General features: G+C 41.7%; 2 protein-coding genes across 3 annotated transcripts; both read right to left on the reverse strand.

Annotated features, from left to right (window-relative positions):
• Nucleotides 1–31,481: 31,481 nt before the first annotated feature.
• On the reverse strand, nt 31,482–54,110 carry eps8l3b (EPS8 signaling adaptor L3b). Of its 2 annotated transcripts, XM_031794780.1 has the most exons (21): nt 53,851–54,110; nt 51,212–51,273; nt 49,861–49,936; nt 49,453–49,523; nt 49,246–49,310; nt 48,955–49,113; nt 47,925–48,074; nt 47,126–47,217; nt 46,767–46,918; nt 46,389–46,534; nt 44,810–44,924; nt 42,545–42,615; nt 42,139–42,213; nt 38,837–38,982; nt 36,969–37,131; nt 36,682–36,732; nt 36,547–36,575; nt 36,119–36,215; nt 35,126–35,328; nt 33,003–33,135; nt 31,482–32,807 (listed from the first exon to the last, which is right to left on the reverse strand). In XM_031794780.1, exons 3-21 carry the CDS (start codon nt 49,899–49,901, stop codon nt 32,763–32,765), a joined length of 2,004 nt encoding a protein of 667 aa, XP_031650640.1. In that variant the 5' UTR covers nt 49,902–49,936; nt 51,212–51,273; nt 53,851–54,110; the 3' UTR covers nt 31,482–32,762. The 2 variants fall into 2 exon arrangements, with proteins under 2 accessions (XP_031650640.1, XP_031650639.1); XM_031794779.1 differs by lacking the exon at nt 51,212–51,273.
• Nucleotides 54,111–54,629: 519 nt separating this feature from the next.
• On the reverse strand, nt 54,630–60,037 carry LOC109908381 (ATP synthase F(0) complex subunit B1, mitochondrial-like). Its single transcript, XM_020507031.2, has 7 exons — nt 59,903–60,037; nt 58,756–58,792; nt 58,337–58,479; nt 57,737–57,900; nt 57,283–57,408; nt 56,360–56,539; nt 54,630–54,883 (listed from the first exon to the last, which is right to left on the reverse strand). The coding sequence occupies exons 1-7, from the start codon at nt 59,928–59,930 to the stop codon at nt 54,806–54,808; spliced, it is 756 nt and encodes a 251-aa protein (XP_020362620.2). The 5' UTR covers nt 59,931–60,037; the 3' UTR covers nt 54,630–54,805.
• Nucleotides 60,038–60,948: the final 911 nt, after the last annotated feature.

Below are 60,948 nucleotides of genomic sequence, written 5' to 3' on the forward strand. Positions count from 1 at the left end.
CTGGGTCTTTCTGTCACACATAGGTCATTGTTGGGTCATCATTTTCACACAGAATGGCGCTCAGATACTATGTAAGCCTAGTCTAGCTGTCACAGAGTTCAACAGGTATTTATGAGAGGTAAGGTGTGTGCCCAGACAAGGGCAAGGCACAGGGAAGAGAGAAAATTTTCATCCCAAAGTCTGCAGACAGTTCAATGGGTTTAGTCATTTTAGATAGGGAGAAGAGAGAGAAATAGATGGAGAGAAAGAAAGAGTTATGTTAATGACATCTACTAATTAAACAAGAAACCACAACAACAAGGTTTTGTTTGAACTTTCCATCACCATGTAAAATGTTCAGGACAGTTTTAGAGAAATCCATCCAAACTTTTTCATGTGAATTTAGTTAAAAAGGGAAGCCTTCTAATCTCTTAATCAGAAAGTGGATGAAAAATGACTGGCATGTGTTGAGCAGACACAGAGCTTATTGTCTAGACCATTCCAGTCTTGTGGGCCGACTAAGGAGTATTGGTGTCTCTGAGGGGGTCTTTGACCTGGTTGACCTGCCAGTCACATTCTGTTAAAGGTCCCTAAAGCACACACATCCCCAGCTTGTCTTTTTAGTTCGCTGCAGCTAGCAACTGGAACGAGCTGCAACAAACACTCAAACTGGACAGTTTTATCTCAATCTCTTATTAATTTAAAGACTCAATCATGGACACTCTTACTGACAGATGTGGCTGTTATGCACAATGTATTGTTGTCTCTACCTTCTTGCCCTTTGTGATTTTGTCTGTGCCCAACAATGTTTGTAGCCTGTTTAGTGCTGCTACCATGTTGTTGTCATGTTGTGTTGCTGCCATGCAGGTCTCTCTATGTAGTGTTGTGTTGCTACCATGCTGTGTTGTCATGTTGTGTTGCTGCCATGCAGGTCTCTCTATGTAGTGTTGTGATGCTACCGTGCTGTGTTGTCATGTTGTGTTGCTGCCATGCAGGTCTCTCTATGTAGTGTTGTGTTGCTACCATGCAGGTCTCTCTATGTAGTGTTGTGTTGCTGCCATGCAGGTCTCTCTATGTAGTGTTGTGATGCTACCATGTTGTTGTCATGTTGTGTTGCTGCCATGCAGGTCTCTCTATGTAGTGTTGTGATGCTACCATGCAGGTCTCTCTATGTAGTGTTGTGATGCTGCCATGCAGGTCTCTCTATGTAGTGTTGTGTTGCTGCCATGCAGGTCTCTCTATGTAGTGTTGTGATGCTACCATGTTGTTGTCATGTTGTGTTGCTGCCATGCAGGTCTCTCTATGTAGTGTTGTGTTGCTGCCATGCAGGTCTCTCTATGTAGTGTTGTGTTGCTGCCATGCAGGTCTCTCTATGTAGTGTTGTGATGCTACCATGCTGTGTTGTCATGTGTTGCTGCCATGCAGGTCTCTCTATGTAGTGTTGTGATGTCTCTCTATGTAGTGTTGTGATGTCTCTCTATGTAGTGTTGTGATGTCTCTCTATGTAGTGTTGTGATGTCTCTCTATGTAGTGTTGTGATGTCTCTCTATGTAGTGTTGTGATGTCTCTCTATGTAGTGTTGTGATGTCTCTCTATGTAGTGTTGTGTTGCTGCCATGCAGGTCTCTCTATGTAGTGTTGTGATGTCTCTCTATGTAGTGTTGTGATGTCTCTCTATGTAGTGTTGTGATGTCTCTCTATGTAGTGTTGTGTTGCTGCCATGCAGGTCTCTCTATGTAGTGTTGTGGTGTCTCTCTATGTAGTGTTGTGATGTCTCTCTATGTAGTGTTGTGATGTCTCTCTATGTAGTGTTGTGTTGCTGCCATGCAGGTCTCTCTATGTAGTGTTGTGATGTCTCTCTATGTAGTGTTGTGATGTCTCTCTATGTAGTGTTGTGATGTCTCTCTATGTAGTGTTGTGATGTCTCTCTATGTAGTGTTGTGATGTCTCTCTATGTAGTGTTGTGTTGCTGCCATGCAGGTCTCTCTATGTAGTGTTGTGATGCTACCATGCAATCATGCTACCATGATTAATAGAGACAGTAGATCTAGCTGGTCTGTCATAATATAATAGAGACAGTAGATCTAGCTGGTCTCTCATATTATAATAGAGACAGTAGATCTAGCTGGTCTGTCATAATGTCATAGAGAACGTAGATCTAGCTGGTCTGTCATAATATAATAGAGACAGGAGATCTAGCTGGTCTGTCATAATATAATAGAGACAGTAGATCTAGCTGGTCTGTCATAATATAATAGAGACAGTAGATCTAGTTGGTCTCTCATATTATAATAGAGACAGTAGATCTCGCTGGTCTGTCACAATATAATAGAGACAGTAGATCTAGCTGGTCTGTCATAATATAAGAGAGACAGTAGATCTAGCTGGTCTGTCATAATATAATAGAGACAGTAGATCTAACTGGTCAATTATATTACAATGGAGAGGGTAGATCTCGCTGGTCTGTCATAATATAATAGAGACAGTAGATCTAGCTGGTCTGTCATAATATAATAAAGACAGTCGATCTAGCTGGTCTGTCACAATATAATAGAGAAAGTAGATCTAGCTGGTCTGTCATAATATAATAAAGACAGTAGATCTCGCTGGTCTGTCACAATATAATAGAGACAGTAGATCTAGCTGGTCTGTCATAATATAAGAGAGACAGTAGATCTAGCTGGTCTGTCATAATATAATAGAGACAGTAGATCTAGCTGGTCTCTCATATTATAATAGAGACAGTAGATCTAGCTGGTCTGTCAAATATAATAGAGACAGTAGATCTAGCTGGTCTGTCACAATATAATAGAGACAGTAGATCTAGCTGGTCTGTCATAATATAAGAGAGACAGTAGATCTAGCTGGTCTGTCATAATATCATAGAGCCAGTAGATCTAACTGGTCTGTCATAATATAAGAGAGACAGTAGGTCTGGCTGGTCTGTCATAATATAATAGAGACTGTACATCTAACTGGTCTAACATATTACAATAGAGAGGGTAGATATCGCTGGTCTGTCATAATATAATAGAGACAGTAGATCTAGCTGGTCTGTCATAATATAATAGAGACAGTAGATCTAGCTGGTCTGTCATAATAGAATAGAGACAGTAGATCTAACTGGTCTATTATATTACAATTGAGAGGGTAGATCTCGCTGGTCTGTCATATTATAATTGTGACAGTAGGTCTAGCTGGTCTCTCATATTATAATAGAGACAGTAGATCTAGCTGGTCTGTCATAATATAATAGAGACAGTAGATCTAGCTGGTCTGTCATAATATAATAGAGACAGTAGATCTAGCTGGTCTGTCATAATATAATAGAGACAGTAGATATCACTGGTCTATTATATTACAATAGAGAGGGTAGATCTCGCTGGTCTGTCATAATATAAAAGAGACAGTAGATCTAGCTGGTCTGTCATAATATAATAAAGACAGTAGATCTAGCTGGTCTGTCATAAATAATAGAGGCAGGTAGATCTAGCTGTTCTCTCCTATTATAATAGAGACAGTAGATCTAGGCAGGTCTGTCAAAATATAATAGAGACGTAGATTAGCTGGTCTGTCACAATATAATAGAGACAGTAGATCTAGCTGGTCTGTCATAATATAAAGGAGGACAGTAGATCTAGCTGTCTGTCATAATATCATAGAGCCAGTAGATCTAAACTGGTCTGTCATAATATAGAAGAGACAGTAGGTTCTGGCTGGTCTGTCATAATATAATAGAGGGACCGTACATCTAACTGGTCTACATATTTACAATAGAGAGGGTAGATAGCGCTGGTCTGTCATGCTAATAATAGAGACAGTAGATCTAGCTGGTCTGTCATAATATAATAGAGACAGTAGATCTAGCTGGTCTGTCATATATAATAGAGACAGTAGATCTCGCTGGTCTGTCATAATATAATAGAGACAGTAGATCTAGCTGGTCTGTCATAATATAATAGAGACAGTAGATCTAGCTGGTCTGTCATAATATAATAGAGACAGTAGATCTAGCTGGTCTGTCATATTATAATAGAGACAGTAGATCTAGCTGGTCTGTCATAATATAATAGAGACAGTAGATCTAGCTGGTCTGTCATAATATAATAGAGACAGTAGATCTAAGGTCTGTCATATTATAATAGAGACAGTAGATCTAGCTGGTCTGTCATATATAATAGAGACAGTAGATCTAGCTGGTCTGTCATAATATAATAGAGACAGTAGATCTAGCTGGTCTGTCATAATATAATAGAGACAGTAGATCTAGCTGGTCTGTCATATTATAATAGAGACAGTAGATCTAGCTGGTCTGTCATAATATAATAGAGACAGTAGATCTAGCTGGTCTGTCATAATATAATAGAGACAGTAGATCTAGCTGGTCTGTCATATTATAATAGAGACAGTAGATCTAGCTGGTCTGTCATAATATAATAGAGACAGTAGATCTAGCTGGTCTGTCATATATAATAGAGACAGTAGATCTAGCTGGTCTGTCATAATATAATAGAGACAGTAGATCTAGCTGGTCTGTCATAATATAATAGAGACAGTAGATCTAGCTGGTCTGTCATAATATAATAGAGACAGTAGATCTAGCTGGTCTGTCATAATATAATAGAGACAGTAGATCTAGCTGGTCTGTCATAATATAATAGAGACAGTAGATCTAGCTGGTCTGTATTACAATAGAGAGGGTAGATCTAGCTGGTCTGTCATAATATAATAGAGACAGTAGATCTAGCTGGTCTGTCATAATATAATAGAGACAGTAGATCTAGCTGGTCTGTCATATATATAGAGACAGTAGATCTAGCTGGTCTGTCATAATATAATAGAGACAGTAGATCTAGCTGGTCTGTCATAATATAATAGAGACAGTAGATCTAGCTGGTCTGTCATATTATAATAGAGACAGTAGATCTAGCTGGTCTGTCATAATATAATAGAGACAGTAGATCTAGCTGGTCTGTCATAATATAATAGAGACAGTAGATCTAGCTGGTCTGTCATAATATAATAGAGACAGTAGATCTAGCTGGTCTGTCATAATATAATAGAGACAGTAGATCTAGCTGGTCTGTCATAATATAATAGAGACAGTAGATCTAGCTGGTCTGTCATAATATAATAGAGACAGTAGATCTAGCTGGTCTGTCATAATATAATAGAGACAGTAGATCTAGCTGGTCTGTCATAATATAATAGAGACAGTAGATCTAGCTGGTCTGTCATAATATAATAGAGACAGTAGATCTAGCTGGTCTTATATTATAATAGAGACAGTAGATCTAGCTGGTCTGTCATAATATAATAGAGACAGTAGATCTAGCTGGTCTGTCATATTATAATAGAGACAGTAGATCTAGCTGGTCTGTCATAATATAATAGAGACAGTAGATCTAGCTGGTCTGTCATAATATAATAGAGACAGTAGATCTAGCTGGTCTGTCATATTATAATAGAGACAGTAGATCTAGCTGGTCTGTCATAATATAATAGAGACAGTAGATCTAGCTGGTCTGTCATAATATAATAGAGACAGTAGATCTAGCTGGTCTGTCATAATATAATAGAGACAGTAGATCTAGCTGGTCTGTCATAATATAATAGAGACAGTAGATCTAGCTGGTCTGTCATAATATAATAGAGACAGTAGATCTAGCTGGTCTGTCATAATATAATAGAGACAGTAGATCTAGCTGGTCTGTCATAATATAATATAACAGAGACAGTAGATCTAGCTGGTCTGTCATAATATAATAGAGACAGTAGATCTAGCTGGTCTGTCATAATAATAGAGACAGTAGATCTAGCTGGTCTGTCATAATATAATAGAGACAGTAGATCTAGCTGGTCTGTCATAATATAATAGAGACAGTAGATCTAGCTGGTCTGTCATAATATAATAGAGACAGTAGATCTAGCTGGTCTGTCATAATATAATAGAGACAGTAGATCTAGCTGGTCTGTCATATTATAATAGAGACAGTAGATCTAGCTGGTCTGTCATAATATAATAGAGACAGTAGATCTAGCTGGTCTGTCATAATATAATAGAGACAGTAGATCTAGCTGGTCTGTCATAATATAATAGAGACAGTAGATCTAGCTGGTCTGTCATAATATAATAGAGACAGTAGATCTAGCTGGTCTGTCATAATATAATAGAGACAGTAGATCTAGCTGGTCTGTCATAATATAATAGAGACAGTAGATCTAGCTGGTCTGTCATAATATAATAGAGACAGTAGATCTAGCTGGTCTGTCATATATAATAGAGACAGTAGATCTAGCTGGTCTGTCATAATATAATAGAGACAGTAGATCTAGCTGGTCTGTCATAATATAATAGAGACAGTAGATCTAGCTGGTCTGTCATAATATAATAGAGACAGTAGATCTAGCTGGTCTGTCATAATATAATAGAGACAGTAGATCTAGCTGGTCTGTCATATTATAATAGAGACAGTAGATCTAGCTGGTCTGTCATAATATAATAGAGACAGTAGATCTAGCTGGTCTGTCATAATATAATAGAGACAGTAGATCTAGCTGGTCTGTCATAATATAATAGAGACAGTAGATCTAGCTGGTCTGTCATAATATAATAGAGACAGTAGATCTAGCTGGTCTGTCATAATATAATAGAGACAGTAGATCTAGCTGGTCTGTCATAATATAATAGAGACAGTAGATCTAGCTGGTCTGTCATAATATAATAGAGACAGTAGATCTAGCTGGTCTGTCATATTATAATAGAGAGGTAGATCTAGCTGGTCTGTCATAATATAATAGAGACAGTAGATCTAGCTGGTCTGTCATAATATAATAGAGACAGTAGATCTAGCTGGTCTGTCATAATATAATAGAGACAGTAGATCTAGCTGGTCTGTCATATTATAATAGAGACAGTAGATCTAGCTGGTCTGTCATATATAATAGAGACAGTAGATCTAGCTGGTCTGTCATAATATAATAGAGACAGTAGATCTAGCTGGTCTGTCATAATATAATAGAGACAGTAGATCTAGCTGGTCTGTCATATTATAATAGAGACAGTAGATCTAGCTGGTCTGTCATAATAATAGAGACAGTAGATCTAGCTGGTCTGTCATATTATAATAGAGACAGTAGATCTAGCTGGTCTGTCATAATATAATAGAGACAGTAGATCTAGCTGGTCTGTCATAATATAATAGAGACAGTAGATCTAGCTGGTCTGTCATAATATAATAGAGACAGTAGATCTAGCTGGTCTGTCATATATAATAGAGACAGTAGATCTAGCTGGTCTGTCATAATATAATAGAGACAGTAGATCTAGCTGGTCTGTCATAATATAATAGAGACAGTAGATCTAGCTGGTCTGTCATAATATAATAGAGACAGTAGATCTAGCTGGTCTGTCATAATATAATAGAGACAGTAGATCTAGCTGGTCTGTCATAATATAATAGAGACAGTAGATCTAGCTGGTCTGTCATAATATAATAGAGACAGTAGATCTAGCTGGTCTGTCATAATATATATAGAGACAGTAGATCTAGCTGGTCTGTCATAATATAATAGAGACAGTAGATCTAGCTGGTCTGTCATAATATAATAGAGACAGTAGATCTAGCTGGTCTGTCATAATATACAGAGACAGTAGATCTAGCTGGTCTGTCATAATATAATAGAGACAGTAGATCTAGCTGGTCTGTCATAATATAATAGAGACAGTAGATCTAGCTGGTCTGTCATATTATAATAGAGACAGTAGATCTAGCTGGTCTGTCATAATATAATAGAGACAGTAGATCTAGCTGGTCTGTCATAATATAATAGAGACAGTAGATCTAGCTGGTCTGTCATAATATAATAGAGACAGTAGATCTAGCTGGTCTGTCATAATATAATAGAGACAGTAGATCTAGCTGGTCTGTCATAATATAATAGAGACAGTAGATCTAGCTGGTCTGTCATAATATAATAGAGACAGTAGATCTAGCTGGTCTGTCATAATATAATAGAGACAGTAGATCTAGCTGGTCTGTCATAATAAATAGAGACAGTAGATCTAGCTGGTCTGTCATAATATAATAGAGACAGTAGATCTAGCTGGTCTGTCATAATATAATAGAGACAGTAGATCTAGCTGGTCTGTCATAATATAATAGAGACAGTAGATCTAGCTGGTCTGTCATAATATAATAGAGACAGTAGATCTAGCTGGTCTGTCATATTATAATAGAGACAGTAGATCTAGCTGGTCTGTCATAATATAATAGAGACAGTAGATCTAGCTGGTCTGTCATAATATAATAGAGACAGTAGATCTAGCTGGTCTGTCATAATATAATAGAGACAGTAGATCTAGCTGGTCTGTCATAATATAATAGAGACAGTAGATCTAGCTGGTCTGTCATAATATAATAGAGACAGTAGATCTAGCTGGTCTGTCATAATATAATAGAGACAGTAGATCTAGCTGGTCTGTCATAATATAATAGAGACAGTAGATCTAGCTGGTCTGTCATATTACAATAGAGACAGTAGATCTAGCTGGTCTGTCATAATATAATAGAGACAGTAGATCTAGCTGGTCTGTCATAATATAATAGAGACAGTAGATCTAGCTGGTCTGTCATAATATAATAGAGACAGTAGATCTAGCTGGTCTGTCATTATAATAGAGACAGTAGATCTAGCTGGTCTGTCATATTATAATAGAGACAGTAGATCTAGCTGGTCTGTCATAATATAATAGAGACAGTAGATCTAGCTGGTCTGTCATAATATAATAGAGACAGTAGATCTAGCTGGTCTGTCATATTATAATAGAGACAGTAGATCTAGCTGGTCTGTCATAATATAATAGAGACAGTAGATCTAGCTGGTCTGTCATAATATAATAGAGACAGTAGATCTAGCTGGTCTGTCATAATATAATAGAGACAGTAGATCTAGCTGGTCTGTCATAATATAATAGAGACAGTAGATCTAGCTGGTCTGTCATAATATAATAGTGACAGTAGATCTAGCTGGTCTGTCATATTATAATAGAGACAGTAGATCTAGCTGGTCTGTCATAATATAATAGAGACAGTAGATCTAGCTGGTCTGTCATAATGTCATAATATAACAGACACAGTTGATATAGCTGGTCTGTCATAATATAATAGAGACAGTAGATCTAGCTGGTCTGTCAAAATATAATAGAGACAGTAGATCTAGCTGGTCTGTCATAATATAACAGAGACAGTGATATAGCTGGTCTGTCATAATATAATAGAGACAGTAGATCTAGCTGGTCTGTCATAATATAATAGAGACAGTAGATCTAGCTGGTCTGTATATTACAATAGAGACAGTAGATCTAGCTGGTCTGTCATAATATAATAGAGACAGTAGATCTAGCTGGTCTGTCAAATATAATAGAGACAGTAGATCTAGCTGGTCTGTCATAATATAATAGAGACAGTAGATCTAGCTGGTCTGTCATAATATAATAGAGACAGTAGATCTAGCTGGTCTGTCAATAATATATAGAGACAGTAGATCTAGCTGGTCTGTCATAATATAATAGAGACAGTAGATCTAGCTGGTCTGTCATAATATAATAGAGACAGTAGATCTAACTGGTCTGTCATATTATAAGAGAGGGTAGATCTAGCTGGTCTGTCATAATATAATAGAGACAGTAGATCTAGCTGTCTGTCATAATATAATAGAGACAGTAGATCTAGCTGGTCTGTCATATATAATAGAGACAGTAGATCTAGCTGGTCTGTCATAATATAATAGAGACAGTAGATCTAGCTGGTCTGTCATATTATAATAGAGAAGATAGATCTAGCTGGTCTGTCATAATATAATAGAGACAGTAGATCTAGCTGGTCTGTCATAAATAATAGAGACAGTAGATCTAGCTGGTCTGTCATAATATAATAGAGACAGTAGATCTAGCTGGTCTGTCATAATATAAGAGACAGTAGATCTAGCTGGTCTGTCATAATAAATAGAACAGTAGATCTAACTGGTCTGTCATATTATAATAGAGAGGGTAGATATCGCTGGTCTGTCATAATATAATAGAGACAGTAGATCTAGCTGGTCTGTCATAATATAATAGAGACAGTAGATCTAGCTGGTCTGTCAANTTAGATCTAGCTGGTCTGTCATCATTTACATTAGAGACAGTAGATCTAGCTGGTCTGTCATATTATAGAGACAGTAGATCTAGCTGGTCTGTCATAATATAATAGAGACAGTAGATCTAGCTGGTCTGTCATAATATAATAGAGACAGTAGATCTAGCTGGTCTGTCATATATAATAGAGACAGTAGATCTAGCTGGTCTGTCATAATATAATAGAGACAGTAGATCTAGCTGGTCTGTCATAATATAATAGAGACAGTAGATATAGCTGGTCTGGCATAATATAATAGACAGTAGATCTAGCTGGTCTGTCATAATATAATAGAGACAGTAGATCTAGCTGGTCTGTCATAATATAATAGAGACAGTAGATCTAGCTGGTCTGTCATATATAATAGAGACAGTAGATCTAGCTGGTCTGTCATAATATAATAGAGACAGTAGATCTAGCTGGTCTGTCATAATATAATAGAGACAGTAGATCTAGCTGGTCTGTCATAATATAATAGAGACAGTAGATCTAGCTGGTCTGTATAATATAATAGAGACAGTAGATCTAGCTGGTCTGTCATAATATAATAGAGACAGTAGATCTAGCTGGTCTGTCATAATATAATAGAGACAGTAGATCTAGCTGGTCTGTCATAATATAATAGAGACAGTAGATCTAGCTGGTCTGTCATAATATAATAGAGACAGTAGATCTAGCTGGTCTGTCATAATATAATAGAGACAGTAGATCTAGCTGGTCTGTCATAATATAATAGAGACAGTAGATCTAGCTGGTCTGTCATAATATAATAGAGACAGTAGATCTAGCTGGTCTGTGATTTATAATAGAGACAGTAGATCTAGCTGGTCTGTCATAATATAATAGAGACAGTAGATCTAGCTGGTCTGTCATAATATAATAGAGACAGTAGATCTAGCTGGTCTGTCATAATATAATAGAGACAGTAGATCTAGCTGGTCTGTCATAATATAATAGAGACAGTAGATCTAGCTGGTCTGTCATATATAATAGAGACAGTAGATCTAGCTGGTCTGTCATAATAAATAGAGACAGTAGATCTAGCTGGTCTGTCATAATATAATAGAGACAGTAGATCTAGCTGGTCTGTCATAATATAATAGAGACAGTAGATCTAGCTGGTCTGTCATAATTAATAGAGACAGTAGATCTAGCTGGTCTGTCATAATATAATAGAGACAGTAGATCTAGCTGGTCTGTCATAATATAATAGAGACAGTAGATCTAGCTGGTCTGTCATAATATAATAGAGACAGTAGATCTAGCTGGTCTGTCATAATATAATAGAGACAGTAGATCTAGCTGGTCTGTCATATTATAATAGAGACAGTAGATCTAGCTGGTCTGTCATATATAATAGAGACAGTAGATCTAGCTGGTCTGTCATATATAATAGAGACAGTAGATCTAGCTGGTCTGTCATAATATAATAGAGACAGTAGATCTAGCTGGTCTGTCATAATATAATAGAGACAGTAGATCTAGCTGGTCTGTCATAATATAATAGAGACAGTAGATCTAGCTGGTCTGTCATAATATAATAGAGACAGTAGATCTAGCTGGTCTGTCATAATATAATAGAGACAGTAGATCTAGCTGGTCTGTCATAATAAATAGAGACAGTAGATCTAGCTGGTCTGTCATAATATAATAGAGACAGTAGATCTAGCTGGTCTGTCATAATATAATAGAGACAGTAGATCTAGCTGGTCTGTCATTATATAATAGAGACAGTAGATCTAGCTGGTCTGTCATAATATAATAGAGACAGTAGATCTAGCTGGTCTGTCATAATATAATAGAGACAGTAGATCTAGCTGGTCTGTCATAATATAATAGAGACAGTAGATCTAGCTGGTCTGTCATAATATAATAGAGACAGTAGATCTAGCTGGTCTGTCATAATATAATAGAGACAGTAGATCTAGCTGGTCTGTCATAATATAATAGAGACAGTAGATCTAGCTGGTCTGTCATAATATAATAGAGACAGTAGATCTAGCTGGTCTGTCATAATATAATAGAGACAGTAGATCTAGCTGGTCTGTCATAATATAATAGAGACAGTAGATCTAGCTGGTCTGTCATAATATAATAGAGACAGTAGATCTAGCTGGTCTGTCATAATATAATAGAGACAGTAGATCTAGCTGGTCTGTCATAATATAATAGAGACAGTAGATCTAGCTGGTCTGTCATAATATAATAGAGACAGTAGATCTAGCTGGTCTGTCATAATATAATAGAGACAGTAGATCTAGCTGGTCTGTCATAATATAATAGAGACAGTAGATCTAGCTGGTCTGTCATAATATAATAGAGACAGTAGATCTAGCTGGTCTGTCATAATATAATAGAGACAGTAGATCTAGCTGGTCTGTCATAATATATAGAGACAGTAGATCTAGCTGGTCTGTCATAATATAATAGAGACAGTAGATCTAGCTGGTCTGTCATATATAATAGAGACAGTAGATCTAGCTGGTCTGTCATAATATAATAGAGACAGTAGATCTAGCTGGTCTGTCATAATATAATAGAGACAGTAGATCTAGCTGGTCTGTCATAATATAATAGAGACAGTAGATCTAGCTGGTCTGTCATAATATAATAGAGACAGTAGATCTAGCTGGTCTGTCATAATATAATAGAGACAGTAGATCTAGCTGGTCTGTCATAATATAATAGAGAGTAGATCTAGCTGGTCTGTCATAATATAATAGAGACAGTAGATCTAGCTGGTCTGTCATAATATAATAGAGACAGTAGATCTAGCTGGTCTGTCATATTATAATAGAGACAGTAGATCTAGCTGGTCTGTCATAATATAATAGAGACAGTAGATCTAGCTGGTCTGTCATAATATAATAGAGACAGTAGATCTAGCTGGTCTGTCATAATATAATAGAGACAGTAGATCTAGCTGGTCTGTCATAATATAATAGAGACAGTAGATCTAGCTGGTCTGTCAAATATAATAGAGACAGTAGATCTAGCTGGTCTGTCATAATATAATAGAGACAGTAGATCTAGCTGGTCTGTCATAATATAATAGAGACAGTAGATCTAGCTGGTCTGTCATAATATAATAGAGACAGTAGATCTAGCTGGTCTGTCATAATATAATAGAGACAGTAGATCTAGCTGGTCTGTCATAATATAATAGAGACAGTAGATCTAGCTGGTCTGTCATAATATAATAGAGACAGTAGATCTAGCTGGTCTGTCATAATATAATAGAGACAGTAGATCTAGCTGGTCTGTCATATATAATAGAGACAGTAGATCTAGCTGGTCTGTCATAATATAATAGAGACAGTAGATCTAGCTGGTCTGTCATATATAATAGAGACAGTAGATCTAGCTGGTCTGTCATAATATAATAGAGACAGTAGATCTAGCTGGTCTGTCATAATATAATAGAGACAGTAGATCTAGCTGGTCTGTCATAATATAATAGAGACAGTAGATCTAGCTGGTCTGTCATAATATAATAGAGACAGTAGATCTAGCTGGTCTGTCATAATATAATAGAGACAGTAGATCTAGCTGGTCTGTCATAATATAATAGAGACAGTAGATCTAGCTGGTCTGTCATAATATAATAGAGACAGTAGATCTAGCTGGTCTGTCATAATATAATAGAGACAGTAGATCTAGCTGGTCTGTCATAATATAATAGAGACAGTAGATCTAGCTGGTCTGTCATAATATAATAGAGACAGTAGATCTAGCTGGTCTGTCATAATATAATAGAGACAGTAGATCTAGCTGGTCTGTCATAATATAATAGAGACAGTAGATCTAGCTGGTCTGTCATAATATAATAGAGACAGTAGATCTAGCTGGTCTGTCATAATATAATAGAGACAGTAGATCTAGCTGGTCTGTCATAATATAATAGAGACAGTAGATCTAGCTGGTCTGTCATAATATAATAGAGACAGTAGATCTAGCTGGTCTGTCATAATATAATAGAGACAGTAGATCTAGCTGGTCTGTCATAATATAATAGAGACAGTAGATCTAGCTGGTCTGTCATAATATAATAGAGACAGTAGATCTAGCTGGTCTGTCATAATATAATAGAGACAGTAGATCTAGCTGGTCTGTCATAATATAATAGAGACAGTAGATCTAGCTGGTCTGTCATAATATAATAGAGACAGTAGATCTAGCTGGTCTGTCATAATATAATAGAGACAGTAGATCTAGCTGGTCTGTCATAATATAATAGAGACAGTAGATCTAGCTGGTCTGTCATAATATAATAGAGACAGTAGATCTAGCTGGTCTGTCATAATATAATAGAGACAGTAGATCTAGCTGGTCTGTCATAATATAATAGAGACAGTAGATCTAGCTGGTCTGTCATAATATAATAGAGACAGTAGATCTAGCTGGTCTGTCATAATATAATAGAGACAGTAGATCTAGCTGGTCTGTCATAATATAATAGAGACAGTAGATCTAGCTGGTCTGTCATAATATAATAGAGACAGTAGATCTAGCTGGTCTGTCATAATATAATAGAGACAGTAGATCTAGCTGGTCTGTCATAATATAATAGAGACAGTAGATCTAGCTGGTCTGTCATATTATAATAGAGACAGTAGATCTAGCTGGTCTGTCATAATATAATAGAGACAGTAGATCTAGCTGGTCTGTCATAATATAATAGAGACAGTAGATCTAGCTGGTCTGTCATAATATAATAGAGACAGTAGATCTAGCTGGTCTGTCATAATATAATAGAGACAGTAGATCTAGCTGGTCTGTCATAATATAATAGAGACAGTAGATCTAGCTGGTCTGTCATAATATAATAGAGACAGTAGATCTAGCTGGTCTGTCATAATATATAGAGACAGTAGATCTAGCTGGTCTGTCATAATATAATAGAGACAGTAGATCTAGCTGGTCTGTCATAATATATAGAGACAGTAGATCTAGCTGGTCTGTCATAATATAATAGAGACAGTAGATCTAGCTGGTCTGTCATAATATAATAGAGACAGTAGATCTAGCTGGTCTGTCATAATATAATAGAGACAGTAGATCTAGCTGGTCTGTCATAATATAATAGAGACAGTAGATCTAGCTGGTCTGTCATAATATAATAGAGACAGTAGATCTAGCTGGTCTGTCATAATATAATAGAGACAGTAGATCTAGCTGGTCTGTCATAATATAATAGAGACAGTAGATCTAGCTGGTCTGTCATAATATAATAGAGACAGTAGATCTAGCTGGTCTGTCATAATATAATAGAGACAGTAGATCTAGCTGGTCTGTCATAATATAATAGAGACAGTAGATCTAGCTGGTCTGTCATAATATAATAGAGACAGTAGATCTAGCTGGTCTGTCATAATATAATAGAGACAGTAGATCTAGCTGGTCTGTCATAATATAATAGAGACAGTAGATCTAGCTGGTCTGTCATAATATAATAGAGACAGTAGATCTAGCTGGTCTGTCATAATATAATAGAGACAGTAGATCTAGCTGGTCTGTCATAATATAATAGAGACAGTAGATCTAGCTGGTCTGTCATAATATAATAGAGACAGTAGATCTAGCTGGTCTGTCATAATATAATAGAGACAGTAGATCTAGCTGGTCTGTCATAATATAATAGAGACAGTAGATCTAGCTGGTCTGTCATATATAATAGAGACAGTAGATCTAGCTGGTCTGTCATAATATAATAGAGACAGTAGATCTAGCTGGTCTGTCATAATATAATAGAGACAGTAGATCTAGCTGGTCTGTCATAATATAATAGAGACAGTAGATCTAGCTGGTCTGTCATAATATAATAGAGACAGTAGATCTAGCTGGTCTGTCATAATATAATAGAGACAGTAGATCTAGCTGGTCTGTCATAATATAATAGAGACAGTAGATCTAGCTGGTCTGTCATAATATAATAGAGACAGTAGATCTAGCTGGTCTGTCATAATATAATAGAGACAGTAGATCTAGCTGGTCTGTCATAATATAATAGAGACAGTAGATCTAGCTGGTCTGTCATAATATAATAGAGACAGTAGATCTAGCTGGTCTGTCATAATATAATAGAGACAGTAGATCTAGCTGGTCTGTCATAATATAATAGAGACAGTAGATCTAGCTGGTCTGTCATAATATAATAGAGACAGTAGATCTAGCTGGTCTGTCATAATATAATAGAGACAGTAGATCTAGCTGGTCTGTCATAATATAATAGAGACAGTAGATCTAGCTGGTCTGTCATAATATAATAGAGACAGTAGATCTAGCTGGTCTGTCATAATATAATAGAGACAGTAGATCTAGCTGGTCTGTCATAATATAATAGAGACAGTAGATCTAGCTGGTCTGTCATAATATAATAGAGACAGTAGATCTAGCTGGTCTGTCATAATATAATAGAGACAGTAGATCTAGCTGGTCTGTCATAATATAATAGAGACAGTAGATCTAGCTGGTCTGTCATAATATAATAGAGACAGTAGATCTAGCTGGTCTGTCATAATATAATAGAGACAGTAGATCTAGCTGGTCTGTCATAATATAATAGAGACAGTAGATCTAGCTGGTCTGTCATAATATAATAGAGACAGTAGATCTAGCTGGTCTGTCATAATATAATAGAGACAGTAGATCTAGCTGGTCTGTCATAATATAATAGAGACAGTAGATCTAGCTGGTCTGTCATAATATAATAGAGACAGTAGATCTAGCTGGTCTGTCATAATATAATAGAGACAGTAGATCTAGCTGGTCTGTCATAATATAATAGAGACAGTAGATCTAGCTGGTCTGTCATAATATAATAGAGACAGTAGATCTAGCTGGTCTGTCATAATATAATAGAGACAGTAGATCTAGCTGGTCTGTCATAATATAATAGAGACAGTAGATCTAGCTGGTCTGTCATAATATAATAGAGACAGTAGATCTAGCTGGTCTGTCATAATATAATAGAGACAGTAGATCTAGCTGGTCTGTCATAATATAATAGAGACAGTAGATCTAGCTGGTCTGTCATAATATAATAGAGACAGTAGATCTAGCTGGTCTGTCATAATATAATAGAGACAGTAGATCTAGCTGGTCTGTCATAATATAATAGAGACAGTAGATCTAGCTGGTCTGTCATAATATAATAGAGACAGTAGATCTAGCTGGTCTGTCATAATATAATAGAGACAGTAGATCTAGCTGGTCTGTCATAATATAATAGAGACAGTAGATCTAGCTGGTCTGTCATAATATAATAGAGACAGTAGATCTAGCTGGTCTGTCATAATATAATAGAGACAGTAGATCTAGCTGGTCTGTCATAATATAATAGAGACAGTAGATCTAGCTGGTCTGTCATAATATAATAGAGACAGTAGATCTAGCTGGTCTGTCATAATATAATAGAGACAGTAGATCTAGCTGGTCTGTCATAATATAATAGAGACAGTAGATCTAGCTGGTCTGTCATAATATAATAGAGACAGTAGATCTAGCTGGTCTGTCATAATATAATAGAGACAGTAGATCTAGCTGGTCTGTCATAATATAATAGAGACAGTAGATCTAGCTGGTCTGTCATAATATAATAGAGACAGTAGATCTAGCTGGTCTGTCATAATATAATAGAGACAGTAGATCTAGCTGGTCTGTCATAATATAATAGAGACAGTAGATCTAGCTGGTCTGTCATAATATAATAGAGACAGTAGATCTAGCTGGTCTGTCATAATATAATAGAGACAGTAGATCTAGCTGGTCTGTCATAATATAATAGAGACAGTAGATCTAGCTGGTCTGTCATAATATAATAGAGACAGTAGATCTAGCTGGTCTGTCATAATATAATAGAGACAGTAGATCTAGCTGGTCTGTCATAATATAATAGAGACAGTAGATCTAGCTGGTCTGTCATAATATAATAGAGACAGTAGATCTAGCTGGTCTGTCATAATATAATAGAGACAGTAGATCTAGCTGGTCTGTCATAATATAATAGAGACAGTAGATCTAGCTGGTCTGTCATAATATAATAGAGACAGTAGATCTAGCTGGTCTGTCATAATATAATAGAGACAGTAGATCTAGCTGGTCTGTCATAATATAATAGAGACAGTAGATCTAGCTGGTCTGTCATAATATAATAGAGACAGTAGATCTAGCTGGTCTGTCATAATATAATAGAGACAGTAGATCTAGCTGGTCTGTCATAATATAATAGAGACAGTAGATCTAGCTGGTCTGTCATAATATAATAGAGACAGTAGATCTAGCTGGTCTGTCATAATATAATAGAGACAGTAGATCTAGCTGGTCTGTCATAATATAATAGAGACAGTAGATCTAGCTGGTCTGTCATAATATAATAGAGACAGTAGATCTAGCTGGTCTGTCATAATATAATAGAGACAGTAGATCTAGCTGGTCTGTCATAATATAATAGAGACAGTAGATCTAGCTGGTCTGTCATAATATAATAGAGACAGTAGATCTAGCTGGTCTGTCATAATATAATAGAGACAGTAGATCTAGCTGGTCTGTCATAATATAATAGAGACAGTAGATCTAGCTGGTCTGTCATAATATAATAGAGACAGTAGATCTAGCTGGTCTGTCATAATATATAGAGACAGTAGATCTAGCTGGTCTGTCATAATATAATAGAGACAGTAGATCTAGCTGGTCTGTCATATATAATAGAGACAGTAGATCTAGCTGGTCTGTCATAATATAATAGAGACAGTAGATCTAGCTGGTCTGTCATATTATAATAGAGACAGTAGATCTAGCTGGTCTGTCATAATATAATAGAGACAGTAGATCTAGCTGGTCTGTCATAATATAATAGAGACAGTAGATCTAGCTGGTCTGTCATTATAATAGAGACAGTAGATCTAGCTGGTCTGTCATAATATAATAGAGACAGTAGATCTAGCTGGTCTGTCATAATATAATAGAGACAGTAGATCTAGCTGGTCTGTCATAATATAATAGAGACAGTAGATCTAGCTGGTCTGTCATAATATAATAGAGACAGTAGATCTAGCTGGTCTGTCATAATATAATAGAGACAGTAGATCTAGCTGGTCTGTCATAATATAATAGAGACAGTAGATCTAGCTGGTCTGTCATAATATAATAGAGACAGTAGATCTAGCTGGTCTGTCATAATATAATAGAGACAGTAGATCTAGCTGGTCTGTCATAATATAATAGAGACAGTAGATCTAGCTGGTCTGTCATAATATAATAGAGACAGTAGATCTAGCTGGTCTGTCATAATATAATAGAGACAGTAGATCTAGCTGGTCTGTCATAATATAATAGAGACAGTAGATCTAGCTGGTCTGTCATAATATAATAGAGACAGTAGATCTAGCTGGTCTGTCATAATATAATAGAGACAGTAGATCTAGCTGGTCTGTCATAATATAATAGAGACAGTAGATCTAGCTGGTCTGTCATATTAATAGAGACAGTAGATCTAGCTGGTCTGTCATAATATAATAGAGACAGTAGATCTAGCTGGTCTGTCATAATATAATAGAGACAGTAGATCTAGCTGGTCTGTCATAATATAATAGAGACAGTAGATCTAGCTGGTCTGTCATAATATAATAGAGACAGTAGATCTAGCTTAAGACACAGTATAGCTGGTCTGTCATAATTTAATAGAGACTGTAGATCTAGCTGGTCTGTCATAATATAATAGAGACAGTAGATCTAACTGGTCTATTATATTACAATAGAGAGGATAGATCTCGCTGGTCCTGTCATAATATAATAGAGACAGTAGATCTAGCTGGTCTGTCATAATAATAACAGAGACAGATGATATAGCTGGTCTGTAATAATATAATAGAGACAGTAGATCTTGCTGGTCTGTCCATAATATAATAGAGACAGTAGATCTAGCTGGTCTGTCATAATATAATAGAGACAGTAGATCTAGCTGGTCTGTTACAATATAATAGAGACAGTAGATCTAGCTGGTCTGTCATAATATAAGAGAGACAGTAGATCTAGCTGGTCTGTCACAATATATTAGAGACAGTAGATCTAGCTGGTCTGTCACAATATAATAGAGACAGTAGATCTAGCTGATCTGTCATAATATAATAGAGACAGTAGATCTAGCCGGTCTGTCATAATATAATAGAGACAGTTGATCTAGCTGGTGAGTCATAATATAATAGAGACAGTAGATCAAGCTGGTCTGTCATAATATAATAGAGACAGTAGATCTGGCTGGTCTGTCATATTATAATAGAGACAGTAGATCTAGCTGGTCTGTCATAATATAATTGAGACAGTAGATCTAGCCGGTCTGTCATAATATAATAGAGACAGTAGATCTAGCTGGTCTGTCATAATATAATAGAGACAGTAGATCTAGCTGGTCAGTCATAATTTAATCAAGACAGTATATCTAGCTGGTGAGTCATAATATAATAGAGACAGTAGATCTAGCTGGTATGTCATAATATAATAGAGACAGTAGATCTAGCTGATCTGTCATAATATAATTGAGACAGTAGATCTAGCTGGTCTGTCACAATATATTAGAGACAGTAGATCTAGCTGGTCTGTCATATTATAATAGAGACAGTAGATCTAGCTGGTCTGTCATAATATAATAGAGACAGTAGATCTAGCTGGTCTATTATATTACAATAGAGAGGGTAGATCTCGCTGATCTGTCATAATATAATTGAGACAGTAGATCTAGCTTGTCTGTCACAATATATTAGAGACAGTAGATCTAGCTGGTCTGTCATAATATAATAGAGACAGTAGATCTAGCTGATCTGTCATAATATAATAGAGCCAGTAGATCTAACTGGACTGTCATAATATAATAGAGACAATAGATCTGGCTGGTCTGTCACAATATAATAGAGACAGTAGATCTAGCTGGTCTGTCATAATATAATAGAGACAGTAGATCTAGCTGGTCTATTATATTACAATAGAGAGGGTAGATCTCGCTGGTCTGTCATAATATAATAGAGACTGTAGATCTAGCTGGTCAGTCATAATTTAATCAAGACAGTAGATCTAGCTGGTCTATTATATTACAATAGAGAGGGTAGATCTCGCTGATCTGTCATAATATAATTGAGACAGTAGATCTAGTTGATCTGTCACAATATATTAGAGACAGTAGATCTAGCTGGTCTGTCATAATATAATAGAGACAGTAGATCTAGCTGGTCTGTCATAATATAATAGAGACAGTAGATCTAGCTGGTCTGTCATAATATAATAGAGACAGTAGATCTAGCTGGTCTGTCATAATATAATAGAGACAGTCGATCTAGCTCATCTGCCATAATATAATAGAGACAGTAGATCTAGCTGGTCTGTCATAATATAATAGAGACAGTAGATCTGGCTGGTCTATTATATTACAATAGAGAGGGTAGATCTCGCTGGTCTGTCATAATATAATAGAGACAGTAGATCTAGCTGGTCAGTCATAATTTAATCAAGACAGTAGATCTAGCTGGTGAGTCATAATATAATAGAGACAGTAGATCTAGCTGGTATGTCATATTATAATAGAGACAGTAGATCTAGCTGGTCTGTCATAATATAATAGAGACAGTAGATCTAGCTGGTCTGTCATAATATAATAGAGACAGTAGATCTGGCTGGTCTGTCATATTATAATAGAGACAGTAGATCTAGCTGGTCTGTCATATTATAATAGAGACAGTAGATCTAGCTGATCTGTCATAACATAATAGAGACAGTAGATCTAGCTGGTCTGTCTAAATATAATAAATACCGTAGATGTAGCTGGTCTGTGATAATATAATAGAGATAATAGATCTTGCTTGTATGTCATAATATAGTAGAGACAGTAGATCTGGCTAGTCTGTCATAATATAATTGAGACAGTAGATATAGCTGGTGTCATGACATTGGCCTCTTTTGGTAGAGCAAGCCCATCCCCCTCTCCCTGCCCCCCCCCCCCCCCCCCCCCCATGCCTCCTTCAACTAGGTTGCTGTGGTCAGAGAGACATCGTAAATTCCTGAGAAGACCCAGCCACATGGCCACACAGTAGAGAGAGAGTCGATTTTCATGGAGAACAAAGGAAATCCTTCCACCTCACAGAACTTGAGGTACGAACAAATTTCATGTTCCGGAGAAAGTATAAAAGATTGGTGAAGATTCCAGCTACAAACTGGTCCATCTGTCTCAACTTGGGGAAGCTCATGGGAGATGGTGTGGCCACATTACCATAACGCTGTTTATATAATAGCCTCAGATATTAGGTTTACATCTAATTGTTGTATAAGATGGATGAGTGAGTATGATACTGTTTGTATAATTGTGTAATATGATTTTGGATTGTTTCATGAAGAAAAATACAATTCCCTTTTGATTTGAACTAAATCAGAGGACAGCCCCTGAGCCCAGTTAGGGTCAGACATCCTGGGACAGCCCTCTTCGGCCCTTCCGAATAAAACCCCCACTCGGGTTTTCGATCAGCAAACCGACCTCAATTACAAGATGGGTAAAGGTTGCAGACCATGTTTTTCTCCATTAGGAGGACAAAGGTTGTAGACCATTGCTGAATCTTTTAACCATACCGCGTGGTTAAACTCTTAAACTATCGAAACCGACAGAATAAGAACAAGTCTTTGATTTTGATTACTAGTCTGCAGCTAGGAATTCGGCATCATTGAACGCGAAGAACGACAACCGCCGAAACATTCATTCTATAACGAATGTCACTCTGAACAATCCCCTCTAACCACAACCAAGAGAGAGAGGGAGAGAGACGGACAATTCTACAAAAGAAATGAACTTTTCACCAGCGATCAAGACGACACACTGAGCGTAAATATATATATTGATTGCAATTGTTCCCGATTGAGTGAGCGTTCATGTGCAAACGATTAGCATTTCAATTGTTATAATTATCACTTTGTAGTGACTTCTTAGTCGACCCCCACTTCCCCTTTTGGTCGAACAAGCCGCCATGCTGGTTTAGCCCACAAGGGCACTATCTCATATCATTACATTTACCTTGTTTGTTTGTTTGTTTATGCATTTACTTAGTTAGTAAAAAATAAATGATTTAAGACAATTGATGCATGGATGACTCATAGTGAAGACTGGATTTGTGCAGATAACCAACAATTTACGACGTTTGGAATGAGACTAACGTGAGGTAAAGTAAATAATTCATTAATTCGAAGACTAATTGATCAGATAAAATATCTGAAAAGTTATTTTAGGAAATGATAACTTTGTAATCTGAATATTTTTCCTTGGTGCCCTGACTTCCTAGTTAATTAGTTACGTGATTAATCAGTTGATCGCATAATAACTAATTACAGAGAATCTTTGATAAAAAAACTATCAGTCTTCAGTTAATGATAGTAGAGACACGACACTGGTCTGTCATAATATAATTGAGACAGAAGATATACTTGGTTTGTCATGATATAAATGAGACAGTAGATCTAGCAGGTCTATCATAATATATTAGAGACTGTAGATGTAGCTGGTCTAATAGGCTAGGAAAAACTCCCTAGAAAGGCCAGAACCTAGGAAGAAATCTAGAGAGGAACCAGGCTATGAGGGATGGCCAGTCCTCTTCTGGCTGTGCCAGGTGGAGATTATAACAGAACATTGCCAAGATGTTCAAATGTTCATAGATGACCAGCATGGTCAAATAATAATAATCACAGTGGTTGTCGAGTGTGCAACAGGTCAGCACCTCAGGAGTAAATATCAGTTGGCTTTTCATAGCCGATCATTCAGAGTATTTCTACCGCACCTGCTGTCTCTAGAGAGTTGAAAACAGCAGGTCTGGGACAAGATAGCACGTCCGGTGAACAGGTCAGGGATCCATAGCCGCAGGCAGAACAGTTGAAACTGGAGCAGCAGAAAGAGAGATCAGGGTCCAGAGTAACGGCGTTTACGTAGATGGAAAAAAGCTGTCCTTGAAACAGTCTTGATATGTTCGTCAAAAGAGAGATCAGGGTCCAGAGTAACGCCAAGGTCCTTCACAGCTTTATTTGAGACGACTGTACAACCATCATGATTAATTGTCAGATTTAACAGAAGATCTCTTTGTTTCTTGGAACCTTGAACTTGCATCTCTGTTTTGTCCGAGTTTGAAAGTAGACTTCCTTATATCTTTAACACAGGCTTCCAGGGAGGGCAATTTTGAGGCTTCACCATGTTTCATCGAAATATACAGCTGTGTGTTGTCCGCATAGCAGTGAAAGTTAACATTATGTTTCCGTATGGTATCACCAAGAGGTAAAAAATATAGTGAAAACAACAGTGGTCCTAAAACACGGAGCCTTGAGGAAGACCGAAATTTACAGTTGATTTGTCAGAAGACAAACCATCCACAGAGACAAACTGATATCTTTCCGACAGATAAGATCTAAACCAGGCCAGAACTTGTCCGTGTAGACCAATTTGGGTTTCCAATCTTTCCTAAAGAATGTGGTGATCGATGTATGAAAAGTAGCACTAAGGAGTAGGAGCACGAGGACAGATGCAGAGCCTCGGTCTGATGCCATTAAAAGGTAATTTACCACCTTCACAAGTGCAGTCTCAGTGCTATGACGGGGTCTAAAACCAGACTGAAGCGTTTCATTTACATTGTTTGTCTTCAGGAAGGCAGTGAGTTGCTGCTCAACAACTTTTTCAAAAAATTTAGAGATTCGATATAGACCGATAGTTTTTTATATTTTCTGGGTCAAGGTTTGGCTTTTTCAAGAGAGGCTTTGTTACTGCCACTTTCAGTGAGTTTGGCACACATCCGGTGGATAGAGAGCCATTTATTATGTTCAATATAGGAGGGCCAAGCACAGGATGCAGCTCTTTCAGTAGTTTAGTTGGAACAGGGTCCAGTATGCAACTGGAAGGTTTAGAGGCCATGACTATTTTCATCAATGTTTCAAGAGATATAGTATCAAAAAACTTGAGTGTCTTCCTTGGTCCTGGCAGTGTTGTGCTGACTTAGGACAACTTAGCTTTGCAGAAATACGCAGATTTAAAGAGGAGTCCGTCATTTGCTTTCTAATGATCATGATCTTTTCGTCAAAGAAGATCATGAATTTATTACTGCTGAAGTGAAAAGCCATCCTTTCTTGGGGAATGCTGCTTTTCAGTTAGCTTTGCGACAGTATCTCAAATAAATTTGGGATTGTTCTAATATTACACAATTAAGTTGGAAACATAGGATGATTGAGCAGCAGTGAGGGATCTTTCCAAGCTAGTCGGAAGACTTCTAGTTTGGTGTAGCGCCATTTCCGTTAATATTTTTCTGGAAGCTTGCTTCAGGGCTCGGGCATTTTCTGTATACCAGGGAGCTAGTTTCTTATGACAAATGTTATTTTGTTTTTAGGGATACGACTGCATCTAGGGTATTACGAGTTCTTCAGTTAGGTGGTTAACTGATTTTTGTACTCTGACGTCCTTGGGTAGGTGGAGGGAGTCTGGAAGGGCATCGAGAAATCTTTGGGTTGTCGCAGAATGTATAGCACGGGTTTTGATGATCCTTGGTTGGGGTCTGAGCAGATTATTTGTTGTGATTGCAAACGTAATAAAATGGTGGTCCGATAATCTAGGATTATGAGGAGAAACATTAAGATCCACATTTATTCCATGGGACAAAACTAGGTCCAGAGTATGACTGTGGCAGTGAGTTGGTCCAGAGACATGTTGGACAAAACCCACTGAGTCGACGATGGCTCCGAAAGCCTTTTGAAGTGGGTCTGCGGACTTTCCCTTCTGAATATTAAAGTCAGCAAAAATGTGAATATTATCTGCCATGACTGCCAGATCCGATAGGAATTCAGGGAACCCAGTGAGTATACGGCCCAGGTGGCCTGTAAACAGTAGCTATAAAAAGTGATTGAGTAGGCTGCATAGATTTCATGACTAGAAGCTCAAAAGACGAAAATGCAGTTGTTGTTTTTTGTCAATTGAAATTTGCTATCGTAGCAACACCTCCGCCTTTGCGGGATGCACGGGGGATATGGACACTAGTGTAACCAGGAGGAGAGGCCTCATTTAACACAGTAAATTCATCAGGCTTATGCCATGTTTCAGTCAGGCCAATCACATCAAGATTATGATCAGTGATTAGTTTGTTGACTATAACTGCCTTGGAAGTAAGGGATCTAACATTAAGTAGCCCTATTTTGAGATGTGAGGTACCACAATCTCTTTCAATAATGACAGGAATGGAGGAGGTCTTTATTCCAGTGAGATTGCTAAAGTGGACACCCCAATTACTCGATGTCGACACATCTTTCTAGCTGATTTACACGCTGAAGCTATGTTGCTATGTTTCATCCTAACATTGTTGGTGCCGACGTGGATAACAATATCCCTATACTCTTTACACTGGCCAGTTTTAGCTTTAGCCAGCACCATCTTCAGATTAGCCTTAACGTCGGTAGACCTGCCCCCTGGTAAACAGTGTATGATCGCTGGATGATTCGTTTTAAGTCTAATACTGTGGGTAATGGAGTCGCCAATGACTAGGGTTTTCAATTTGTCAGAGCTAATGGTGGGAGGCTTCGGCGTCTCAGACCCCGTAACGGGAAAATGAGAGAAGGCTCGGCCTCTGACCCTTTGCTTAATGGGGAGAACCAGTTGAAAGTTTCTGTTGGCTAAATGAGCGACACCGGTTGAGCATTCCTACAGCATTTTCCTCCAGAAGCCATGAGAAAGTTGTCCGGCTGCAGGGACCGTGCAGGGGATTTATACTACTATCTGTACTTACTGGTGGCACAGACGCTGTTTCATCCTATCCTACACTTAAATTACCCTTGCCTAACGATTGCGTCTGAAGCTGGGCTTGCAGCACGGCTATCCTCGCCAGAAGGCGATTGTTCTCCTGTATATTATGAGTACAGCGACTGCACGTCCAGATAAAGCAACCGGGGTGAAAAAGTTTAATGAAAAAAGTCAAGCGAGGGTTAGCAATAAACTGCACAGCAGCACGCAAACAAGTCTACTAAATACTGTACACTGTACAGTGAAGGGGCTTTGGGTGACCTCTTTGTGGGAACAGTCACACTTGCAGGACCAGATGAGGACTGGACTGCTATCTACAAGACTAATGGAACTGACATTGTGTTCAAACGTGACCCTGGATCACAGGTCAACATCATTCCAGAGAGTGAATTGTTACGGTTACAAACCAGTGGTGAACACAAAACAAAGGAGAAGACTGGAAGATTACAGTGGTGAAGCAATTGCCGCTTCAGGGACATGAACATTGGTGCTGGAGGGAGATGATACATCTCACAAGGTTCCGTTTGTCATAGTAAAGGGAGAAAAAAACAACCATCGTTGGGTTAAAGTCATGTAACTTACTGGGTCTAGTAAAACGGGTTCATATGGTGAAATGACTAATGTTGAGGATGCATATGCTGATGTTTTTCAGGGAAGAGGAAAACTCTATACTGTATGGGGCTGTACGGGGCTATACTGTACGGGGCTATACTGTACGGGGCTATACTGTACGGGGCTGTACGGGGCTATACTGTATGGGGCTATACTATACGGGGCTATACTGTACAGGGCTGTACGGGGCTATACTGTACGGGGCTATACTGTACGGGGTTATACTGTACAGGGCTATACTATATGGGGCTATACTGTATGGGGCTATACTGTACGGGGCTATACTGTACAGGGCTATACGAGGCTATACTGTACGGGGCTATACTGTACGGGGCTATACTGTACGGGGCTATACTGTACAGGGCTATACTGTACGGGGCTATACGTGGCTATACTGTACAGGGCTATACTGTATGGGGCTATACTGTATGGGGCTATACTGTACGGGGCTATAATGTACGGGGCTATACGGTACGGGGCTATACGGTACGGGGCTATACTGTACAGGGCTATACTGTACGGGGCTATACTGTACGGGGCTATACTATACGGGGCTATACTGTACGGGGCTATACGGGGCTATACTGTACTGGGCTATACTGTACGGGGCTATACTGTACGGGGCTATATGGGCTATAATGTACGGGGCTATACGGGGCTATACTGTACGGGGCTGTACGGGGCTATACTGTACGGGGCTGTACGGGGCTATAATGTACGGGGCTGTACGGGGCTATAATGTATGGGGCTGTACGGGGCTATACTGTACGGGGCTGTACGGGGCTATACGGGGCTATACTGTACGGGGCTATACTCTACGGGGCTGTACGGGGCTATACTGTACGGGGCTATACGGGGCTATACTGTATGGGGCTATACGGGGCTATTCTGTACGGGGCTGTACGGGGCTATACTGTACGGGGCTATACTGTACGGGGCTATACTGTATGGGGCTATACTGTACGGGGCTATACTGTACGGGGCTGTACAGGGCTATACGGGGCTATACTGTATGGGGCTATACTGTACGGGGCTATACTGTACGGGGCTATACTGTATGGGGCTATACTGTACGGGGCTATACTGTATGGGGCTATACTGTACGGGGCTATACTGTACGGGGCTATACGGTACGGGGCTATACTGTACAGGGCTATACTGTACGGGGCTATACGGGGCTATACTGTACTGGGCTATACTGTACGGGGCTATACTGTACGGGGCTATATGGGCTATAATGTACGGGGCTATACGGGGCTATACTGTACGGGGCTATACTGTACGGGGCTATATGGGGCTATACTGTACGGGGCTGTACGGGGCTATAATGTACGGGGCTGTACGGGGCTATAATGTATGGGGCTGTACGGGGCTATATTGTACGGGGCTATATGGGCTATAATGTACGGGGCTATACTGTACGGGGCTATACTGTACGGGGCTATATGGGCTATACTGTACGGGGCTGTACGGGGCTATAATGTATGGGGCTGTACGGGGCTATACTGTACGGGGCTATATGGGCTATAATGTACGGGGCTATACTGTACGGGCTATACTGTACGGGGCTATACGGTACGGGGCTATACGGTACGGGGCTATACTGTACAGGGCTATACTGTACGGGGCTATACTGTACGGGGCTATACTATACGGGGCTATACTGTACGGGGGTATACAGGGCTATACTGTACTGGGCTATACTGTACGGGGCTATACTGTACGGGGCTATATGGGCTATAATTTACGGGGCTATACGGGGCTATACTGTACGGGCTATATGGGGCTATACTGTACGGGGCTGTATGGGGCTATAATGTACGGGGCTGTACGGGGCTATACGGGGCTATACTGTACGGGGCTATACTCTACGGGGCTGTACGGGGCTATACTGTACGGGGCTATACGGGGCTATACTGTACGGGGCTATACGGGGCTATTCTGTACGGGGCTGTACTGTACGGGGCTATACTGTACGGGGCTGTACGGGGCTATACTGTACGGGGCTATACGGGGCTATATTGTACGGGGCTGTACGGGGCTATACTGTACGGGGCTATATGGTGCTATACTGTATGGGGCTCTACGGGGCTATACTGTACGGGGCTATACTGTACGGGGCTATACTGTACGGGACTATACTGTACGGGGCTATACTGTACGGGACTATATGGGGCTATACTGTACGGGGCTGTACGGGGCTATACTGTACGGGGCTTACGGGGCTATACTGTACGGGGCTATACTGTACGGGGCTGTACGGGGCTATACTGTACGGGACTATACGGGGCTATACTGTACGGGGCTATACTGTACGGGGCTATACTGTACGGGGCTGTACGGGGCTATACTATACGGGGCTATACTGTACGGGGCTATACTGTACGGGGCTGTACGGGGCTATACCGTATGGGACTTTACGGGGCTATACTGTACGGGGCTATACTGTACGGGGCTGTACGGGGCTATACGGGGCTATACTGTACGGGGCTATACGGGGCTATACTATACGGGGCTATACTGTATGGGGCAATACTGTACAGGGCTATACGGGGCTATACTGTACGGGGCTGTACGGTGCTATACTGTACAGGGCTGTACGGGGCTATACTGTACGGGGCTGTACGGGGCTATACTGTACGGGGCTATACGGGGCTGTACGGGGCTATACTGTACGGGGCTGTACGGGGCTATGGTAGGAGGAGTAGTAGGAAGGATCGGAGGACCAATGCGCAGCGTGGTAAGTACGTGTTCATGATGTTTATTTGCCTGAACACTAAAATACAAAATAACAGCGTGAATAAAAGAAACTAACGAAACAGTCCCGTGTGGAACAAACACTGACACGGAAAATAATCACCCACAACTCAAAAGTGAAACCAGGCTACCTAAATATGGTTCTCAATCAGGGACAACAATTGACAGCTGCCTCTGATTGAGAACCATACCAGGCCAAACACAGAAATCCCAAATTATAGAAAAAGGAACATAGACTGCCCACCCCAACTCACGCCCTGACCATACTAAAACAAAGACAAAACAGAGGAACTAAGGTCAGAACGTGACATATACATTTAGGTGAGTTTTTTTCTGCTTCCACAAGCACATCCAATGCTAGCATCAGTAAGGGAGAAAATCCCCAAATACAGGTGTGCCAAGCTTGTAGCGTCATACCCAAGAAAACTCAAGGCTGTAATCGCTGCCAAATGTGCTTCAACAAAGTATGTGATTATGGGGTGTTGTGTGTAGATTGATGACCGGAATTTTTTTTATTTAATCAATTTTAGAATAAGTCTGTAATGTAACTAAATGTGTAAAAAGTCAAGGGGTCTGAATACTTTCCAAATGCACTGTATATGCAAATTAATTAGTCATATTACATTTTTGGAAAGCCTGAATTGTCATTAAAATATAGGGAACACCGGTGACATAAAGGTAAAACAAGCATTTATTTATTTGTTCAATGTGGTAAAAATATTAAAATACATTAAGCTGTCATTTACGTTAATTTACATTGTTAAGGGGTATTATTTGACTATGTTTTGATTATTCTTTTTTTTATAATCTGCAAGCAAATTCATTTTAGATTTTTTTAAAAACTTTTACAGCATTGGACAATTTTGTCACCATTAATAGACTTTAGAAATGTAAATGCCGTGTCTCTGACTTATCATTAAATGTGAAGACTGTTATTTTATCAAATCAATTCTTTGTAATTATTATTACGTAATTAAATTAATCATGTAAATTGAATTAACTAGGAAGTCGGGGCACCACGGAAAATGTTGGTTTACAGAGTCATAATTTGCTGAATATAATAGTTCAGATATTTTAATATCTGATCAATTAGTCTTCTATTAATGAGTTCTTATTATTAACCTCCGTCAGTTTCATCTGAACGAACCCAGCCTCTACTATGAATCATCCATACACCAATTGCCTCAATTATTTATTTACTAACTAATTAAACAATTACAGAATATACAACACATATACAACACACATTATACAGTAAATACCGTCCCTAGTGGACTAAACAAAAGCAGCTTAGTTATAACACAATAGATTCAGAGAGAAGAGAAAGGGGTTTTGGAAGAAATCTAAGGACCATGGGTCTCTATTGGACCTGAGAAGCTATTCTCACATAAATACATATGCCACTAACGATCGCTCATTCAGAAAAGGAATGCATTGCATTTACGTGAAGCTGGCTTTGATAGTTGAGCTGGTGATGTGAGGCTCTGGAGCGCCCAGTCAATGTCGCCGTTGTCCTTTGTAGATTCTTCTGGGTTGTCGTGTGAGAGGTTCACGTGGTCCAAAAGGTTAACCTCACTCTGGAGATTCGTCCGCGTCGGTCAGTGTTCTCGTACTAGATTTGCGCATATGTTCAGCTGCAGTCTGATATACGCTAGTTTAGTATGCACTTCTTCTTTAGGTGATCAATAGTTCAGAGTTCATACCATTTCACGTGTGGAGCAAGCTCTCGTTTCCTGGCCTGTATAGTTGAAATTAGCCCTTTTCAACTTGGAGGACAAGTCCTCCCGTTTTTTGGAACTATGGTGAGTTTTTGTCACAGGGCTTTTATAGAAATGTAGAAAAGGGGTTGGTTCATCATTTCCAACCAATGTCTATTCACTTGGGCGTGGCTGCTGAGTGAGCACCAGTTTACTTATGAAAACAATTCTCTCATTTAGAAGACTAAATATCACATTACATCATTTCACAAATAGTTTCATTTTTACTCATTTATTTTATACAATAATTAGATGCAAGCCTCATAACTGAGGAACCACCACACAGTGACTCACCACACGGTGACTCACACGGTGACTACACGGTGACTACCCGGTGACTCACATGGTGACTACCCGGTGATTACCCGGTGACTACCCCAGCAAAAGAAAGGGGAGCGCTCAGATGTCTGCAATGATCTTGGAAGTTCAAAGATAAACAATAAAGTGCTGATTGTGCAAATTTATTTATGTATAATCAATAAAACATTTAGAGAAATAATACAGTTTACATGTTGTCAACAGTCAAAACCAATCTGTGTTTTGACACATAGTTACTCACACATCGGCTTTGTTGCTAAACAACCAACCCGTCTATGAATAGACAAAAAAATATATGATTAAATGAAAGGTTAAATAGTTGAGTTATTCTTCTCAGTCGGCTCTTGGTTGTTACTTGTGACGAGTCAGCCTAACGACCGTTATAAGGGCCATATCCATTGGACTCACTGGCAAGCTGCAGACAATGAGAGAGAGAAAAAAATCTGACTGGTTGTTTATCTCTCTCACAGACAATGCATTTCATTCAGCTTGAATTCGTCAGTGAAAAAAAAAGGCAGAAAAGCACCCAAACTCTTAGTAGATCAGCTATAATTTTAGGTTGTGTGATTTGAGTTGTGTGTGCGTGTGCATCTGTGCTACTGTCACTCACGGCTATGGAGGACTTGATGGCCTGCAGCTGGAAGAAGACTCTTCCTCCTTCCTCTGGACACACCGTCCTCATCTCATCTTTGGACATCCCCAGTAGCAGGGCTCCGTTCAGCACGCTCAGGCTACGAACCGTTCTAATGACAACATAAAAGCTCTCGTAAGCATAGAAGACACCACAACACCATCACAACAAGGTTGTTTAGCACAATGTTTTCCATCCTCCAGTCTGTGGACTCTGCGGACTCTGCGGACTCTGCGGTCTCTGCGGACTCTGCGGACTCTGCGGACCAGTGACGGTCCATGACATGTTGATGACCGGTCCCTGAGTCAGTTTTACAGTGCTAGTAAGCAGAGCCACCAAGGAGGAAAGATCAGAGTTTGTTGTCCATGTAATTTCTTACATTTTGGAGAAGGCCTTGTATTCCAGCCAGGCTTTCACCTCTGCAGGTCTGGACTGCATGTTGAGGGGTGGAGGGGAGCGCACCTCCTGGCCCTCATCCCAGGGTCTCCCTCCATCCAGAGGCTCTAGAACGTTCTTAGCAACGTGACCCTCCTCGCCACGTTCATTACGGATCCTCCACCACTGCCCCGACTTGTCTACGACCTAGAAACACACAATTTACAACTTTAAATCACTTCTGTAGATCAACGTATGTTTATTTTCACAGATATATTTTCCTAATGTTGCAAACCATTTACATCCATTTTGTTATTTTGATTCTGGTTTGGTTGACATTCACTGCTATTCTTTTTTTTAATCCATATTCAGTCAGTGAGATGGAGGACATTTGTCAATGGCCTGTGTTCCTTATAGGAGCCATGGGATTAATCCTAACAGTCAGACACTCACCTGACCTTCCGCTCCCTTCATAATGCTCAGCTCCTGGTGGTTCAACCCCAACCCACCTCTCCCTTCATAATGCTCAGCGCCTGGGGGTTCAACCCTAACCCACCTCTCCCTTCATAATGCTCAGCTCCTGGTGGTTCAACCCTAACCCACCTGGACAAGCTCTCCCTTCATAATGCTCAGCTCCTGGGGGTTCAACCCCAACCCACCTCTCCCTTCATAATGCTCAGCTCCTGGGGGTTCAACCCTAACCCACCTCTCCCTTCATAATGCTCAGCTCCTGGGGGTTCAACCCTAACCCACCTCTCCCTTCATAATGCTCAGCTCCTGGGGGTTCAACCCCAACCCACCTCTCCCTTCATAATGCTCAGCTCCTGGTGGTTCAACCCTAACCCACCTGGACAAGCTCTCCCTTCATAATGCTCAGCTCCTGGGGGTTCAACCCTAACCCACCTCTCCCTTCATAATGCTCAGCTCCTGGGGTTCAACCCTAACCCCCCTCTCCATTCATAATGCTCTGCTCCTGGGGGTTCAACCATAACCCACCTGGACAACCTCTCCCTTCATAATGCTCAGCTCCTGGGGTTCCTGGCCATAAAGTCATAGATCACACGCATCCTCACTGGGGCCAGCTCACTCGGGCTGCAGAGGAGACAGAGAAACATAACGTAACATCAATGTAATAGCAACGTAACATCAATGTAATAGCAACGTAACAGCAATGTAATAGCAACGTAACATCAATGTAATAGCAACGTAACAGCAATGTAATAGCAACGTAACATCAATGTAATAGCAACGTAACAGCAATGTAATAGCAACGTAACATCAATGTAATAGCAACGTAACATCAATGTAATAGCAACGCAAAAGGACAATGACAAAAAAAAGTCATACAATGCTTTTACCCACAATTACTGAGGATCATCGTCAAAACAACGTAGCTGCTTTAAATGATGCCTGTAGCTTACCGTAAAGATGGTGGAGAGTTCATCATGGGCTACGAACCGTTCTAATGACAACATAAAAGCTCTCGTAAGCATAGAAGACACCAAACACCATCACAACAAGGTTGTTTAGCACAATGCTTTTCCTCCTCAGTCTGTGGACTCTGCGGACTCTGCGGACTCTGCGGTCTCTGCGGACTCTGCGGACTCTGCGGACCAGTGACGGTCCATGACATGTTGATGACCGGTCCCTGAGTCAGTTTTACAGTGCTAGTAAGCAGAGCCACCAAGGAGGAAAGATCAGAGTTTGTTGTCCATGTAATTTCTTACATTTTGGAGAAGGCCTTGTATTCCAGCCAGGCTTTCACCTCTGCAGGTCTGGACTGCATGTTGAGGGGTGGAGGGGAGCGCACCTCCTGGCCCTCATCCCAGGGTCTCCCTCCATCCAGAGGCTCTAGAACGTTCTTAGCAACGTGACCCTCCTCGCCACGTTCATTACGGATCCTCCACCACTGCCCCGACTTGTCTACGACCTAGAAACACACAATTTACAACTTTAAATCACTTCTGTAGATCAACGTATGTTTATTTTCACAGATATATTTTCCTAATGTTGCAAACCATTTACATCCATTTTGTTATTTTGATTCTGGTTTGGTTGACATTCACTGCTATTCTTTTTTTTAATCCATATTCAGTCAGTGAGATGGAGGACATTTGTCAATGGCCTGTGTTCCTTATAGGAGCCATGGGATTAATCCTAACAGTCAGACACTCACCTGACCTTCCGCTCCCTTCATAATGCTCAGCTCCTGGTGGTTCAACCCCAACCCACCTCTCCCTTCATAATGCTCAGCGCCTGGGGGTTCAACCCTAACCCACCTCTCCCTTCATAATGCTCAGCTCCTGGTGGTTCAACCCTAACCCACCTGGACAAGCTCTCCCTTCATAATGCTCAGCTCCTGGGGGTTCAACCCCAACCCACCTCTCCCTTCATAATGCTCAGCTCCTGGGGGTTCAACCCTAACCCACCTCTCCCTTCATAATGCTCAGCTCCTGGGGGTTCAACCCTAACCCACCTCTCCCTTCATAATGCTCAGCTCCTGGGGGTTCAACCCCAACCCACCTCTCCCTTCATAATGCTCAGCTCCTGGTGGTTCAACCCTAACCCACCTGGACAAGCTCTCCCTTCATAATGCTCAGCTCCTGGGGGTTCAACCCTAACCCACCTCTCCCTTCATAATGCTCAGCTCCTGGGGGTTCAACCCTAACCCCCCTCTCCATTCATAATGCTCTGCTCCTGGGGGTTCAACCATAACCCACCTGGACAACCTCTCCCTTCATAATGCTCAGCTCCTGGGGGTTCCTGGCCATAAAGTCATAGATCACACGCATCCTCACTGGGGCCAGCTCACTCGGGCTGCAGAGGAGACAGAGAAACATAACGTAACATCAATGTAATAGCAACGTAACATCAATGTAATAGCAACGTAACAGCAATGTAATAGCAACGTAACATCAATGTAATAGCAACGTAACAGCAATGTAATAGCAACGTAACATCAATGTAATAGCAACGTAACAGCAATGTAATAGCAACGTAACATCAATGTAATAGCAACGTAACATCAATGTAATAGCAACGCAAAAGGACAATGACAAAAAAAAGTCATACAATGCTTTTACCCACAATTACTGAGGATATCATCGTCAAAACAACGTAGCTGCTTTAAATGATGCCTGTAGCTTACCGTAAAGATGGTGGAGAGTTCATCATGGGCTGTGACGGTCAATGACAATAAATCATGAGAAACATAACGTAATAAAGAAACAGTTTGAATGAATGTTTTGATGGATTCTGACGCTTCTGTCCTCGTCAGTCTTACCTCCTCAGGCCGTTGCATGTATTGGCTGTTGCTCCTGCTCAACTGCCTGCCCTGAGAGAACAGAGGGGTTACCATGAGATAATGATATTTAACATGGCTTCTTATGGCTGAATCCTAATTTTAGATAAGTGTACATAACTTTGAATTTTGGAGATTGGTGCAAAGAAATGTGAGTTAAATGCAAGTTAAATGCAAATATTGAATCTCAAATGAGGATTGGGGACCTTCACTGCTTTAACAAATGATTGAAATCCATATGGCATTTTATTAGATGTTATTATTGTTACCTCATCAGGCATCTGTTGCATCATTTCCTTTCTCAGGGGGATGTGCTGGCTGCTCCTGCTCAGGCCCTGATTGGCTGCCGGTGGGACAGGCTGTGGCGGCTGCCAACCATCATAGAACTCTGGGTTGTAGTGCGGGATCATGTGACCGTCTGGCCATTTGGACCTGGTACAACAAACACAGGAAACCAATGAACACCTCCTACTGAAAACAAATCATCTCGCTGGCTAGTCGCTGACTCCAGCAAACAAGGCATTCGTGCAGGTAGCGTTCTCCTGGCATATGCCAAACCCAGATTAGTCCGTCGGATTGACAGATGGTGAGGCGTGATTCATCACTCCAGGGAATGCATTTCCACCTCTCCATTGGCAGCAAGCTTTACACCACTCCAGTCAAGGCTTGGCTTTGCACTTGGTGATCTTAGTCTTGTGTGTGGCTACTCGGCCATGGAAACCCATTTCATGAAGCTCCCTACAAACAGTTATTGTGTTGACGTTTCTTCCAGAGGCAGTTTGTAAGTCGGTAGTGAGTGTTGCAACCGAGGGCAGACTATAGCACTCGGTGGTCCCGTTCTGTAAGATTGTTTGGCCTACCACTTTGCGACTGAGCCGTTCTTGCTCCTAGACATTTCCACTTCACTATAACAGCACTTACAGTTGACCGAAATGTGATTTAACTCACTTGCTGGAAAGGTGGTATCCAATGACAGTGCAACATTCAAAGTCACTGAGCTCTTCAGTAAAGCGATTCTACTGCCAATGTTTGTCTATGGAGATTGCATGGCGGTGTGCTCGATTTTATACACCTGTAAGCAACAGGTGTGGCTGAAATAGCCAAATCCACTACATTTGGAGGGGTGTCTAAGGGCAGCCATACATGGATATGCTACGGCTGTCACCCAGAAGCCTTCACAGCTGGTCCAGTTAGTTAGTTAGTTAGGGGTACTAAGGAAAGAGAGAGGGGTACCTAGTTAGTGAGTTAGTTAGGGGTACTAAGGAAAGAGATAGGGGTACCTGGTTAGTTAGTTAGGGGTACTAAGGAAAGAGATAGGGGTACCTAGTTAGTGAGTTAGTTAGGGGTACTAAGGAAAGAGATAGGGGTACCTAGTTAGTTAGTTAGTTAGTGAGTTAGGGGTACTAAGGAAAGAGATAGGGGTACCTAGTTAGTTAGTTAGTTAGTTAGTTAGTGAGTTAGGGGTACTAAGGAAAGAGATAGGGGTACCTGGTTAGTTAGTTAGGGGTACTAAGGAAAGAGATAGGGGTACCTAGTTAGTGAGTTAGGGGTACTAAGGAAAGAGATATGGGTACCTAGTTAGTTAGTTAGGGGTACTAAGGAAAGAGATAAGGGTACCTAGTTAGTGAGTTAGTTAGGGGTACTAAGTTAGTTAGGGAGTTAGTTAGGGGTACTCTCCAGAGCTAGTTGAAGGGATACCTGGGTATGTTCCAGCTGTCTACCAGCTAGCAGGGCGCTCCAGAACTGGTTGAAGGGATACCTGGGTATGTTCCAGCTGTCTACCAGCTAGCAGGGCGCTCCAGAACTGGTTGAAGGGATACCTGGGTATGTTCCAGTTGTCTACCAGCTAGCAGGGCGCTCCAGAACTGGTTGAAGGGATACCTGGGTATGTTCCAGTTGTCTACCAGCTAGCAGGGTGCTCCAGAACTGGTTGAAGGGATACCTGGGTATGTTCCAGCTGTCTACCAGCTAGCAGGGCGCTCCAGAACTGGTTGAAGGGATACCTGGGTATGTTCCAGTTGTCTACCAGCTAGCAGGGCGCTCCAGAACTGGTTGTGTTAGTTAGTGGTTAGGAGTAGTCAGGTAGGGGGAATAGGGGCACTCAGGAAGTGGTTATGAGGTACTAAGGGTAGTTTACCTGGGGATGTTCCAGGAGTCTCCCAGGGCCCTCCATTTCTGGTCCTCCTCTGGGGTGACCACCTGGCTAAGCAAGATGAGTGCTGGCTCTGTTAGCAGGGGGGTCAGGACAGAGGGGGGCAGGTCAGGGTGGTAGTGGCACATCAACTGGAATAGAGACAATGACAGGAGGGAGGAATGAGTCATACAAATATCTAAACACTGTGGGACAGGCTTACCGGACAGTATCCTACATCCATTTTTGGATCTTAGAAATTAAATGAGATTTTCCCATTCATTCTTGAAGAATATTATGTATAAATGCCTCATGAGCTTAGTTCAACTGTTGTACCCCATCAGAACCCAAAAAATAAGTTTGTCTTACTCCAATGTTTGTAAATAATGTACATGTAAAAAGAAAACTAAGTATAGCCTCATAACATGGTTATAACTATAATGTTGATATCATGGATGGTCAGTCCTGTATAGCCTCATAACATGGTAATAACTATAATGTTGATATCATGGATGGTCAGTCCTGTATAGCCTCATAACATGGTTATAACTATAATGTTGATATCATGGATGGTCAGTCCTGTATAACCTCATAACATGGTTATAACTATAATGTTGATATCATGGATGGTCAGTCCTGTATAGCCTCATAACATGGTTATAACTATAATGTTGATATCATGGATGGTCAGTCCTGTATAGCCTCATAACATGGTTATAACTATAATGTTGATATCATGGATGGTCAGTCCTGTATAGCCTCATAACATGGTTATAACTATAATGTTGATATCATGGATGGTCCTGTATAGCCTCATAACATGGTTATAACTATAATGTTGATATCATGGATGGTCAGTCCTGTATAGCCTCATAACATGGTTATAACTATAATGTCGATATCATGGATGGTCAGTCCTATATAGCCTCATAACATGGTTAACACTATAATGTTGATATCATGGATGGTCCTATATAGCCTCATAACATGGTAATAACTATAATGTTGATATCATGGATGGTCAGTCCTGTATAGCCTCATAATATGGTTATAACTATAATGTCGATATCATGGATGGTCAGTCCTGTATAGCCTCATAACATGGTTATAACTATAATGTTGATATCATGGATGGTCCTGTATAGCCTCATAACATGGTTATAACTATAATGTTGATATCATGGATGGTCAGTCCTGTATAGCCTCATAACATGGTTATAACTATAATCTTGATATCATGGATGGTCAGTCCTGTATAGCCTCATAACATGGTTATAACTATAATGTTGATATCATGGATGGTCCTGTATAGCCTCATAACATGGTTATAACTATAATGTTGATATCATGGATGGTCCTGTATAGCCTCATAACATGGTTATAACTATAATGTTGATATCATGGATGGTCAGTCCTGTATAGCCTCATAACATGGTTATAACTATAATGTCGATATCATGGATGGTCAGTCCTATATAGCCTCATAACATGGTTATAACTATAATGTTGATATCATGGATGGTCAGTCCTGTATAGCCTCATAACATGGTTATAACTATAATGTTGATATCATGGATGGTCCTGTATAGCCTCATAACATGGTTAAAACTATAATGTCGATATCATGGATGGTCCTATATAGCCTCATAACATGGTTATAACTATAATGTCGATATCATGGATGGTCAGTCCTGTATAGCCTCATAACATGGTTATAACTATAATGTTGAGATCATGGATGGTACTATATAGCCTCATAACATGGTTATAACTATAATGTTGATATCATGGATGGTCAGTCCTGTATAGCCTCATAACATGGTTATAACTATAATGTTGATATCATGGATGGTCAGTCCTGTATAGCCTCATAACATGGTTAAAACTATAATGTCGATATCATGGATGGTCCTGTATAGCCTCATAACATGGTTAAAACTATAATGTCGATATCATGGATGGTCAGTCCTGTATAGCCTCATAACATGGTTATAACTATAATGTCGATATCATGGATGGTCAGTCCTGAATAGCCTCATAACATGGTTATAACTATAATGTTGATATCATGGATGGTCCTGTATAGCCTCATAACATGGTTAAAACTATAATGTTGATATCATGGATGGTCCTATATAGCCTCATAACATGGTAATAACTATAATGTTGATATCATGGATGGTCAGTCCTGTATAGCCTCATAACATGGTTATAACTATAATGTTGATATCATGGATGGTCAGTCCTGTATAGCCTCATAACATGGTTATAACTATAATGTTGATATCATGGATGGTCCTGTATAGCCTCATAACATGGTTATAACTATAATGTTGATATCATGGATGGTCCTGTATAGCCTCATAACATGGTTATAACTATAATGTTGATATCATGGATGGTCCTGTATAGCCTCATAACATGGTTATAACTATAATGTTGATATCATGGATGGTCAGTCCTGAATAGCCTCATAACATGGTTATAACTATAATGTTGATATCATGGATGGTCCTGTATAGCCTCATAACATGGTTAAAACTATAATGTCGATATCATGGATGGTCCTATATAGCCTCATAACATGGTTATAACTATAACGTCGATATCATGTATGGTCAGTCCTGTATAGCCTCATAACATGGTTATAACTATAATGTTGAGATCATGGATGGTACTATATAGCCTCATAACATGGTTATAACTATAATGTTGATATCATGGATGGTCAGTCCTGTATAGCCTCATAACATGGTTATAACTATAATGTTGATATCATGGATGGTCAGTCCTGTATAGCCTCATAACATGGTTATAACTATAATGTTGATATCATGGATGGTCAGTCCTGTATAGCCTCATAACATGGTTATAACTATAATCTTGATATCATGGATGGTCAGTCCTGTATAGCCTCATAACATGGTTATAACTATAATCTTGATATCATGGATGGTCAGTCCTGTATAGCCTCATAACATAGTTATAACTATAATGTTATATAGGATGGTCCTATATAGCTTCATAACATGGCTAAACCTATAATGTTGATATCATGGATGGTCAGTCCTTGCATCCATAGCTCTATCTATTAATCTGATAGTGGTTGTATTTCTCCAGGCCCCTCCCTCAGCTTTTAACCAAAACAGAGGAAGGGTATCAGCTTTGTAATTGTTTCAATTAAGGACTCTAGCTTCAAGCCTACTCTTGAATTAAAAGACAAATGAATCAGTCCAGGAGTAGCATAGGCAACGGGTCCCATATCCTTCTTTAGTCATGGCTGCTTGGTGCTACAGACAGATGCTCACCATGCCCAGAGTGGAGAAGAGAATGTGGACAAAGTCAGCAGCGCTAGGGTTCTGGATCTCTCCATTCAGCTTTCCCTGTAACAGAAAAGGACCAATGACGACGGTGCTTACTCAGCACAAGAACCAATGAGGCACACATTCCAATTTTTAAGAAGTTCAGCAATAATGGGCTATGTTGCAATCGGTACTGTAAAAAAAAAAGAATTTCCCCAAACACAACCCAGGAAACTAAACCCCTGAGTTGTACAGAGTAATTCAACAGCATACTTTATTTTCAGGTAATATTATAATACCATTATGTCTGATTAATGATATGAAATTATAGAAAACCTGAGGTTAATTAAATCAACACTTAGTTCAAGTAAACGTCTGAGATCGTATGATTTTTGATAGGAGGTAAACATACCAGCAGGTTGAATCCATACTTGATTTTCTGAAGACAGACAACAAACTCCTCCCAACGTGGCAAGTTGTCAGCTACAGAAATAGACCAATTATTATTTTCCAGTATAGAAACCCAAGCAAATCTGTTATAAATATTTCTGCAGAGCATCAGTCCTTTACCCTAGTGTTTCCTGGCCTCAACATTAAGTCAGTTGTGGTGTTCACCTATAGCCTGATGTATCAGTCCTTTACCCTAGTGTCAGTCCTTTACCCTAGTATCAGTCCTTTACTCTAGTATCAGTCCTTTACCCTAGTATCAGTCCTTTACCCTAGTATCAGTCCTTTACCCTAGTGTTTCCTGGCCTCAACATTAAGTCAGTTGTGGTGTTCACCTATAGCCTGATGTATCAGTCCTTTACCCTAGTGTCACTCCTTTACCCTAGTATCAGTCCTTTACTCTAGTATCAGTCCTTTACCCTAGTATCAGTCCTTTACCCTAGTATCAGTCCTTTACCCTAGTGTTTCCTGGCCTCAACATTAAGTCAGTTGTGGTGTTCACCTATAGCCTGATGTATCAGTCCTTTACCCTAGTGTCAGTCCTTTACCCTAGTGTCAGTCCTTTACCCTAGTATCAGTCCTTTAGCCTAGTATCAGTCCTTTACCCTAGTATCAGTCCTTTACTCTAGTATCAGTCCTTTACCCTAGTATCAGTCCTTTACCCTAGTATCAGTCCTTTACCCTAGTATCAGTCCTTTAGCCTAGTATCAGTCCTTTACCCTAGTGTCAGTCCTTTACCCTAGTATCAGTCCTTTACCCTAGTATCAGTCCTTTACACTAGTATCAGTCCTTTACCCTAGTATCAGTCCTTTACCCTAGTATCAGTCCTTTACCCTAGTATCAGTCCTTTACCCTAGTATCAGTCCTTTACCCTAGTATCAGTCCTTTACACTAGTATCAGTCCTTTACCCTAGTATCAGTCCTTTACCCTAGTATCAGTCCTTTACCCTAGTATCAGTCCTTTACCCTAGTATCAGTCCTTTACCCTAGTATCAGTCCTTTACCCTAGTATCAGTCCTTTACCCTAGTATCAGTCCTTTACCCTAGTATCAGTCCTTTACACTAGTGTTTCCTGGCCTCATGCTAATTTCCCGTCACTCATTGTCATGTTTGGCTTGACATTAACTGTAATGGAGTTGGCAGAGCACAAACAGTTCTGGGACCAGGCTAACTGCCAACAAACAGGTCTGGGACCAGGCTAACTGCCAACAAACAGGTCTGGGACCAGGCTAACTGCCAACAAACAGGTCTGGGACCAGGCTAACTGCCAACAAACAGGTCTGGGACCAGGCTAACTGTCAACAAACAGGTCTGGGACCAGGCTAACTGGCAACAAACAGGTCTGGGACCAGGCTAACTGGCAACAAACAGGTCTGGGACCAGGCTAACTGCCAACAAACAGGTCTGGGACCAGGCTAACTGCCAACAAACAGGTCTGGGACCAGGCTAACTGTCAACAAACAGATCTGGGACCAGGCTAACTGTCAACAAACAGGTCTGGGACCAGGCTAACTGGCAACAAACAGGTCTGGGACCAGGCTAACTGTCAACAAACAGGTCTGGGACCAGGCTAACTGGCAACAAACAGATCTGGGACCAGGCTAACTGGCAACAAACAGATCTGGGACCAGGCTAACTGGCAACAAACAGATCTGGGACCAGGCTAACTGGCAACAAACAGGTCTGCGACCAGGCTAACTGGCAACAAACAGGTCTGGGACCAGGCTAACTGGCTACAAACAGATCTGGGACCAGGATAACTGGCAACAAACAGGTCTGGGACCAGGCTAACTGGCAACAAACAGGTCTGGGACCAGGCTAACTGGCAACAAACAGGTCTGGGACCAGGCTAACTGGCTACAAACAGATCTGGGACCAGGCTAACTGGCAACAAACAGGTCTGGGACCAGGCTAACTGGCAACAAACAGGTCTGGGACCAGGCTAACTGGCAACAAACAGATCTGGGACCAGGCTAACTGGCAACAAACAGATCTGGGACCAGGCTAACTGGCAACAAACAGGTCTGGGACCAGGCTAACTGGCAACAAACAGGTCTGGGACCAGGCTAACTGGCAACAAACAGGTCTGGGACCAGGCTAACTGGCTACAAACAGATCTGGGACCAGGCTAACTGGCAACAAACAGGTCTGGGACCAGGCTAACTGGCTACAAACAGATCTGGGACCAGTGTTTCCCACGCTGATTGGAGATAAATTTGACTTAAATCACCGTTTGGCTTTGAGCTTTTCTTCTTCTTTTTCTTCTTGTTGTTCTTCTCTTCATTAGGAGCAGCTACTTTCCCCATGAAGAGCTCCACGTCGTTCAGCACATGGTTTAAAATTTCCTACACAGACGGATAATGTACGAACATCGAATGACTGAGAAACACTTGTAAATGTACTCTAAAATGTGTAGCCGGGAGTCCAAACAGAATAGCACTTAAAGTCTGGTATAACAGGTTAGGGAACAGATGGCCTGGTTTAACCAGACAGAACAATGCACTTAAAGTCTGGTATAACAGGTTAGGGAACAGATGGCCTGGTTTAACCAGACAGAACAATGCACTTAAAGTATGGTATAACAGGCTAGGGTCTGAGGGTGAGGCTGGGTCTGAGTGTTAGGCTGGGTCTGGAGGTGAGGCTGGGTCTGGAGGTGAGGCTGGGTCTGGAGGTGAGACTGGGTCTGGGGGTGATGCTGGGTCTGGGGGTGAGGCTGGGTTTGGGGGGTGAGGCTGGGTCTGAGTGTTAGGCTGGGTCTGGAGGTGAGGCTGGGTCTGGAGGTGAGGCTGGGTCTGGAGGTGAGACTGGGTCTGGGGGTGATGCTGGGTCTGGGGGTGAGACTGGGTCTGGGGCTGGGTTTGGGGGGTGAGGCTGGGTTTGGGGGTGAGGCTGCCTCTGGGGGTGAGACTGGGTCTGGGGGTGATGCTTGGTCTGGGGGTGAGGCTGGGTCTGGGGGTGATGCTGGGTCTGAGGGTGAGGCTGGGTCTGAGGGTGAGGCTGGGTCTGGGGGTGAGGCTGGGTCTGGGGGTGAGGCTGGGTCTGGAGATGAGGATGGGTCTGGGGGTGAGGCTGGGTCTGGAGGTGAGGCTGGGTCTGGGGGTGAGGCTGGGTCTGAGGGTGAGGCTGGGTCTGAGGGTTAGGCTGGGTCTGGGGGTGAGAATGGGTCTGAGGGTGAGGCTGGGTCTGAGGGTTAGGCTGGGTCTGGGGGTGAGGCTGGGTCTGGAGGTGAGGCTGGGTCTGGAGGTGAGGCTGGGTCTGGGGGTGAGGCTGGGTCTGGGTCTGAGGGTTAGGCTGGGTCTGGGGGTGATGCTGGGTCTGGAGGTGAGGCTGGGTCTGGAGGTGAGGCTGGGTCTGGAGGTGAGGCTGGGTCTGGGGGTGAGGCTGGGTCTGGGGGTGAGGCTGGGTCTGAGGGTTAGGCTGGGTCTGGGGGTGATGCTGGGTCTGGAGGTGAGGCTGGGTCTGGAGGTGAGGCTGGGTCTGGAGGTGAGGCTGGGTCTGGGGGTGAGGCTGGGTCTGGGGGTGAGGCTGGGTCTGAGGGTTAGGCTGGGTCTGGGGGTGAGGCTGGGTCTGGAGGTGAGGCTGGGTCTGGGGGTGAGGCTGGGTCTGGGGGTGAGGCTGGGTCTGAGGGTTAGGCTGGGTCTGGGGGTGATGCTGGGTCTGGAGGTGAGGCTGGGTCTGGAGGTGAGGCTGGGTCTGGTGGTGAGGATGGGTCTGGGGGTGATGCTGGGTCTGGAGGTGAGGCTGGGTCTGGAGGTGAGACTGGGTCTGGGGGTGATGTGAGAACAAGTGTAACAAGACACAGTACTGACCACATTCCTCTCTGTGTCAGTGTATTGAGGCTGGGGTTGGCGAGGATCTTGGTGTCTAGCTCCGTACTGCTGTGACCCTCCGTATACCTCCGGACTGTGCAGGGGCTCCTGTAGTGGGTTGTAGACTGGAGGGGGAGGGAAGCTCTCTGGAAACACACACGGATAAAGACAGATCTCAACTTCTGGCATTAAACTCCATAAAAAGCATAAAAGGAAAATCCTTGCCACCTTCTAGGTCTGAAGGGAGGGACCTTGGCACCTCTCCTTTAATGCAAAGGGAGTCAAGGAATGGAGGAATCAAGGAAAGGAGGAATCAAGGACAGGAGGAATCAAAGATTTGACGCCTTGTAAACTTTTCAGACAAAGCTAAAGACTGACCATAGTCCCTGCCGTTTCTGTTGTTGTACACCGGGGCGGTGCGGTCAGGGGGAGGAGGGGTCCTCTCCTGCAGCATCATGGGAGGAGCAGGACCAATGGGCCAGAAGCCATTCCCATTCGCCTGTTGACCGATGATGTTCTCCAGATTACTCCTGAGAAAGAGAGAGGTTTAGGGTGTGTGTGTGTGTGTGTGTGTGTGTGTGTGTGTGTGTGTGTGTGTGTGTGTGTGTGTGTGTGTGTGTGTGTGTGTGTGTGTGTGTGTGTGTGTGTGTGTGTGTGTGTGTGTGTGTGTGTGTGTGTGTGTGTGTGTGTGTGTGTGTGTGTGTGTGTGTGTTTGCGCGCGTGTTCTGATGTCGTACTTGTGTCTGCTTGGTTCTCTGCGAGGTTCAGGAGGAGGAGCATTAGCGTTGTGTTGGACAGCCTTGTCCAGGTCTTCTCTGATATGCTCTGCCTGAAGGAACAGACAGAACAATCTCCTATTTACACCGGTTAGTCTCATTAAGACACTGCTAGGTGACAACAGGTGGAGAATTAGCACTGTGTTGGACAGCCCTGTCCAGGTCTCTGATGGGTTCTGCCTAGAGGGACAGACAGAACAATCTCCTATTTACACAGGTTAGTCTCATTAAGACACTGCTAGGTGACAACAGGTGGAGAATTAGCACTGTGTTGGACAGCCCTGTCCAGGTCTCTGATGGGTTCTGCCTAGAGGGACAGATAGCACCACTCGGTCTCAGGATAACTTATACACTACACCACTACATCCAGGGGATGGAATAGAGGTTGAGGAGGAACTCATGGAGCACAGGACCCAATGTGAAATAATTTTGACATGACTAAATATATAAATGGTACTATGAGCTGAATTCTTGCTATTTTCACAGTGGTGAAATCTGAGTGATTTTTTAAAATTTATTTTTTACTAATTCCATCCCTGATTATCCAAGATCCAACCAAAAGGTTAAGAAATATTATATCCACTCGTTCACTGATGTTTCCCCAAAGTTAGATAGTGGGATGAAACACACTTCACATCTCTACCCTAACAAAAATAGGTATCTGTTTATTAACTTGTCAGTTTTAGCTGAGATTATGGTGAAATCTGTATCTTGTCGGTTTTAGCTGAGGTTATGGTGAAATCTGTAACTTCTCACTCACCCCGACCTCCTCACACTGGAACATAAAGACTTGAGGGATGCGTCTGTTGCGTTCCTGGACCAAAACAGTGAGCAGGGAGTTGTAGGCACAGGTGTCCAACACAGCCTTGGTCTGAACTACACTTCCCAGAGGCACATACTCCAGCTCTGCCTGTAGAGAGAACAGAGGGGTAGGGAGAAGGTGAGTAGGTAGTTGTAGGCACAGGTGTCCAACACAGCCTTGGTCTGAACTACACTTCCCAGAGGCACCGACTCTGCCTGTAGAGAAAACAGAGGGGTAGGGAGAAGGTGAGTAGGGAGTTGTAGGCACAGGTGTCCAACACAGCCTTGGTCTGAACTACACTTCCCAGAGGCACCGACTCTGCCTGTAGAGAGAACTTATGCCGCATTTACGTGCTAGTCGGAACTCTGAAACTTGCTAGCTGGTCGAAAGCAGCACGTGTAAAACTACAACCAGTCCGTTAGCAAGTCGGAAACGTCTGAGTTTCCTAGCGTGTGAACGTGGCAAAAGTCACACAGCATGACTTCATGAGATTGCCTGGACACCGATGAGGTCATGAGGCCTGATGAGGCCTGGACACCGATGAGGTCATGAGGCCTGGACACCGATGAGGTCATGAAGCCTGATGAGGCCTGGACACCGATGAGGTCATGAGGCCTGATGAGGCCTGGACACCGATGAGGTCATGAGGCCTGATGAGGCCTGGACACCGATGAGGTCAAGCTAATACAAGTTATACAATACCCAATATCACTGTATTTCCAATGGACATCATTATGGTGTTCCAAACCCATCCCCCTCTATAGTACACATATGAATAAAGGGAACTGAACTTTGACCTCCACAGGATGAGTGTTGTTTGTCACCAGCATTCGACACAGACAGGAACAATACAGACACAGGCGTACAACGGACTAACATGTCTGTTAACTGACAGTGCATCTATTACAGAGACAGTACCTTGGTCTCCATATACAAACAACAATAGATACGTTGTAAGTTGTCTAGAGACAGGTGACAGGTTGGCTACCTTGGTCTCGATGTCGTTGAGCTGAAGGTATCCTCCCTGGACCTCCAGGATCACCTCCTGCCCCCAGACACGGCCCTTAGCCTCCAGCCTCTGCAGCCTGGTCACACAGTCATCCAAGTTGCGCACCTCCTGGCCGTCCAACTCACATGTAAACAGGTGCTAGGATAGAATGTGAGACAGGTAGTGTTAAGCGGAGTTATAGGGAGACATGACTCTTATTCTACATGACAGATAATCATACAAGAGCCACCACAATACATTTCAATCTGAATGTTCAGAATTTAACCTTACCTCCACCCTGTACTGAAAGTTGTCAGGTTGGTTGTTCATCGTTTCAGAATACTCCTTCCTTTGCACTGAAAGATTGAATTTAACCATTAGGCCTAGCGTTTACTGAAAGATTGAATTAAACCAATTGACTTAGCGCATACTGAAATATTGAATTGAACCAATAGGCTTAGTGGTAAACATGATTGGAGGTGTGAACTATGAACTCACTGTATATGGACTTGGCACTGGGTCTGGTCATACTGGACCTCTGAGAGGGGGGATCCACCTGAGGGAACCCTCTGCAACACACACCCATTACTAACTCCACTGTGTACTCATAGGCCAATACAACATTACTTGTTTGCCATCTGACACTAGATCAACAAGCATCTGTAGAGTGCAGTACGTTAGCAATGTTTAGATCAACTAACACTAACAGGAAGTGTTAGGATTGCCACTCAAATATAAATGTATCGTTTATATAGCAAAAGGGAGTGTGTAGTTTATATACAGTCTGTTTCCTGAGGACGCCCATGATATATAAGGAGGCTGATCGTATCACTACTGTCCTTCCTTGAACGGATCTAGCAACCCACTTAATAATCAAGACGGTGAGAATACAGGTGTATACTGTACCTTGGTTGAGAGGGAAACGGCACGCTATTATTCCTGAACATTTTTTATTTCTTTTTTGAATCGTGACGTCACCAATCTGCAAAGGGCAAAGGTCATAGTAGTGTATCAGCAGGTGAAACAGGTGTGTGACCGTGGCCTGCTTTGATCACAGGTCAGGAAAGAGAGGAAAGAGATGTACAGGGAACCAGCCATAGAAAACAGAAGTACCACGAGTCACAGAACGATGATCATTCAGCTCTAGTTCTATAGAAGCTCACACACACACACACACACACACCTTTATTTCTGACTGAGTGATCAGGCTTACAAGCCAACAGTTATTAGGAATCCAGAAATGTGCCAATTCTGCTGACTTAGTCAAAAGGAAACCAAGAAGTTACACATACACTTTGCATCAGTCAGACACTAGTTAATCACTACCAAGGATAAAGAATATAAAACCATGCTATCACCTCTGTTCACACACCAGTACATATCCCATACAACAGGTGAATGGTTACGGGTTTTTTAAGGTGAAATAGCTCAGACAAACATGTTGACAAGAAAGCAAATCATGAATGACGTAATTCTTGAAATGTGAAGTGATTGTCATTGATAGTTGGCCTAGAAATCAAAGTAATATTTCAGGTCTAATCATTCCCGTCGCAGAACATTGGGACAGCAATACAAATAGACTGATAAAGGCTTTTTTTTTAAAGGGCAAGACCTCAAAACACACCTCAATGTTCTATTCAGTCAGCGGTTCTATTCAGTCACCAGCTGACATACCACAATGTTCTATTCAGTCAGCAGATGACACACCTCAATGTTCTATTCAGTCAGCAGTTCTATTCAGTCAGCAGCTGACACACCTCAATGTTCTATTCAGTCAGCAGCTGACACACCTCAATGTTCTATTCAGTCAGCAGCTGACATACCTCAATGTTCTATTCAGTCAGCAGCTGACATACCTCAATGTTCTATTCAGTCAGCAGTTCTATTCAGTCAGCAGCTGACACACCTCAATGTTCTATTCAGTCAGCGGTTCTATTCAGTCAGCAGCTGACACACCTCAATGTTCTATTCAGTCAGCGGTTCTATTCAGTCAGCAGCTGACACACCTCAATGTTCTATTCAGTCAGCAGTTCTATTCAGTCACCAGCTGACACACCTCAATGTTCTATTCAGTCAGCAGCTGACACACCTCAATGTTCTATTCAGTCAGCATCTGACATACCTCAATGTTCTATTCAGTCAGCAGCTGACACACCTCAATGTTCTATTCAGTCAGCAGCTGACACACCTCAATGTTCTATTCAGTCAGCAGACAGTCTTCCTCCTTTAACAAGGGTTGTATGTATGTGAAACTTACCTAAGAAAAAAGGTAGGCTTAGTCCCAGCTCACCTTGCCAGGTACCACCACAGTAGCTGACACTACAGTAAGATATCAACCAGTTCATAACACATTTACTACCTTCCATGTGATAATAAAAACCATTTCCCTACTGGCAAAAAAAGATGTGGTCATAAAATCAATATTTACTAATACAGATATCAGTAATAAATCTAAAAATGTTGATTCTGTAACAGAGCTAAACAAATTCAGACTGCAGTATACACCACAGTCAGAAAGTATTCAGACCCCGTAGACTTTTCCACATTTTGTTACGTTACAGACTCATTCTAAAATGTATTAAAAACTGGTTTTTTTCCCTTCCTTCATCAATTTTGGGGTGGCAGCGTAGCCTAGTGGTTAGAGCGTTGGGCTAGTAACCGAAAGGTTGCTAGATCAAATCCCCGAGCTGACAAGGTAAAAATCTGTCGTTCTGCCCCTTGAACAAGGCAGTTTACCCGCTGTTTCTAGGCCGTCATTGTAAACAAGAATTTGTTCTTAACCGACTTGCCTTTTTTAAAAAGGATAAATAAATAAAAACCTATCTACACACACAATACTAAATAATGACAGAGCAGTTTTAGAAACTTTAGCTAATTTATTACAAATAAACAGAAATGTTACATTTACGTAAGCATTCAGACCCTTTACTCCGTACTTTGGTGAAACACATTTGGCAGCGACTACAGCCTTGAGTCTTCTTGGGTATGACGATACAAGCTTGGCACACCTGTATTTGTGGATTTGCTCCCATTCTTCTTCGCAGATCATCTCAAGCTCTGTCAGGTTGGATGGGGAGCGTCACTGCACAGCTATTTTCAGGTCTCTCCAGAGATGTTCGATCGGGTTCAAATCCGGGCTCTGGCTAGGACATTCAGAGACTTGTCCTGAAGCCACTCCTGCGTTGTCTTGGCTGTGTGCTTAGGGTTGATGTCCTGTTGGAAGGTGAACCTTCACCCCAGTCTGAGGTCCTGAGCACTCTGGAGCAGGTTTTCATCAAGGATCTCTCTGTACTTTGCTCCGTTCATCTTTCCCTTGATCCTGACTAGTCTTTCAGTCCCTGCCACTGAAATACATCCCCACATCATGATGCTGCCACCACGCTTCACCGTAGGGATGGTGCCAGGTTTCCTTCAGACATGACGCTTGGCATTCAGGCCAAAGAGTTCAATCTTGGTTTCATCAGACCAAATAATCTTGATTCTCATGGTCTGAGAGGCTTTCAGGTGACTTTTGCCAAACTCCAAGTGGACTGTCATGTGCCTTCTACTGAGGGGTGGCTTCCGTCTGGCCACTCTACCATCAAGGCCTGATTGGTGGAGTGCTGCCGAGATGGTTGTCCTAGGCTTCCCAAGTGGCGCAGTGGTCTAAGGCACGACATTGCAGTGCTAGCTGTGCCACTAGGGATTCTGGGTTTGAGTCCAGGCTCTGTCGCAGCCGGCCCCGACCGGGAGACCCATGGGGTAGTGCACAATTGGCCCAGCGTCGTCCGGGTTAGGGGAGGGATGTCCTTGTCCCATCGGGCATTAGCGACTCCTGTGGCGGGCGCAGTGCACGCTGTCACGGTTGCACGGTGTTCCCTCTGATACATTGGTGGGGCTAGCTTCCGGGTTAAGTGGGCATTGTGTCAAGAAGCAGTGCAGCTTGGTTGGGTTGTGTTTCGGAGTACTCATGGCTTTCAACCTTTGCCTCTCCCAAGTCCGTATGGGAGTTGCAGTGATGAGACAAGACTGTAACTACCAATTGGAAACCACGAAATTGGAGAAAAAAAGGGGTAAAAAAAATAAATATGTAAATACATTTTTTAAAAGATGGGAGAACCTTCCAGAAGGACAACCATCTCCACAGAGGAACTCTAGAGCTGTCAGTGACGATTGGGTTCTTGGTCACCTCCCTGAACAAGGCCCTTCTCTACCGATTGCTCAGTTTGGCCGGGCGGCCTACTTCCAATTAGGAACGATGAAGGCCACTGTGTTCTTGGGAACCTGCAGACATTTTTTAGTATCCTTCCCCAGATCTGTGCCTTGACACAATCCTATCTCAGAGCTCTACGGACAATTCCTTCAACCTTATGGCTTGGTTTTCACTCCGACGTGCACTGTCAACTGTGTGACCATATATAGACAGGTTTGTGCCTTTCCCAAATCATGTTCAATCAATAGAACGTACCACAGGTGGACTCCAATCAAGTTGTAGAAAACATCTCAAGGTCGATCAATGGAAACAGGATGCACCTGAGCTCAATTTCAAATCTCATAGCAAATTGTCTGAACACTTATGTAAATAAGGTATTTTTGATTTTTATTTGTAATACATTTGCAAACATTTCTAAAAACCTGTTTTCCTTTGTCATTATGGAGTATTGTGTGTAAATTGATGAGAAAAAAGAATTTAATCTATTTTAGAATAAGGCTGTAATGTAACAAAATGTGGAAAAAGTGAAGGGGTCTGAATACTTTCTGAATGCACTGTACATGAATAACTTTATTCCAAAGCGTATTGTTCCGTCTTGGTCTCTCTCGCATTACCACATTACTGTATCTTTATACCTCAGACATTTCAGTACATATATATACAGTCTCTTAAGCATTTCTTTAGATGAAGTCTAATATTATTACCTATGAATGTAGCCTGTGTCCTCTTGGGTTCACGGTTCCATGAGCAAGCCTCTTATAATCCAATAGTGGCATACATATTCCAAGACAAGCTTCCAACACAATCGGCAGGTACAAAAAAAAAAAAGACAAATACTTGACTTCCTGCTTGGAAACGCCAAGGTCAAAGTCCACCTGCAAGGGTGTATTCAGTGAGGTGAACATTTCACGTTGATCAGAAACATAACCAGAGCTTGTGTCTGTCCTTGTATTACGTAGTCATATCCCAACACATTCCCATCGTTAACATTACACTCCTGACCAGGTCCCAGCACTGACGGAGAACGGCCAGCCCCACAGATAACGTGCGTCCCAAAACGGCATACTTTATAGTACACTACTTATGACCAGGGCCCATTACATAGGGCGTCATATGGGACCACAGGCCCTAGTTTTTATAAGGGTCATTAAAGGCTTGATGGAAAGCAAGTTTTGTACGTTATGAGTCCAAAGGTTTGGGAATGCCTTGTCGTTCTGTTGACAAGAGATTATAGGTGGTGAGATAAGCCTACAACAAGACACAGGTAAAACGTAAGACCTCTTATGCAATTTTTCCTAAACCGTTTTATATCACCTACAGGTACAGCATAAGAATCTGTCCAAACTGTGTCTGGTATAACAACTGAGTCTGGTATAACAACTTACTGCCATTTTGCTAAGAAACAAATCCCAGATTGTCGCTTTGAACCAACAAATATTATCAACAGCATTTTCAGCCGGGTTAATAACGACAAACTATAAGGTTATGTGAATAAAATTAACCTTTTATTTTTATGATCAGTCGATGTGTATATACACTCATTACATGGAAAGAGACAGACCATATCACTAAAGAGGAAATAGTTTATTTGTAATGAAAAGTGGCCATCAACGAGTTGGGGGTTGAGTGGCGACGGTCTAGAGACAGTAGAGTGGGGAGTTATGCAGTGGTCTTGGCCTGCTGGACTTTAGCCAAAACCTTCAGGTCTGTGATGCACTTGGCAATACTTGCTTTCTCCTGAAACACGGAACGAACAAAACAGGGTTAGTCAGACAGAAAGGCATGAGCAAGGTCAAGGGTCAAATTAATCAAGAATAAAAATAAAAAGTCTAAATAAACCAAATTTCAGAGGGTTTAGCGGTAATTCTATTGCCCATCAATACAACAAGCGCCGGTCGACATTTACCAAGTTCATATTGAGAACAAGCCCTCTACCTACTAGAAACATGGCAGGGCACAGTGACTAACACTAGTGAAGAGTTTATACACAGTATGTCTCCGAGGTTCTGGTTCTGTTCCACCTAGACACAACACGTACATCTAGGTGGAACAGAACCTCTGAGACATACTGTGTATAAACTCTACACTACACACACACACGTCAAGTATGTAATGTTCCCATCCATCTCCCACCCTTAACCCACCTGCTGGGGGGTGATGTGTAATGTTCCCATCCATCTCCCACCCTTAACCCACCTGCTGGGGGGTGATGTGTAATGTTCCCATCCTTAACCCACCTGCTGGGGGGTGATGTGTAATGTTCCCATCCATCTCCCATCCTTAACCCACCTGCTGTATGTAATGTTCCCATCCATCTCCCACCCTTAACCCACCTGCTGTATATAATGTTCCCATCCATCTCCCATCCTTAACCCACCTGCTGTATGTAATGTTCCCATCCATCTCCCATCCTTAACCCACCTGCTGGGGGGTGATGTGTAATGTTCCCATCCTTAACCCACCTGCTGTATGTAATGTTCCCATCCATCTCCCATCCTTAACCCACCTGCTGGGGGGTGATGTGTAATGTTCCCATCCTTAACCCACCTGCTGTATGTAATGTTCCCATCCATCTCCCATCCTTAACCCACCTGCTGTATGTAATGTTCCCATCCATCTCCCATCCTTAACCCACCTGCTGGGGGGTGATGTGTAATGTTCCCATCCTTAACCCACCTGCTGTATGTAATGTTCCCATCCATCTCCCACCCTTAACCCACCTGCTGGGGGGTGATGTGTAATGTTCCCATCCTTAACCCACCTGCTGTATGTAATGTTCCCATCCATCTCCCATCCTTAACCCACCTGCTGGGGGGTGATGTGTAATGTTCCCATCCTTAACCCACCTGCTGTATGTAATGTTCCCATCCATCTCCCACCCTTAACCCACCTGCTGGGGGGTGATGTGTAATGTTCCCATCCTTAACCCACCTGCTGTATGTAATGTTCCCATCCATCTCCCATCCTTAACCCACCTGCTGGGGGGTGATGTGTAATGTTCCCATCCTTAACCCACCTGCTGGGGGGTGATGTGTAATGTTCCCATCCTTAACCCACCTGCTGTATGTAATGTTCCCATCCTTAACCCACCTGCTGGGGGGTGATGTGTAATGTTCCCATCCTTAACCCACCTGCTGGGGGGTGATGTGTAATGTTCCCATCCTTAACCCACCTGCTGGGGGGTGATGTGTAATGTTCCCATCCTTAACCCACCTGCTGGGGGGTGATGCTGGTGACTACGTTCTTCTCCACCCAGTTCACCATGTGTTCCTGCTCCATGCGGCGGTGAAGGGTCTGCAGGGCGATCTGGTAGTCCAGCCTCTTCTTCACATCGTTGGTCACCATGTGGACCCTCTCCCTGCGGTTGGTCTCCAGTAGCATGGCCACGTTGTTCTGAGGTGGAAGACAGGAGAAGAGGACAGGAGAAGAGGACAGGAGAAGAGGACAGGAGAAGAGGACAGGAGAAGAGGACAGGGGAAGAGGACAGGGGAAGAGGACAGGGGAAGAGGACAGTGGAAGACAGGAGAAGAGGACAGGAGAAGAGGACAGTGGAAGAGGACAGGGGAAGAGGACAGGGGAAGAGGACAGGGGAAGAGGACAGGGGAAGAGGACAGTGGAAGACAGGAGAAGAGGACAGTGGAAGACAGGAGAAGAGGACAGGAGAAGAGGACATGAGAAGAGGACATGAGAAGAGGACATGAGAAGAGGACATGAGAAGAGGACATGAGAAGAGGACATGAGAAGAGGACATGAGAAGAGGACATGAGAAGAGGACAGTTGAAAACATTAGTACACCATCTCATGTGAAAATCATCCCCGGTTATTAGTCAGGTTTCTCAGACCCAGAGAAAGTCCTGGACTAAAAGACTCTTTTAAAACAGATCATCTCCATTGAGAATGATTTTTAATCCAGGTCTACCCTCAATTAAACTTGTGTCCAGAAAACCAGTCCTAGGAGTGGTCACGCAGACCAAAGACCATATTCAATAGGTCTCTTATCAAAATGCTTTTTAATTGGCTTGATTTCACCTAATTTGGGTGTGTATGGTCGAGCCTGGGTTTTGCCCCAGATTCAAACACGGTCTTGAATGCATACAAGAGACCCACGCTCTAAACCTCTTATCGGTCACACTCACCCTCTTAGCATCGAAGAGCATCTGTCGTCCCTCTGCCCTCCACTGCTCCTTCTTCTCATCCTGGATGGCCTGAGCCAAGCTGGTCATGGCCAGGTCCTTCACTTCCTGAGCCTTCTGAACTTTCTCCTGCAAAAAAAAAAAAAAAAACACACACAGACGACGTCAGAAGGTCAGGGTCACAGGTCAGCTATGAGACTAAGCGCCTCGGGAGGGACACAGCATGTGATGGACAGTTTGCAATACGGATCCATTTCCTCAAACATATGAAAATGTCTCAGGACTGGCTGGCATTAAGGGGAAGGGCAAAAAGCCTCAATTGTAAATTCAGTAGAAACGAGGCTGTGTGTTGACACAGTGCATCTTTTAAGCAGTCCAGAGCACAACATGTATGATAAGAACTTCTGCAATCGATGATGAAATAAGCCAGACATACTCAGGAGAATAAATTCCCCACCTCGTTCAGTTTGTCAGCGAAAGCCGCGACGTCGGGGCCGAACTTCCTGACACCGTAGATGATGACCGTACCCATGCAGGCAGCAGCGAAGGTCTCGTGGTTGATGATGTAGATCTCCTTGGAAAGGATGTATGTGAGCAGCCCAGCACCCAGCACGTAGGGGCCTGGAGACAACAGGACAGGAGTGAGGGAAGAGTAGATGGGAGGAAGAGGAGATGAGGGTAGGAGGAAAGGAGGAGATGAGGGTAGGAGGAAAAGGAAAGGAGGAGATGAGGGGAGGAGAAGGAAAGGAATAGAGAAGAGGAGGAGAGGAGGAAAGTAGGAGAGAAGAGGAGAAAGAGAAGAGGAGAAAGAGAGAAGAGGGGAGGAGGAGATGAGGGGAGGAGGAGATGAGGGGAGGAGGAGATGAGGGGAGGAGAAGAAGAGGAAGAGGAAAGGTGAGGGGAGTGAACGTTTATGGCCACATTCAGGCAAAAACCGTTGATCATGTCGACAGAAATGGAATGAATAAAACAGTTATTATTCTACATGAGGCAAGTTTGTTCTACATGTCATATTTCTATCTGAACATTGCTCCAGGTTTGGGGAAGTCCTGCTGACCTGTAACTCCAGTCTTGGGGTACAGGATCTGGAAGAGCTCCTCAGGGATGATACCATGGCGCGTCTTGCCTCCCTTCTCTGGCAGAGCGGGGACTGGGGCCTGGCTGTTGGGGGATGTGTGGAGGTGGGCCAGCTGGACCAGCCTGGGAGGACACAGACGGACAACTTATTATAGGACCTACAGAGAAGATGGGCGTCTTCAACGTAGAGTGACCATTATCATTTTGTCACCCTTATTTCCATTTATATGTATATTTATCAAATACCAATGTTTGCGAAATCATAATAAAACTACTGGACCATAAAAAATGACATCTAGTGTTGTGAATGGGCATTTATTGATTTCCTGCATGTAAAACAAGCAGATGTATCTAGCTTCAGTTATTAAAAGGTTGGAAGTCATAATAAGAGGTGCATACCCAGCTCCGAGGGGACCACTGCTTTTTACAGCATTGGCTGGAAGAGGATAAAAGAACAGTCAATAGAATTGAAAAGACAAATGTCACGAAAGAGTCAATGAAAGTAAACATGTGGAGACCGAGGCTGCTTGAAAGAGTGCCCTGTTGCTCAATTTTGAACATAATGGTAGAGATTAATATGGACATTTACTTATGCAATCAAACAAAGAGAATGTGCGTGTGAACTGTATACACTGACAAGCTTTAGCTAGCCAACGTTAGTCGGACGTCAAGAGCAATAGCCATGACATCCGCAAGCGTTACCATGCCAGCTTGTTTGCAAGCTTCCAGAATTCAATATTGTCTCTAGCTTGCTAGGTAGACAAGAAAAACTCAACGATGTACTTTACGTAAACTGACTTTTTCAAAAACGTACATTTGATTTTTATTTTTTAATCCATGATATCTGATTACAAATGTGTATAATTATTAAATAGATAAGCACAGATCCTAATCAGCAGCCAATTTGGAAGTGTCAGCCAATCAGCTCCTTTGTTGTTCATTCCATAATGGCTGCTGTGGCTCCTGCTCGCTAGAATGAGGTCAAAAACTGCATTTTAATTAAACTACCAGTCGTTCAACCTTCTCAGTGTAACAGTTGGGATAATGGGGCAATTCAGAGTGCAACGCATTTCTCCTCCCTGGATTAAAGTATGTTTTCTGAGCCATATGTCGCTTCGGCTCCAGTGTCTTAATAATCTAAACAGAAATGTGGTCTGACCCTAGTGCAGTTGTAAACAAGCGGGTCAGATGTCCTGGCTAGCCAAGGGCAGAGATCAGAGGCTAGTCTGGTTTACGTCAGTTCGTTTGTGGCTAACTTTAGTTATTTAACTAATATGGCAAAAACAATGACTTACCTTGACATTTAGCTAACTATTTCGAACCCTGTGCAATACCTACCCAAATTGGACAAATTAATAACATTTTGCAAGTCACATTTACTCGCTGTCGTTAGCTTTGCTAGGTTTGCATGTTGCTCATTCAATGTGACTGCGGCCTTCTTCTCCTGACTTTACCCTTCAGATTCACATTCAAGTCAGCCACACTTCGCGGCATTACTACTGCTATTTCAACTCAATCTTATGTATAAAAGGCTGGCATTGCATACCTGAAACGAAAACGACCCTAGACAGCATGGTTGAACGAGAAAAGTGCCAAGTCCTTGGTTTACTGGGCACTGCTCTCTTCGTGCCCTTCTACTGCAAAGAGCCACAAGAATGGACGAAGAACGAGAAAGCCTCGTCAAACGTCGCGAGACTCTATGCCTTCGTAAACGGGATTTGTGCGTCCGGGTCAAATCAAATTTTCCAGTTGTTCAATGTTTTATTCACTAAGTGGCACACAACAAACATATATTTGACCTTTTGCTGCACGGGATATTAGTAAAGATCCTTAATATAATTGCAGTCAATAATGGGAAAGGTACCCAATTATCATACTTGAATAAAAGTAATGATACCTTAATAGAAAATAAGTCAAGTAAAAGTGAAAGTCACCCAGTGAAATACTACTTGAGTTAAAGTCTAAAAGTATTTGCTTTTAAATATACTTAAGTATCAAAAGTAAATGCAAATGCTAAAATGTACTTAAGAATAAAAAGTATACAATTTCTTATATTAAGCAAACCAGACTGAACCATATATATATATATATATATATATATATATATATATATATTTAATGTATGGATAGCGGGGGGCACAGTCCAACACTCAGACATAATTTACAAAGGAAGCATGTGTGTTTAGTGAGTCCGCCAGATCAGAGGCAGTAGGGATGACCAGTTATGTTCTCTAGATAACTGTGTGAATTGTAACATTTTCCTGTCATGCTAAGCATTCAAAATGTAGCGAGTACTTTTGGGTGTCAGGGAAAATGTATGGAGTAAAAAGTTGTCAAAAATATAAATAGTAAAGTATAGATACCCAAAAAATAAACTCCTTAATTGTACTTTAAGCAGGAACTTACTAGGAGAAGATCAGTCAGCCCCCCCAAAAAACGTCAAAAGACTCTGGAAAGGATAACAGTTGTGATATCAGTGACACATCCAAGTCAGGCGCGTTGCGGGCTGAGTTCAGGGTGACCCTTAAGTCAAATCTGCCTGGGTCACAAAGGGTGAAAGACTGCAAAGGTCAAGGACGACATTTGTGTCAT

This window comes from Oncorhynchus kisutch, linkage group LG17, assembly GCF_002021735.2.
Source record: "Oncorhynchus kisutch isolate 150728-3 linkage group LG17, Okis_V2, whole genome shotgun sequence".
Taxonomy (NCBI): Eukaryota; Metazoa; Chordata; class Actinopteri; order Salmoniformes; family Salmonidae; genus Oncorhynchus; species Oncorhynchus kisutch.

Bases quoted from the DNA above. Each gene is read 5' to 3' on its own strand.
- eps8l3b (XM_031794779.1), bottom strand. From the start codon at position 49,901: ATGTTCAGGAATAATAGCGTGCCGTTTCCCTCTCAACCAAG. The intron at 49,311-49,452 runs GTGAGTTCATAG...TCAATCTTTCAG, and splicing joins CAGTGCCAAGTCCATATACA to TGCAAAGGAAGGAGTATTCT. The intron at 33,136-35,125 runs GTAAGAAATTAC...TGTTGTCATTAG, and splicing joins TACAAGGCCTTCTCCAAAAT to AACGGTTCGTAGCCTGAGCG.
- LOC109908381 (XM_020507031.2), bottom strand. From the start codon at position 59,930: ATGCTGTCTAGGGTCGTTTTCGTTTCAG. The intron at 57,901-58,336 runs GTCAGCAGGACT...TGTTGTCTCCAG, and splicing joins CCCCAAGACTGGAGTTACAG to GCCCCTACGTGCTGGGTGCT. The intron at 54,884-56,359 runs GTGGGTTAAGGA...TCCGTGTTTCAG, and splicing joins CCAGCATCACCCCCCAGCAG to GAGAAAGCAAGTATTGCCAA.